This window comes from Jatropha curcas, chromosome 1 (assembly GCF_041381405.1).
Source record: "Jatropha curcas cultivar XTBG-Jc1 chromosome 1, XTBG_Jcur_1.0, whole genome shotgun sequence".
Classification (NCBI taxonomy): Eukaryota; Viridiplantae; Streptophyta; class Magnoliopsida; order Malpighiales; family Euphorbiaceae; genus Jatropha; species Jatropha curcas.
The window spans coordinates 16,379,880-16,451,968 of record NC_143151.1 but is presented as its reverse complement, the minus strand read 5'-3'; the positions used below and the strand labels follow the sequence as shown (position 1 = coordinate 16,451,968).

General features: G+C 41.0%; 2 non-coding genes across 2 annotated transcripts; one reads left to right on the top strand and one right to left on the bottom strand.

Annotated features, from left to right (window-relative positions):
* The first annotated feature begins 18,612 nt into the window (after positions 1-18,612).
* LOC149499063 (small nucleolar RNA R71) lies at positions 18,613-18,718 on the top strand. The gene has a single exon (XR_016319081.1). It is a non-coding gene; the product is annotated as a small nucleolar RNA R71 (small nucleolar RNA).
* A 3,400-nt stretch (positions 18,719-22,118) lies between these two features.
* On the bottom strand, positions 22,119-22,224 carry LOC149499062 (small nucleolar RNA R71). The gene has a single exon (XR_016318990.1). It is a non-coding gene; the product is annotated as a small nucleolar RNA R71 (small nucleolar RNA).
* Positions 22,225-72,089: the final 49,865 nt, after the last annotated feature.

Below are 72,089 nucleotides of genomic sequence, written 5' to 3'. Positions count from 1 at the left end.
GTAGAAGACTCAGAGGATGCCGCTCCGCGGAGGCGACGGGATACCTAGACTCTTATGAACTTTTGTGATTTTTTTTTTGTTTTGCCTTTCGTTTGGGGACTTTGGATTTATCTTTTGATGTATGCTTTACACTTTCTTTAGTTATTTTGGACTCTCTTGCTTGATTCTGGATTATTTGACTTTGTCATTAGGCGTTTGAACTTTCCAAGCATTTGCCAACTTTTATTTATTCAAGCTCTAATTTTTTGCCTAAGCCGCCCTTTCGGGTTTTCAGCTTAGCGAGCTACCCCCTTTTTGCCTAAGCCGCCCTTTTGGGTTTTCAACTTAGCGGGTTTTTTTCACTTCTTTTTTTTTTTTTTTGGCAAAGAAGAAAATGAATTATGAAATGATTTTTTTTTTTTATTATTAATGTTTAGACCGCGCCCAATGAGGGCTGCCTACATATCTCCGATATATGATTTTTTTCAAAGAGAATCAGGTCTAATGTAGTTCGTTTTACATTATGCAAATGATTACAATTTACACGAAATACCTTTTTAACTGATCTAAATTACATGGATTAGTGAATTCCAAGCCATCCAAATCAGTCAAAATAACGGCTCCGCCTAACAAGATCTTCTTCAACACATAGGGTCCAGCCCAATGAGGACGGAACTTCCCCCGTGGATCTATGACCGGTTGTCTAATTTCCTTCAGAACCAAACAACCTTCTTCCAGTTTCCGGTCTTTGACCTTCTTGTTAAAATGTCTTGCCATTCTTCTTTGATAGACTTGAGTTTGGTGGATCGCTCGCAATCGGTTTTCATCCATACCCAAGAGCTGCAAATGATAATTCTCAGCCCAATTTGCTTCACTGATCTGGCTTTCCCGGATAACCCTCGCCGACTGAACTTCCAGCTCAATAGGCAATACTGCTTCCATGCCATACACTAGGGCGTACGGGGTTGCCCCAGTAGGCGTTCTGATTGAAGTCCTGTATCCCCATAAAGCATTTGGTAGTTGTTCATGCCATGCCCTATGCCTCTGAATCGTCTTTTGCAAAATGACTTTTATAGCCTTGTTCGCGGCTTCGACGGCCCCATTTGTTTGTGGGCGATAGGGTGAGGACTTATGGTGCTGAATCTTCTTATGCTTTAAGAGGTCAGCGAATTCTCCTTGAAAATGAGACCCGTTATCAGTAATGATCTCGAATGGTGCTCCATACCGACAAAGGATGCTGGTACGTACAAACTGTGCTGCCTTCTTGGCGTTTAACATCGAAAAGGAAGCTGCCTCAATCCATTTAGTGAAGTAATCTACAGCGACCAGGATAAACTGGTGGCCATTAGAGGCTTTCGGGTGGATCTTTCCAATTACATCTATGCCCCAAGTTGCAAAAGGCCACGGTGAAGCAATTGGATTTAAATTGACTGGAGGCCGTTTTTGCAGCTTAGCGAAAATTTGGCACTCATGGCACTTGCGCGCGTGCCTCACACAATCCGCATTCATAGTTGACCAGTAATAACCTAGGTTCATGATTTTCCAAGCCAAGGCTATCCCGTGCATGTGTGACCCAGATTCCCCATTATGCACGGAATCCATAATGGTTTGGGCTTCTTCTTCACCAACGCACCTTAGGTGCATGCCATTCCAACTTCTTTTATACAGAACTCCCCCGGTAAGGAAGTATCCCGACGCTAACTGTCTCAATGTCCGTTGATCAGTTTTGGTGGATCCATCCGGGTAGGCTTCGTTTCGAAGGTAATTCTGTATATCCCAAAACCAAGGCTTGTCATCCACCAAATGCATGACGTGTGCTGGCTGCTTCTGAAGCCTAACTGTCAGGGGCCGAATAACTTGGCCTTTCCCCACATTAACCATGGAGGCCAAAGTGGCTAGGGCATCAGCGAATTGATTTTTGGCTCGCGGCAGGTAGTGGAAAGATAATTCCTCAAACTGTTGAGCCAATTCGTCTAAGCGTTGTAGGTAAGGAACCAAACGCTCTTCCTTGATTTTCCACTTCCTTAGAGCCTAGGAGACTATCAGGTTGGAATCTCCGAAAACCCTGAGGACTTTTATCTCTTTTTCCAAGGCTGCTTCTAACCCCTTGATGCAGGCTTCGTATTCGGCCTCATTATTGGTACAGTCGAAGTCTAGTTTAACTGCAATTGGGATGTATTCTCCACAAGGAGTTTTGAATACAACTCCAATCCCATTTCCATGGTAGTTCGAAGCTCCATCGAAGTACATCTCCCAGACCTGACTTTCCAAGTTTAACAGGTCTTTGTCGGGGAACTCTACCTCCGACATTTGGTCTTCGACCGGTAATTCTGCTAATTGGTCAGCCAAGGCCCCGCCTTTTACTGCCTTACGTTGTACAAACTTTAAATCATAAGCCGCAAGCACTGACACCCACTTTGCCATCTTACAGTCAAGAACCGGCCTTTCCATAAGGAATTTCAAGGGGTTAGATTCAGAGATTACGTGTGTAGTGTAAGACGAGAGGTAGTGTTGCAGCTTGGTACAGGCCCAGACTAGAGCCAGACACAACTTCTCTATCTTGTTGTATTTCAACTCATATTCCAGCATCCTCTTGCTAAGGTAATACACGGCATTTTCTATCCTTGTATCCTCTGCTTGTTGAGCTAATATGGCCCCCATTGCTTCTTCTGTTACTGACAGGTACAGTAGCAAAGGCTTTCCTAGCCTTGGTGGTTGTAAGACTGGCGGGGATAACAGGTATTGCTTGACTTGGTCGAAAGCTGCCTGACAATCCTCATCCCATTTGACTGCCACTCCTTTCCTAAGTAGCTTGAAAATTGGGCCACAGGTATCGGCCAACTGATTGATGAAACGGCTGATGTACTGTAGCCTTCCCAAGAAACCTCGGACTTCTTTTTCGGTCTTTGGTGCTGGCATTTCCAGAATAGCTTTGGCCTTCGAAGGGTCAATCTCTATGCCCTTCCGACTAACCATATGCCCCAGAAATACTCCGGACGTGGCTCCAAACAGACATTTTGCCGGGTTGAGCTTCAAATTATACTTTCGAAGTCTAAGGAAGAACTTCTCAAGTGCTGTTGTATGTTCTTCGGTTGTTTTTGACTTAACCACCATATCATCCACATACACTTCCACCTCCTTGTGAATCATGTCGTGAAAGATGGTCGTTGCCATTCTTTGATAGGTTGCCCCGGCATTTTTGAGCCCGAAGGGCATGACCCTATAGCAGTAGGTTCCCCATTCCGTGATGAATGACGTCTTCTCTTTGTCTGGCAAATGCATCATTATTTGATTGTACCCAACAGCAAGATCGGTCAAAGAGACCATCTCGTGTCCAGCCATTCGATCCACCAGTAAGTCAATATGTGGCAGGGGAAAATCATCCTTCGGGCAAGCTTTATTCAAATCCCTGTAATCCACACACATTCGCACCTTTCCATCCTTCTTAGGAACCGGCACTATGTTCGCTAACCATGTCGGGTAGGCAATAGGTTCTATGAACTTGTTCTCCAGCTGCTTGGCAACTTCCTCCTTGATTTTCAAGGACCATTCTGTTTTTAGCCTTCTTAGCTTCTGTTTCACTGGCTTAGCCTCTGGATACACTGGAATCTTGTGCACCACTATTGCTGGGTCAATTCCAGTGATGTCACTTGCTTTCCACATGAAGCAATCAGCAAATTTCTTCAAACATTCACTGACCTGTTCCCTGTTCAGGCAATCAGATGCAATGTATGTATATTCATTTTCTTCCTTGCCAATTACTATCTTTTCCTTTTCATTTTTTATTTCATTTATTTGATTGTTTTTGCTTGGAAATGCTTGGAAAGATAGACACGCAGGGTAATCAAGAATTTGCAAGCCTTTATTAATTATGACGGAATCGTCTTCAAAGATTACATCAAATTTGAAATCTGGATTTTCAAAATCCGACACAGATGACTCAAGACTGGAACTGGACTCTGACTCGGTTTCAGACTCGGGGTCAGACTCAGACTCAATACAAGACTTGATTACAGATTTTGACTCTAGGTTTGACTCGGGAGGGGGTTTATCAGCAGCGCGCTCCTCCTCGGCGTACCAATTGGTGAGAGGGCCTTCGTTCGGCTTGATCAGGCTCAGCAGATCTTGGTCCCCATCATTTCCTGTGATAACTGCAATTTCGTCAAGGAGACTAGGTTGCATGAAGTCTTCCACTTCGAGTTCAGTTGTTACCTCTTCGGATAAGTCATTCAAGTCCAGGACACAGGTGTCATTCATTTCTAGGAATAGCTCGAAAGGATCGATCAATTCCTGGTCAGAAATAATAGCATTTACCCCGTGATTTGGTAAGGGATTAGTGCTAATGTTTGACTCACTTCTTGGGATGATTGAACCATCGTCTACCAGGTCTTGGATGCGGTTCTTAAGCGTCCAGCACGCTTCAGTCTCGTGCCCATGACCTTGATGATATTCACAGTATTCATTGGTTCGGTAGTTTCTTGGTAAAGGGTAGGGTGGTGGCCTTGCTTCCAAGGGCTTGATGTAGTTGGCCTTGACAGCCTCTCGGAAAACCAAAAGGATTGGCATCCCGAGATCAGTATATGTCCTTCTTGACCGATTGCCATTTCTCATATTGCCCACACGTAAAGGATTCGTGGGGGTGATGCTTGCCATTTCATGGACTTTGCCAGCTTGGCTAGGCTTCTCGTATTTTGAGGAACCCGAGTCTTCCTTCAGTTGCCCCATTTGAATTAAATCCTCTACCTTTGTAGCAGTGGCAATGAGTGACTGGAAGGTTGGTAAGTATTGGGTTTGTAACTGTTGTTGGTAGACAGGCTGCAGGTTCTTTATGATTATGTCTACCTGTTCTTGTTCAGAAGGTCGATTGATCATTTGGGCGGCCTTGGCCCTCCACCTCGTAAGGAACGAGGAAAAGGGTTCATTGTTCTTTTGTTTGGTAGTTTCTAGTTCTCTTCGAGTAACATCAACTTCTATATTATAGTGATACTGAGAATTAAAAGCATTGCAAACATCCTCCCAGGTCTTCATCTTAGAGCGGTCCAAACTGACAAACCACCTCAAAGCAGCACCAGTCAGGGATTGTTGGAACAACTGAGCAAGGAGCTCGCTGCTTAATCCAAATGGGTTAAGGGCGCCCACATACATTTTCAAGTGTGTTTTAGGACAGGTGGTTCCATCAAACTTGTCCATGTTTGGCATTTTGAACTTAGTAGGCAATCTTGCTTCGGGGAACAAGGACAAAGAGTCCATGTCCACCACCTCCTTGTGGGTCTTTAGAGCAGTAACAGACCTTTCTAGCAATTCCAGTTTTTCTCTTATTCTTTGAGCTTCCAGCTCAGAAGCAGTTTTGGAGGTCATTTCATCCAAGTTAGGGTTTGAAGACGTAGGCGCAGAGCCAGGTCCTTGGTTGGAGGTAGCAGGACCACTCCCCCCAGCGGAAGCCCCACTTCCATTACCACCACTTAATTCAGCTAATAGGGCGGTTCTTTGGGCAGCCAATGCCTCATTCATCCTAGCCTGTATTCTGGCTTCCATTTGTTCCATGAGAGTTTGGATGTCAGCTAGTGATGCCATCGGTGTAGTTGAAGTTGGTGGGGTTGGTGATAGCACTGTAGGTGTGTCTGGTACTATTGTGGTTGCTTGCACAGGGGGTACCTGTAAGTGTAAGGGTAATCGCGTTAGGGTATAGTGGGCGGTATTGTGTGTCAGAGTAACTGATATGAGGTAGACCGACTCTTTGTCCAACTGTGCATGACTGACAAACAGAAGGATATTTTTGTGTCCCTCCACTCTCTTCTCTCTTTTTTTTTTTTTTTAATGCTTATGGTATGTCGTGAATGCGCACAACAACACGTCATAATTTATTTTAATGAGATGATTCGTACCATTGGGAGCATACAGTCCTAAAGGATAGGTTCTATAGGCTATGACACAAAATAGAGAATCGGTTTATTAAGGGACCCTTGAGCCTTGAGCATGGATATACCTAACCACATGTGAAACAAAGAGTTTCGCGTGGGTCCAACGGTACGCATGCCCATGGGCCATTCCCAAAAGGATTAGGGATGGTTTGCGGCAACAGGGAGGACGCTTTGGCTGTCCGTCGACATAATCAAAGAGACCTGCCGATCAGCGCTACTTGCTATCCAGACTCAGAAGTTTGAACAGAGAGAGAAGAAATTCATTTGAAATTCGTTTTTTATGCAATGGAGAAAAAGATTCTCAATCGTGCAAATAGATCAACAAATTTAAATGTCTTAATCAAATTTGTCACTTAAGTTCAAAATTCCTCTCATCGAGTATTCTTAAAGAAAGAACACTCGATTTATGTCAAGGTACCCTGCAAAACAAAGCATAGTAAAGTAATGCCCTAAAGAAGGGCATGTTAGTTTATTCAACAATTGTAGTCCACTATTATGCAAAAAGATTACATAAAGTACCCAGCAGAGTCGCCAAACTGTGAACCCCTCCCCCGAAAACACATAGGCATGTAATGCATATGATGAATGAGAAGAAATGCACGTGATGTGTGAGTCGCCACCTTGTTTAATTATTTTAGGGTAAACTAGGAAAAAACCCTAAGTGACTCCAATTTTAATTAACCTAGTTACTAGATTAATTACCCAATGTCTAAGGCATGGTCTTCGAACCTGAGGTGGATCCCGAGACTATGTCATGCTGATGAAACTAACCAAAAAATGAATGCTTTGCAAGATGATTGGACCAATGGAATGTTTAAGTGAGTTTGAATGATTGCGACTTGCCGCTCGGGGTTAAATCCCGAACGTGCCTACGTACTTCCGTTTGAATGGAAGATCAAAGTCAACGTAGTTCGATAGGCCTCGTCTAGAGGGCTTTAGATGGGATGCTTTATGCATGAGTGTGTGTATGCTTTGTGCATTTTTGTTTAGGCATTTTGCCAAAGAATTGATTGTTTCAGGCACTTGGTGCCAAAATGTTGATATGAGGCTTTTTGCCAAAAGAAAGGATTTGGGCTTATTCTTGCCAAAAGATAAGTTGGGCTTATTTGCTTGCCAAAGATTAATTGGGCTTATTATTGCCAAAATATTGATTGTTTAGGCGATTGTCGCCAAAATTGAATGATTTAAGGCTTTTTAGCCAAAATGAATTGATTTAGGCAATTGTTGCCAAAGGTTGATTCAAGGCTTTTAGCCAAAAGAAATTGATTTAAGCGATTTGTCGCTATAAAAGAGATTAATTTTCACTTATAAGCAATTTATTTGCTTAAAGTGATTATTTAAAGGCTTTTTATCCAAATTATTGATTTAAGCGATTTGTCGCTATAAAAGATCAACTTTTCACTTACAAGCAATTTGTTTGCCTAAAGTGATTAATTAAATTGAAATATAGGCAATTTATTGCCATAAAAAAAAAACGTGTTTAAGTAGGACCTTTTAGTCACAATCATTGATTAACTGGACTTAGGCCAAGAACTGTTTGAAATAAAGGCAATTTCACCATAGTTATTGATTAACTAGGCTTCTTTAGCCAGTAATGTCAGATTTAAGTTTTAATACCACGATTATTAATTAATCGGGCATTTAAGCTTAATCTTTATTTGATTGAGGCAATTTATTTGCCTAGTGGATGATATGGATGCATTCATGCACTTATAGAGTTAAGAGGAGTAGAAAAGAAGCATGCATGAAGTGCTAAAATTAAATAAGCGTAGTCTAGTTTATGTACCTGATTTAATCTCCGACCGCTTCTTAACTCCAGGTTAAGCTCCTCGTTAAGGGAAATATTAATTAAAATTTTAATGGCCACTTAGTAAAGCAAGAAAAAAAAAATGAAAGCAGAATAACATAAAATAAAATAAAATAAAGAATGCAGAAAGCGATAAAAGAATCGCAAAGAGCGTAAAGGGAGAAGAGAGGTCCGTCAACACAGACTGTGTCTAAAATGGAGCCCCGGGGCCTCTTTTTATAGAAAAAAAACACACCCCGGGCGCGCCTGCCCGCCCTCGAGGGCGGGTGTGCCCGCCTGGGCTGGGCGGGCGTGCCCGCCTGGTCTGGGCGGGCGTGCCCGCCCATGCTGGGCGGGCGTGCCCGCCTTTGCAGGGCGGGTGCTCCCGTCCTTGAGGGTGGGCATGCCCACCCCCGCGGGCGGACATGCGTGCCTTTTTTTCTTTCCGGAGGCTTTTCCGGGAGTCCCGGACTTCCAAAAAATATTCCGAGACCAGTTTCGTGATCTTCGTAATTTTTCGGACATTTCAAGTACCATATTGGCACACTTCCAGTGAACTTTTTGAATGACCTCTGGTCCGACCGGGCTGTTTGCAGTCCGAAAGAATTGGCTCTTTGAGCCTCAAAATTTAGGTATTCACAATAGGCCATTTTCAGGTCCCGGGCGGCAGGTGCCGCCTGGCTCGGCGGCAGGTGCCGCCCGGGAGGGCGGCAGCTGCCGCCCTGTCGGTGGGGCGGCAGGCCCCGCCCACGTTGGGCGGGGGGTGCCGCCTGGGAGGGCGGCAGCTGCCGCCCAGTCGGTGGGGCGGCAAGCCCCGCCTGGTTTGGGCGGCAGGTGTCGCCCAAGCTGGGCGGCAGGTGCCGCCCAGGGGCGTGGGGGGGCCAGGCCCCGCCTGCTCGGGGCGACAGGCCCCGCGCGTGCTGGGCGGCACGCCTCGCTCGCGCGGGGCGATAGGCCCCGCGCGCGCTGGGCGGCTGGCCTCGCCCGCGCGCGCGGCGGGCCTCGCCCGCGCGCGCTGTGCGGCAGGCCTCGCCCGCGCGGGGCGACAGGCCCCGCGCGCGCTGGGCGGCAGGCCTCGCCCGCGCGGGACGGCAGGCCTCGCCCGCGCTGGGCGGCAGGCCTTGCCCAGGAAGTGGGGCGGCAGGTGTAGCATAAATCAGATCATTAGGTTTTATGGTTGTTTTATGAGTCCACAACTTAACAATTTATTAACTTATGAAAGCCTCCCTTGAGTCAAACCATATAGCTTCCGCATCAAGTTATTATTCTCAAGTAAATTATTATCTTTTTCATATCAATAACCCTTCTCCCGAATGTAGTTATTGAAATAACTCAATCCAGGGGAAATTTTCTGCCTGGAAGCATTAAGCACAATAATAATTTATAACGAGAACAAAGAAAAACAAATCTAATATTATAGACTGGAATTAAATTAAGTTACATCAAATCCCTAGTATAAGAGTTTAGCTGGACATAGTAATTAAATTAAACTCAATCATGCTTGGAACATTCATCATATTTAAAGACAATAATAAAGGAAAGAAACAAGATGAAGAGTTTAGAATAAAAACTGTATCACAACTATGTTAATGGCTTCCTTGAATCTTGGCACAATTGTTTGATGCTTGAATTCTTTGAGAGAGAGAAAGAATTATGTAAAGAAATTGCCTAAAAAAAAAACGAGATCCCTTGCTATGAGAAGTTTCTTTCTTTATATAGAGGTCCTGAAGGCAAGTCTGACTCCTTTTAGGAAATAGAATCCTTATTTAGTGCAAAATCCTTTATAGGAGATCATAACTGTTTAGGCTCTTGATTTCTTCTTGATTAGGACTCCTCTTTCTTCAAGAATAGGTCCAGGTCTTGTTCAGTGTGTTTAGGAAACTCCCTGAAGTCGGCCCATGTGAGAAAGGCTTGATTTGCGTGTTAAATTCACGCTGGTTCCGCCTGGGCAGCACGGGCGTGCTTCATGGCACGGTCTGGGCGTGCTGTAGTCTGGAGGTCTGGCTAGTGAAGCACGGGGCGTGCTAGGTAGCACGGGCTAGTGAAGTACTGAGGCACGGGCGTGCTACATAGCACGGCTTGGGTGTGCTCTTCTCTGGAAGTCTGTCTAGAGTTGCCATGGGCATGCTATGCTTGACACGCCCTGGTCCCATTATAGCACAGCCGTGCCGTTTGACACACCCTGGCCGTGCTCTCTTCTGTCTTTCCTTTGGTTTACTTGGCTTCTAGCACGGGCGTGCCTTCCAGCACGGGCTGGGCGTGCTAGAAGCTGAGTGCCTTGTATTCTAAAGTTCTTTTCTGCGCCAAATTTCTGCAATTTTCTCTTAGATCAAGCGGATTAAAGACCAAGGAAGCTTTTAAACACAATTACACTAAAAGTGATTTAAAATTAAATTAAAGAAGTAAAAACTTACTAAAATTCTAATAAAAACTATATTAAAAACACTATAAAATTTACACTTATCAAAATTCCCCAAACTTAAACCATTGCTTGTCCTCAAGCAACAAAACTAAAGGAAAAATAATTTGACGACACTAGTTTAACATGGTTGGAGATGATTTCCATAATCTTTCATGATATCATGATTAGTAAACAAGTGAATAAACTCAATCGTTCTCCATGCTAATCATACTTAAATTTGACTTTTATTTTTGAATAAAACACATTCATTGAGTAAAATACAAGTTTAAAGAGATTGTCAACACTAATACTTATTCAAATTATGATAAACAGGACATGAATCATCTAAAGCATTTAAAAATAAGACAATTGATAAAAAGTGGCATTCCCATATGCAGAATTAGTCATCCTTTCTCCACGATATAAATGTATACGATTAAAAGATCAAAAGGTCTTTATTTTGGGTTGTAATGGGGCTTTCTTGGTGTAAATTTTGCTTAATCAAAGAAAGGGATAAAATGTAGACAAAGAGTACAAAAGAATGTATAACTTTCAAGATTCTTTTTTTTTTTTTTTTTTTTTTAATTGAACTTTTTCTAGTTCTAGGGAGTGTCTTGTTTTGAAACTTTCTTACTAGCTAGAGGCATCTTGGACAAGCTCTTTTCTTAATATTTTGGCACTTTTCTTCCTTGCCCTTTTTCTATTTTTCTTGAATTCTTTTCATTGCTTTTCATGTGCCTCTTTCTTGATTCTTTCTTCTTTTCTTTATTTGCTAGTATTTATTTGATGAATTCTCCCTCTTTTGTTGCTACATTCTAATTAAAAATCGAATCTTTCAATCATAAAATCCTTTGTACTTAGGGTAGGAAATTTGAATTTTGGCTTTAATGGCTTGGTTTATTGAGGGTGAAGAAGAAAATTTTACGGTTTTAAGGCTTCAAAGTGGGTTTCAAAGGTCATATATTTTTGTTTAGGTGGTCTAGGCTACATATAGGTTTCAACAAAAATTGCCTAAATCATCTCTTTCAAAAAGTAAACATTTAAATTTTTTCGCCTCGAAGGGATTTCTAAGTTTTGTTCTAGGAATGCCGGGTTCTTGCAATACTTTAGAGTAAAACACACCTATACATCATAATTCTCATAAAAATCAGTGTTTAAAAATCTAGAAACAAATAATTTAGATCAATGAACATAATTAAATCAAAATTTCAAATTCAAAACTTAAATATGCTAGAATTAAGAATCAATTATGTTTAACACTTATTACTAGTCATGAGAACCTTCAAGCTTACTTGTAATCATTCCAACCATGTTAAGCAAAAACAACAAAAGTTTTTAGCTAAAATTCCCTTCCCCTAATTCAGTCAATCACATTGTCCCCAATGTGTATAAATTCCCCAAACTTATTGCATTACTTGAAGGAAAGCAGTAAGAAAGAAGAAGAAAAACTTACCAACATTGTATTGAACAATACAATAGAAAGGTGGTGGAAAATGTCTTAGCTAAAAGAGCAACTAAACATGATGAACAAAAACTACTAAAAAGTTATAAAAATTCAAATAACAAACAAACTAAAATGAAAGCAACCAAGACAATGTATTAGAAAAATTAAACAGAAATAAAACAAAAGAAAAGAAGAGTGAGAAATCCGTCAATTCTCCGGTGGTGGGGGTGGCTGCAGAAACTTGAGGATGGTCTGCAGTTGTCCTTGAATGGTGTCCGTCCTAGAATTAAGACTGCCATTCATAATCTCAATGGACTGGAAACGGTCTGTGATCATTGTTTCCATTCCGCTAAGGCGCGTGTCAAAGAGGTCCATTCGAGACATCATCCTCGCAAGGACTTCATCATTGGACATGTTGGATGTGCCTTGGAATGATGGACCAGCACCGGATGTACCTGCACCAAAAGAAGAGGTAAAAGGTGGAGGATTGTCCTCCTCCATGTTAGCACCATCTGCTGCCTCTGTTCCTGCCTCATCAGTATCGACCTCTGGAGCACCCACTACTCGGTATGTATCGCCGACCTTTTCAACTAATTTCATGTGGATCATAACATCCAAATCTAGTCGGGTTCCACGCCCCCCTCCAACACTCTCATGTACTGATCTAGGTGGTTGCCAAACCTGTAAGTATCTAGCAATGCGGGTCACAAAACACCCCATCATTATAGCTCCTTTGTCGGCTCGAGCCACCTTTGCAAATCTCTGGCAGAGCCAATATCCAACATTTAACAAAACCCCATTTTCAATCACCCACAGAAAATATAATTCATTCAAACCTAACACCCCATCACTTTCACTCCTTCCGAATATAGTGTTGGACAAAAATTTATGAATGTATCGCAAGGAAGGTTTTCTTAATTTGGATGCCTTTGAATATCTAGGATTATAATTTACTTCACCGGTAAATTCTTGCCATGTAGTATATGCATTAAAATCACTAGGCACTTGTATTTGACTGTTTTCTGTGGGAAATCCGAAAATTTGGCTGATCTCATTCACAGACAGTTCAAAATCCTGGCTAGACAGTCGAAACCTAATCTGGCTCGGTGGAGATGTAGGTAAAAACCGAATAAAAGAGGAATAGGAACTCAAAAATTCTAGAGTTAGAGGGGCATAGACTAAGTCCTTCATATCAATAAATTCCCCCCATCCTATTCTCTTAAGAGGGTCTAACACAATATCCCTAAGACCCACTTGCGCTAAGGCAGCCTCATTGATAAATCTATTCGGTAAAATAGGCCGAAGAGATAATTTTGTGTACCTTTCTTGTTGATCGGATGAGGCAAATTCGAATGGAATGGCAGGAGGTGAAGGAGGTTGAGGAGCCGTGGAGGATCGCGTAGTCGAACGCTTCTGAGCAGCAACGGATGATGCGGGTCTGCTACGTTTGTATCTAGGAGGCATTGTTGGATTTGATTATGTGAAAATTTTGGGTGGAGAGTGTTTGATTTGAGAGAAAAGGGAGAAGAAAAGAGAAAGTTTGAGAGAAAGGAGTTGACGGCTAGGGCGTGCGAGATGGAAAAGAGAAGGTTTGGAGGCGTGCTCTTTAAATAGGGGCGCCAATAAATGAGTTGGTCTGATCGTGGCACGGCCGTGCTGATGAGCACGGCCTGGGCGTGCTCCCCTCTGACCTGCAAAACAACAAAAGTGGCGTACCTGGCACGGGCGTGCTACATAGCACGGCTTGGGCGTGCTCTTCTCTGCCTCTCAAGTTCTTTTCGCGCTCGCGCATATGAAAATCGCGCTCGCGTAATTTGCCGGCAAACTTTCTGCCTCTCAAAGGTGCTTCCTCGCACCCACGTATAGGAATGTCGCGCTCGCGTATTTGCTGGCAAACTTTCTGCCTCTCAAAGGTGCTTTCTCGCGCCCGCGCATATGAAGGTCGCGCTCGCGACTTCAGCTCGCGCCCGCGTATAGGAATGTCGCGCTCGCGAGTTTTTCTTGCAAATCTTCTGACTCTCAAAGGTGCTTTCTCGCGCCCGCGCATATGAATGTCGCGCTCGCGACTTCAGCTCGCGCCCGTGTATATGGGAGATGCGCTCGCGAGTTTGCTGGCAAATCTTCTGACTCTCTTTTTTAATTGTCGCGCTCGCGCTTGTGAATGTCGCGCTCGCGACTTGGGCGTTTTTTCTTTGCTGAGACTTGCTTCGTAGCGCGACTTGGGCGTGCCACTTAGCACGGCTAGGGCGTGCTCTCCTCTGACCTTCAAGTGTGTTAATCTCTTTTCTATGGCACGGGCGTGCTTCGGGGCACGCCTGGGTGGGCTGGCTTCTCATCTCATGGCACGGGCGTGCCACCCAGCACGGCTAGGGCGTGCTTGGTTCTGGATTTCCACTTTTTCCTACAAAAACTCTTAACTAAACAAAAGAACACTTATGGAGAAAATTTGGGATTTTGACAAATAAAATAGGGAATAAAAATAAATTAATGGACGAAAATTTAATAAAAATAGATGGGTTGTCTCCCATGAGCACTTTTGTTTAACGTCGTTAAGTTCGACGCACTTATCTTAATTTAGGCTAAGCAAGACCAATTGTAGTCTTGATGGGTTCAAAGGTTTCATTATAATAGCTTCTCAAACGTTGAGCATTTACCTTGAAACTTCGATTCGACTTACCATCCACTATTTCAATCGCGCCATGAGGAAAGATTTCCTTGATTGTGAATGGTCCAGACCACCTAGAGCGCAACTTACCAGGAAATAACCGAAGTCTAGAGTTATAGAGCAACACCTGCTGGCCTACCTTTAGATCCCTCATGATAATGCGCTTATCATGCCATTGTTTAGTGCGATCTTTGTATATTTTGGCATTTTCATAAGCGTGAAGGCGCATTTAATCCATCATGTTTAGCTGTCGCAATCGCTTTTGACCAACCTACTTTGCATTAAAGTTAAAAAATTGAATGGCCCAAAACGCCTTATGTTCTAACTCTACAGGAAGATGACAAGCCTTACCATACACCATGCGATATGGAGACATACCTATAGGCGTATTGAATGCCGTTCTGTAGGCCCATAGAGCATCGTCTAGCTTTTTGGACCAATCCTTTCTCGATTGTCCAACAGTGGTTTCGAGGATCTTTTTGATTTCTCTGTTAGTGACCTCTACTTGTCCACTGGTTTGAGGATGATATGGAGTACCTACACGATGAGTGACACCATATTTTGCAAGAAGGGAGTCTAAATATCTATTACAAAAATGCTTACCTCCGTCCGTGATTATCGCCCTGGGAGTTCCATGCCTTGTAAAAATGTTTTTCTTGATGAAGCTCATCACACTTTTGGCATCGTTATTTGGAAGAGCAACAGCTTCTGCCCACTTTGACACATAATCCACCGCCACTAGAATGTATTGATTTGAATATGATGGTGGAAAAGGTCCCATAAAGTCCAGACCCCATACATCGAAGATTTCGACTTCAAGGATGCTGTTCAGGGGCATTTCATGTCTCTTCGAAATGTTACCTAACCTTTGACAACGATCACAAAGACGAACATAGTTATAAGCATCTTTAAAAAGATTAGGCCAATACAAACCACTTTCTAGTATACGCGCAGCTGTCTTGTTTGCTCCAAAGTGGCCTCCACATTCCATTGAATGGCAGAATTTAAAGACACTTTCTATTTCAGTTTCCGGTATACATCTCCTGAAGAGCTGATCACTACAATACTTGAACAAAAATGGCTCCTCCCAATAGTAGAATTTGATATCATGAAAAAATTTTTTTCTTTGTTGGTAAGAAAAATTGGGAGGAGGAATTTTGCAAACAAGATAATTAACAATGTCAGCGTACCAGGGGGGTTGAGCATTTGCCAATAGAAGAAGTTGCTCATGAGGAAAGCTTTCATTGATTTGTAGCTCGCTTGTGTCTTCTTCCCTCAATTCAAGCCTGGAAAGATGGTCAGCAACGAGGTTCTCGGTCCCCTTTTTGTCGCGAATTTCTAGGTCAAATTCTTGCAATAGAAGTACCCAACGAATGAGTCTTGGCTTTGCATCTTTCTTTTCCAGCAAGTGTTTGATGGCGGAGTGATCTGTGTAGACTATTGTTTTAGCTCCAATTAGATATGCCCTGAATTTGTCAAAAGCAAAAACAATAGCTAGTAATTCTTTTTCCGTAGTTGCATAGTTTAATTGCGCATCATTCAATGTGCGACTTGCATAATAAATAACATGCAACTTCTTGTCTTTTCTTTGTCCAAGAACAGCTCCTACAGCATGATCACTAGCATCACACATAAGCTCAAAAGGTAAAGTCCAATCTGGTGTAGTGATGATCGGGGCTGAGATTAACTCCTTCTTCAACCTGTTAAAAGCATCTAAACATTCTTTGTCAAAATCAAATGGAACATCTTTAATTAACAAATTGCAAAGAGGTTTAGTGATTTTTGAGAAATCCTTTATGAATCTCCTGTAAAACCCTGCATGCCCAAGAAAACTTCTTATGCCCTTCACTGTGTTAGGGGGAGGTAGTTTTTCAATTACCTCAATTTTTGCCTTGTCTACTTCAATCCCCTTTTGAGAGATTTTATGCCCTAGGACAATACCTTCACTAACCATGAAGTGACATTTTTCCCAATTTAACACAAGGTTAGTATCTTCACATCGTTGCATCACTAAAGATAAATTATGAAGGCATGCATCGAAGGAAGAACCAAATACAGAAAAATCATCCATGAATATTTCAATAAATTTTTCCACCATATCAGAAAAGATGGACATCATGCACCTTTGAAAGGTTGCAGGGGCATTGCATAGCCCAAAAGGCATTCTCCTATAGGCAAAAGTGCCATAAGGACAAGTGAAAGTAGTTTTCTCTTGGTCTTCAGGGGCTATAGGTATTTGGAAGTATCCTGAATAGCCATCTAAGAAACAATAAAACGGATAACCTGCAAGTCTTTCAAGCATTTGATCAATAAAGGGGAGGGGAAAGTGATCTTTGCGTGTTGCTTTATTTAATTTTCTATAATCTATACACACACGTCAACCTGTGACTGTTCTTGTGGGGATTAATTCATTGTTTTCATTAGAAATAACAGTCATACCTCCCTTCTTTGGAACAACTTGGACAGGACTTACCCAATTACTGTCTGAAATTGGATAAATGATGCCGGCATCTAAGAGTTTAATAATTTCAGCCTTAACTACCTCCTTCATGTTAGGATTCAGTCGCCTTTGGTGCTCGATTAAAGGTTTGTAGTTTTCTTCCATCAAGATTTTATGCATGCACACACTTGGGCTTATTCCTTGTAGATCTGAGATAGACCATCCTAATGCTTTCTTGTGCCTTTGTAAAACCTGCAACAACCTTTCCTCTTGATCAAGCGTTAAGTGAGAAGAAATAATAACAGGAAAAGAATGGTTCTCACCTAGAAATGCATGTTTTAAATGAGGTGGAAGTTGTTTCAGTTCATGCTTAGGGAGTTCCTTTTCTTTTTCATTCAAGATGCTTGACTCATTAGCATTATTTTCAACATGCAAAGTGGTTTCCACACATTCATCGACTACGTCAATTCTAAAACAGTCTCCATGATCCATAGGGAGTTTACAAGATTTAAGTACATCAAATACAATCTCTTCCTGTCCAACTCTAAGAGTCAACTTACCCTCATAGACATCTATCAATGCTCTTGCAGTTGCAAGAAAAGGTCTTCCAAGGATTAGAGATCCTTCCCTGTCTTCATCAATATCAAGAATAACAAAATCAACAGGAAAAATGAATGTACCTACCTTTACAAGCACGTCTTCTACAATCCCTCTAGGATATTTAATTGAACGATCTGCTAATTGCAAAGACATCCTTGTTGGTTTGAGCTCTCCCATACCTAGCATCTTAAAAACTTCATAGGACATAAGATTAATGCTAGCACCTAAATCTGCCAAAGCCTTTTCAAAGTCAAGATTACCAATGTTACAGGGGATAGAAAAACTTCCTGGATCTTTTAACTTTGGAGGCAGTTTGTTTTGAATAATTGCACTGCACTCCTCGGTTAACATTACCGTTTCTTGATCATCAATTTTTCGTTTCTTGCTCAAGATATCTTTTAGGAATTTAGCATAGCTAGGCATTTGAGCAAGAGCTTCAGCAAAAGGAATATTGATTTGAAGCTTCTTAAACACATCCATAAACTTGAGGAAGCTCTTGTCATCTTGTGCTTTCTTTAATCTTTGTGGAAAGGGAACAGGGGGAACATAGGGTTTTACCTCTTCTTTTTCCTCTAAATCAATGATAGGCACTTTTGATTGTTCTTTTTCCTCCTTTTCTTTCCTCAGTGGTTCATCTAATTGTTTGCCACTCCTCAAGGTGATAGCCTGCACTTGTTCTTTTGGATTCTTTTCAGTATTGCTAGGTAACGTACCTTGAGGTCGAGATGCCATCATGTTTGCGAACTGTCCTAGCTGAATTTCCAAATTTCTTATTGCAGCCTGCTGGATTTTATGGTTCTCTCTAGTTTCATTCATGAATTCCATGTGTGATTTGGAAAGAGCAGTGAGGAGGTCATCATGAGATTTCTTTTCCGGAGGATGGAAACCAGGTGGTGCATTCAAGGCATTGTTAGGATTACCATATGATAGATTAGGATGATTTCTTAGCCTGTTATCATATGAATTTGAATAAGGATAATTCTTTCTTCCTTGATTCATCACATAGTTCACTTGCTCCAAAGTTGGTGGATTTAAAGAGTCCATGATGCATTCCCCAATTCCATGTTGTCCATTGCACCTATCACACACTTGCATAACAGAATTTACAGGATTAGTAGTGAACATGTCCAATTTCCTTACCATGTTATCTACCTTGGCATTAAGTGCTGTAATGGCGTCTATTTCATAGACTCCTGCGGTCCTTCTTCTTTCGGTATTGTTTTGGTAATGGCTGTTGCTTGCCATTTCCTCTATTAACTCATATGCTTCATCAATTCCTTTCTTTTCAAAGGATCCACCTGCAGCTGCATCTAAAGTGATTTTAATATTAGGTGATAATGCATTATAAAAAGTTTGTACCTGTAGCCACTTGGGCAAACTGTGATGCGGGCACTTCCTTAGCAAGTCCTTGAATCTTTCCCAAGCTTCGTACAAGCTCTCTTGATCATGATGAGCGAATGTCATTATCTCATTGCGCAACTTGGTGGTTTTTGAGGATGGAAAGAATTTCGCTAGAAATTTTTGAGCTAATTCATCCCATGTTGTAAAACTTCCAGCGGGACACGATTGTAACCATGATCTAGCCTTATCCCTAAGAGTGAATGGAAAAAGTCTTAATTTGATTGCATCTTCAGAAACACCATTTTGTTTGAATGTGTCACAAATTTCCAGAAAATTGGTGATGTGAGCATTAGGATCTTCACTAGGCAAACCTCCATATTGGATCGAGGTAGAGAGCATTTGAATGATTGCGGGTTTAATCTCAAAGTTATTAGCTTCTACCCTAGGTCTAGTAATACTTGAGGTTGTCCCATTCAGATTAGGTGTTGTATAGTCCCTTAAGGTACGGACCGGATGTTGAAGTGGTGGTCCAACTATGTTCTCGTTTTCGATTTCGTCAGCCATGTCTGCCTGTTGTTCGATTTTTACTTCTTGTGGTTTTCTTGCAGCGTTGAGCCTTCGAAGAGTTCGTTCAATTTCCGGATCAAAGATTAGAGGTTCAGTCCTCCTTGATCTCCTTTGCATAAAACAACCTGGAACAGTACTTAAAAGAAAATTAAATAAAAACGAAAGAGTGTCTAAATTAATAACAGGGTAATTCGTATTGATATTGATACGCCAATCCCCGGCAACGGTGCCAAAAACTTGACAGCGGTTTTCGCAAGTGTACGAAATCGCTACAAGTAATATAGAGTGAGAGAGTATCGTATCCACAGGGATTGTTTATCAATTACCAAAATTGTGTTAACCTATTATTATTTAGACAATGATAAAAGAGATTTGCTATAAGGTAAATAAAATTTAAAATAGAAACAGAAGAAATCAAACACAAAAATTCAGGTGAAAAGAAATCAGAGAAGTAGATTACTAGGGAATTTGATTTCACTTAATTCTATCCAGCTTATACTATTAGTTCATTAATCAACTTTAATTGTTCAAGTAGGAGAAACAACCCTAAAGTTTCTAACAAGCTCTCCCGATTTATTGTTAGCTATTCTAATCCAGTTTAATTACTTAACTTTTAATAGTGAAATTAAACATAAATCAGATCATTAGGTTTTATGGTTGTTTTATGAGTCCACAACTTAACAATTTATTAACTTATGAAAGCCTCCCTTGAGTCAAACCATATAGCTTTCGCATCAAGTTATTATTCTCAAGTAAATTATTATCTTTTTCATATCAATAACCCTTCTCCCGAATGTAGTTATTGAAATAACTCAATCCAGGGGAAATTTTCTGCCTGGAAGCATTAAGCACAATAATAATTTATAACGAGAACAAAGAAAAACAAATCTAATATTATAGACTGAAATTAAATTAAGTTACATCAAATCCCTAGTATAAGAGTTTAGCTGGACATAGTAATTAAATTAAACTCAATCATGCTTGGAACATTCATCATATTTAAAGACAATAATAAAGGAAAGAAACAAGATGAAGAGTTTAGAATAAAAACTGTATCACAACTATGTTAATGGCTTCCTTGAATCTTGGCACAATTGTTTGATGCTTGAATTCTTTGAGAGAGAGAAAGAATTATGTAAAGAAATTGCCTAAAAAAAAAACGAGATCCCTTGCTATGAGAAGTTTCTTTCTTTATATAGAGGTCCTGAAGGCAAGTCTGACTCCTTTTAGGAAATAGAATCCTTATTTAGTGCAAAATCCTTTATAGGAGATCATAACTGTTTAGGCTCTTGATTTCTTCTTGATTAGGACTCCTCTTTCTTCAAGAATAGGTCTAGGTCTTGTTCAGTGTGTTTAGGAAACTCCCTGAAGTCGGCCCATGTGAGAAAGGCTTGATTTGCGTGTTAAATTCACGCTGGTTCCGCCTGGGCAGCACGGGCTTGCTTCATGGCACGGTCTGGGCGTGCTGTAGTCTGGAGGTCTGGCTAGTGAAGCACGGGGCGTGCTAGGTAGCACGGGCTAGTGAAGTACTGAGGCACGGGAGTGCTACATAGCACGGCTTGGGCGTGCTCTTCTCTGGAAGTCTGTCTAGAGTTGCCATGGGCATGCTATGCTTGACACGCCCTGGTCCCATTATAGCACGGCCGTGCCGTTTGACACACCCTGGCCGTGCTCTCTTATGTCTTTCCTTTGGTTTACTTGGCTTCTAGCATGGGCGTGCCTTCCAGCACGGGCTGGGCGTGCTAGAAGCTGAGTGCCTTGTATTCTAAAGTTCTTTTCTGCGCCAAATTTCTGCAATTTTCTCTTAGATCAAGCGGATTAAAGACCAAGGAAGCTTTTAAACACAATTACACTAAAAGTGATTTAAAATTAAATTAAAGAAGTAAAAACTTACTAAAATTCTAATAAAAACTATATTAAAAACACTATAAAATTTACACTTATCAGGTGATTAAATTGGATTAGAATAACTAACAATAAATCGGGAGAGCTTGTTAGTAACCTTAGGGTTGTTTTCTCCTACTTGAACAATTAAACTTGATTAATGAACTAATAGAATAAGCTAGATAGAATTATATGAAATCAAATTCCCTAGTAGCTTAATCCCCTGATTTCTTTTCACCTAAATTTTGTGTTTGGTCTCTTTTACTTTGAATTTTATTTACTTTACAGCGAATTCCTTTTATCATCATCTAAATAATAATAGGTTAACATAATTTTGGTAATTGATAAACAATCCCTGTGGATACGATACTTTCTTACTCTATATTACTTGTTGCGATTTCGTACACTTGCGAAAACCGCTGTCAAGTTTTTTGGCGCCGTTGCCGGGGATTGGCGTAGCAATATCAATACGAATTACCCTGTTATTAATTTAGACACTCTTTCGTTTTTATTTAATTTTCTTTTAAGTACTGTTCCAGGTTGTTTTATGCAAAGGAGATCAAGGAGGACTGAACCTCTAATCTTTGATCCGGAAATTGAACGAACTCTTCGAAGGCTCAACGCTGCAAGAAAAACACAAGAAGTAAAAATCGAACAACAGGCAGACATGGCTGACGAAATCGAAAACGAGAACATAGTTGGACCACCACTTCAACATCCGGTCCGTACCTTAAGGGACTATACAACACCTAATCTGAATGGGACAACCTCAAGTATTACTAGACCTAGGGTAGAAGCTAATAACTTTGAGATTAAACCCGCAATCATTCAAATGCTCTCTACCTCAATTCAATATGGGGGGTTGCCTAGTGAAGATCCTAATGCTCACATCACCAATTTTTTGGAAATTTGTGACACATTCAAACAAAACGGTGTTTCTGAAGATGCAATCAAATTAAGACTTTTCCCATTCACTCTTAGGGATAAAGCTAGATCATGGTTACAATCGTGTCCCGCTGGGAGTTTTACCACATGGGATGAATTAGCTCAAAAATTCTTAGCCAAATTCTTCCCATCCTCAAAAACCACCAAGTTGCGCAATGAGATAATGACATTTGCTCATCATGATCAAGAGAGCTTGTATGAAGCTTGGGAAAGATTCAAGGACTTGTTAAGAAAGTGCCCACATCACAGTTTGCCCAAGTGGTTACAAGTACAAACTTTCTATAATGCATTATCTCCTAACATCAAAATTACCTTAGATGCAGCTGCAGGTGGATCCTTTGAAAAGAAAGGAATTGATGAAGCATATGAGTTAATAGAGGAAATGGCAAGCAACAGCCATTACCAAAACAATACCGAAAGAAGAAGGACCGCAGGAGTCTACGAAATAACGCCATTAAAACACTTAATGCCAAGGTAGATAACATGGTAAGGAAATTGGACATGTTAACTACTAATCCTGTATATTCTGTTATGCAAGTTTGTGATAGGTGCAATGGACAGCATGGAATTGGAGAATGCATCATGGACTCTTTAAATCCACCAACTTTGGAGCAAGTGAACTATGTGATGAATCAAGGAAGAAAGAATTATCCTTATTCAAATTCATATGATAACAGGCTAAGGAATCATCCTAATCTATCCTATGGTAATCCTAACAATGCCTTGAATGCACCACTTGGTTTCCATCCTCCGGAAAAGAAATCTCATGATGACCTCCTCACTGCTCTTTCCAAATCACACATGGAATTCATGATTGAAACTAGAGAGAACCATAAAATCCAGCAGGCTGCAATAAGAAATTTGGAAATTCAGCTAGGACAGTTTGCAAACATGATGGCATCTCGACCTCAAGGTACGTTACCTAGCAATACTGAAAAGAATCCAAAGGAACAAGTGCAGGCTATCACCTTGAGGAGTGGGAAACAGATAGATGAACCACCAAGGAAAGAAAAAGAAGAAAAAGAACAGCCAAAGGTGCCTATCATTGACTTAGAAGAACAGGAAAAGGTAAAACCCTATGTTCCCCCTGTTCCCTTTCCACAAAGACTAAAGAAAGCACAAGATGACAAGAGCTTCCTCAAATTTTTGGATGTGTTTAAGAAGCTCCAAATCAATATTCCTTTTGCTGAAGCTCTTGCTCAAATGCCTAGCTATGCTAAATTCCTAAAAGATATCTTGAGCAAGAAACGAAAAATGGATGAGCAAGAAACGGTAATGTTAACCGAGGAGTGCAGTGCGATTATCCAAAACAAACTGCCTCCAAAGTTAAAAGATCCAGGAAGTTTTTCTATCCCTTGTAACATTGGTAATCTTGACTTTGAAAAAGCTTTGGCAGATTTGGGTGCTAGCATCAATCTTATGTCCTATGAAGTTTTTAAGATGCTAGGTATGGGAGAGCTCAAACCAACAAGGATGTCTTTGCAATTAGCAGATCGTTCAATTAAATATCCTAGAGGGATTGTAGAAGACGTGCTTGTAAAGGTAGGTACATTCATCTTTCCTGTTGATTTTGTTATTCTTGATATTGTGAATACTCAAATTTTGAGGCTCAAAAAGCCAGTTTTCCCGGCCGCCCTTAAAGGCGGCGATAGCCGCTATCGCCGGCGGCTGCAGTCGCTTGTGAATACCCTTTTTTGAGGCTCAAAGAGCCAGGTTTCCCGGACTGCAAACAGTCCGGCCGGACCAAAGGCCATTTTGGAAGTTCAACGGAAATATGCCAATATGGTACTTAAAACGTCCGGGACGTCGCAAGGATCACGGAACTGGTCCCGGAATATTTTTTGGAGGTCCGGAACTCCCGGAAAAGCCTCCGAAGCGAAAAATCAGCAGAACCGCCGGAGCGGGCCGCCGAGCTCCGGCGGCCCGGCCGCCGAGCCCGGCGGCCTGGCCGCCGAAACAGTCCGATTTCGCCTATAAAAGCAGCCTCCGGGCCTTCTGTTCGCCACACTCAGTCTGTGTTGACGGACGCTCCTTCTCCCCTACGCTCCTTGCGATTCTTTTACTGCTTTTTCTGCATTTTTAATTTATTTTTTATTACTTTCTTGTTGTGATACTTGGTCACTTAAATTAAATCAATTTTAATTAATATTCCCCAAACGAGGAGCTTAATCTGGAGCTAAGAAGTGGCCGACGACTGACCCAGGTAATAATTAAACCCTGTCTATTTAGTTTTAGCACTTCATGCATATTTCTCTTCTACTCCTAAATTCTACAACTGCATAAATACATTCACATCATGAATTTGACAAATAAACTACCTTAATTAAACAAATTTAGGCTAAACGCCCGGCTAATCAATAATCGTGGTGATAAGCTTAAATCCGACAATATTGGCTAAAAAGCCTAGTTAACCAATAACTATGGTGAAATTGCCTTTATTTCGAACAAATTCGGCTTAAGTCCAATTAATCAATAATTGTGTCCAAATAGCCTTCATTACACACATTTTTTTTTGGCAATTAATTGCCTACATTACAATTCAGTTAATCAATTTTTGGCAAACCAATTGCCAATAAATTAGATTAACCACCTTTTAGCGACAAATCGCTTAAATCAAAAGCTTTGGCAAAATGCCTTAAAATTAATCAATCTTTTGGTTAAAAGCCTTAAAATCAAGCATTTTGGCGACAATCGCCTAAAATCAATCATTTTGGCAATCAAATTGCCTAAATCACTCTTTTTGGCTAAAAGCCTTAAAATCAATCATTTTGGCGACAATCGCCTAAAATCAATCATTTTGGCAATCAAATTGCCTAAATCACTCTTTTTTGGCTAAAAGCCTTAAAATCAATCATTTTGGCGATAATCGCCTAAAATCAATCATTTTGGCAATCAAATTGCCTAATCATTTCGGCGACAATCGCCCAACCAATCTTTTGGCTAAAAGCCTTAAATCAACACTTTTGGCAACAAATGCCTAATCAAATCAATCAACAATTTGGCAAAATGCCTAAACAAAATGCACAAAGCATACACACACTCATGCACAAAGCATACACACACTCATGCATAAAGCATACCCATTCAAAGCCCTCTAAAAGAGGCCTATCGAACTACGTTGACTTTGATCTTCCATTCAAACGGAAGTACGTAGGCACGTTAGGGATTTAACCCCGAGCGGCAAGTCAAAATCACATTTCATTGGTCTAAATCACATTAATCACCCTGCAAAGCATTCATTCATGGTTAGTTCATCAGCATGACATAGTCTCGAGATCCACCTCGGGTTCGTAGACCATGCCTTAACCATTTGGGTTAATTAATCTAGAATTAGGTTAATTAAAATTGGAGTCACTTAGGGTTTTTTCCTAGTTTACCCTAAAACAATTAAACAAGGTGGCGACTCACACATTCACGTGCATTTCCACCCTTAGTCACATGCATTCACATGCCATTGATATTTTGGGGAGGGGTTCACAGTTTGGCGACTCTGCTGGGGATATTATGTAATCTTTTTGCATAAGTGGACTACAATTGCTGCATAGACTAACCGGCCCTTCTTCAGGGCATTATTTTACTATGCTTCGTTTTGCAGGGTACCTTGACTTGAATTGAGTGTTCTTTCTTTAAGAATACTTGATGAGAAAATTTGAACTTAATTGACAAATTTGATTAAAACATTTAAATTTGTTGACTTATTGGCACGATTGAGAATCTTTTTCTCCATTGCATAAAAAATGAATTTCAAATGAATTTCTTCTCTCTCTGTTCAAACTTCTGAGTCTGGATAGCAAGTAGCGCTGATCGGCAGGTCTCTTTGATTATGTCGACGGACAGCCAAAGCGTCCTCCCTGTTACCGCAAACCATCCCTAATCCTTTTGGGGGTGGCCCATGGGTATGCGTACCGTTGGACCCATGCGAAACTCTTTGTTTCACATGTGGTTAGGTATATCCATACTCAAGGTTCAAGGGTCCCTTATAAGCCGATTCTCTATTTGAGTCATAGCCTATAGAACCTATCCTTTAGGACTGTATGCACCCAATGACATGAATCATATCATAAATAGATTATGACGTGATGTTGTGCGCATTCACGCATTCATCCCATACTTCACGAAAAAACATTCCATTTTAAAGCTGGAAAATCACATTTTTGGTCCCTGAGACCTGAAAAATTACATTTTGGTCCCTCAGACCTGAAAAATTACATTTTGGTCCCTAAGACCTGAAAAATTCACATCTTGGCCCTTAAGGCCCTAAAATTTCCATTTTGGCCCCAAAGGCCCGAAAATTCACATCTTGGCCCCGAAGGCCCTAAAATTCCCAATTTGGCCCCAAAGGCCCCGAAAATTCACATCTTGGCCCCAATGGCCAAAAAAAAAAAAATCCAATTTTGGCCCTAAAGGCCCAAAAATTTCCAATTTGGCCCCAAAGGCCCAAAAGTTCACATCTTGGCCCCAAAGGCCCAAAAGTTCACATCTTGGCCCCAAAGGCCCAAAAATTTCCAATTTGGCCCCAAAGGCCCAAAAGTTCCCAATTTGGCCACAAAGGCCCAAGAATTCCCAATTTGGCCCCAAAGGCTCAAAAACTCACATTTTGGCCTCAAAGGCCCAAAAATTCACATTTTGGCCCCTAAGGCCCAAAAAAATTTTTTCTTTGAGAACTTAGGGCCTTTCGAAAAGTCGAGGTGTCCAGCCCTAAACACTCTACCTTACATATCACATCCCATTGGGTCCTACCCTAGGTGTCCTAGCATACCAACATTACCCTACTACACAGGGACAAACCACCCCACATCACAAGGGTCAAGTCCAAATACCTTACCCTTGCACTACCCTACCTCACACTATCTCACAAACCCTATGAAAACACCTGATATAGGATAGTCTAATCATTTTGACTATGTCCTTTTATAGGTACCCCTCCAAAGACCACCTGTACCCGAAACACCAACAGAGCCCTCCCCCACAAGTCCAACAACCCCGATTGCACCAATGGCATCACTGTCTGACATCCAAAACCTCATAGAACAAATGGAAGCCAGAATGGAGGCTAGAATGAATGAGGCATTGGCTGCCCAGAGAACTGCCCTATTAGCTGAACTAGGTGGTGGTAATGGAAATGGGGCTTCCGCTGGGGGAAGTGGACCTGCTGCTTCCAATCAGGGACCCGGTGCTGCATCAACGTCCTCAAACCCTGCCCTGGATGACATGCCCGCTAGAACTGCTTCTGAGCTGGAAGCTCAGAAAATGAGAGAGAAGCTGGAATTGTTGGAAAGGTCTATTACTGCCCTTAAGACACACAAGGAAGTGGTGGACATGGACTCCTTGTCCTTGTTCCCTGAAGCAAGACTGCCCACGAAGTTCAAAATGCCCAACATGGACAAGTTTGATGGAACCACTTGTCCCAAAACGCACCTGAAAATGTATGTGGGTGCCCTCAACCCGTTTGGCCTGAACAGCGAGCTCCTTGCTCAGTTGTTTCAGCAATCTTTGACTGGTGCTGCATTAAGATGGTTTGTAAGCTTGGATCGTTCCAAAATGAAGAATTGGGAGGACATATGCAACGCTTTCAACACGCAGTATCATTATAATATCGAAGTGGATGTTACCCGGAGGGAGCTGGAAACCACTAAACAAAAGAACAATGAGCCCTTCTCCTCATTCCTTTCGAGGTGGAGAGCCAAAGCTGCTCAAATGATCAACCGACCCTCTGAACAAGAACAAGTTGACATAATAATCAAGAATTTACTGCCCGTCTACCAGTCACAACTTCAAACACAGTACTTGCCTACGTTCCAATCACTCATTGTGACTGCAACTAAGGTGGAAGACTTAATCCAGTTGGGTCAGCTCAAAGAAGACTCATACAAGAAGCAGAATCATGCTGGACTTTGAAAAACCGTCTACAAGACCTGGTTGACAATGGGTCCATCATCCCCAAGAGCAAGCTGAATATCAACCAATCCCTTGCCTAACCATAGGATTAATGCAAAAAAAATTGCCGAACAAGAATCGTTCGATCCTTTCGAACTTTTCTTAGAAATAAATGAAGTTTGCGCCTGAGAAGGTTGAGATCAAGCCTCCAAAAGAACAAAGGAATTGTTCAAGACCAACAACAACATGTCTGATCGATTGAATCATCGAGAAGAACAAAGTCACTACAGTCAATCCAATCCTAGTCCATCACAGTCCGCCTAGAGTCTATCTTTTAGGGTCTAGCTTTTCTTTTCATTTTCATTTCCATTCAAGTTTTTTTCATTCAATTCAAATTTGTAAATCTAAGTGTCTTTTGTACACAAATTTTGTCTTATCAATAAAAAGGGATCAGTTTACGTTCCAATCATGTTTATACTCTTTCCCTATCCTTTCCTGTGAAAGCACAAAAAAAAAATCAAAAAAAAAAATGATGATAAAAAAAAAAGATAATAAAAATTGGCAAAGAAAAATGCATTCATCCTTTCATTTGCTCTGCATCAATCAAAGCTGGGGGCATCCTAAGAAGCACCATCAAAGGGGAAGTTTTGAAGGGTAATCATGGAAAGGATCCAGCAAAGGGCACGCAAGACTTCAAATAGTACCGAGGCAAAGCCGATTGAAGGGGTTAGGGCCAGAATGGTTTCTCCGAAAACCCAGGAATGGAAGATGCTCCGACAGAGAGGTGTCTGAATTTTGAGCTTGAAAGCGACAGAATAAAGAAGTTATGTTTGGAATTGGGTTGGGTCTGCACGAAGTCGCAATGCTATCCATACACTACTCAGGTCATCTCAGGATCAAGTTGCCTCGAAATTCTTTATGGAGAGGTTGCTTCTAAGCAAGCAAAAGAAAAAACGGGGCAAAAGGAACCTCTGCACAAAAGAAAGAAATTAAGGACAAAGCTACAGGAAATCAAGTTGTCAAAAACGGGTCAACTGTAAGCTCTCCGTTAAATTCAAGCCCATCAAGGGTAGATGACAAATCATTTCAGCCATAAGGACAAAGACCAAGCGGCTGCTCACATTTCAAAAAAGCAAGTTAAAAAAGCAGTCATTTCCACAAATTGGATGACAACAAACACCTTGAAAATCAAGCACCAGGCATGGCACAAGTACAAGTGTCCTTATAAACAAGGATCATTTCTCAAAACAAGGAAAAGGAAGAGTCTCCTCAAAATTCCTTATGGAGAGGAGAACCATTGAGGAAATAAGTTTCAAATTCGGAGGAAGATAAAGTTCATGAAAAGGAATCAAATTAACCTCAAGAATTCAAACATGGCGAAGCCACAAACTCAAAGCATAAAAGCTTCTTCAACACTCAAGCCACTCAAGTTACCACCACAATGTGGGTATTCAAAACTCTTTGTGATGAATACAAGTCATATTGCAGTCAACCAGTGGTAAAACCACTACAACAACAAAGTCAGATTCGCCTAGGGTCATCACTATCATACGAGCTCGAGTCAATAAGTTGATTCAACATCATCAAAGTCGGGAAGGAATCCCGTAAAGACATCCAGTCGGGAAGGAATCCCGTAAAGACATCCAGTCGGGAATGAATCCCGTAAAGACAGCAAGCCGGGAAGAAATCCCGCGAAGAAAATCAAGGCAGCAATGAATTCTGCATCAACATCAAGCCGGGAAGGAATCCCGCAAAGACATCCAGTCGGGAAGGAATCCCGCAAAGACATCAAGCCGGGAAGAAATCCCGCAAAGAAATTAAGTCAGAAATGAATTCTGCATCAACATCAAGTCGGGAAGGAATCCCGTAAAGACATCCAGTCGGGAATGAATCCCGTAAAGACAGCAAGCCGGGAAGAAATCCCGCGAAGAAATCAAATCGAAAATGAATTCCACAATCAGCATTAAGGCGAAATTGAATTTTGCCCCAACAGCAAGTCGGAAATAAATTCCGCACCAAGACGGAAAGGAATTCCGCACTAACATCAAGTGGGAGATGAATTCCGCACCAGCCGAGCACGAAGTTCGCATCCTAGAAGGAACTACGAAAGACCTGATTCTCCCCATCCCCCGAAGAGCTCTTGGAGATACGTAGGCAGCCACAAAGGCGCGGTCACAAACATAAGTTTGCATCATAAATAGCATTTTCTCTTTGCCAATACAAAAAATAAAAAATAAAAAAAAAGAGAAGAAAAGAAAAATAAAAAGCTGGAGTTGAAAACCCGAAAGGGCGGCTTCAGGTAAGAATTGAGCCCGCTAGGCTAAAAACCCGAAAGGGCGGTCTAGGCAAAAGTTAGGGTAAAGAGCCTGCTAGAGTCGAAAACCCGAAAGGGCGGCTACTAGGCAAAAGTTAAGGCAAAGAAAAAAAAGTGCTTTCATGAATTCTTTTAGAGAGTCCATTCTTGTAGGATAAATAGTAAAGTATGTCCTTGAAAAAAAAAAAAGAAAATCCCTTTCAAAGGTCTCATTGGGAGTATATAAATCATTTTTTCCAGAAATCACTGAGTTCCTTTGAGTCAAAATTCACTAAAAGAAAAATTTGAGTCTCTAAATCGAGTGTCCAATGAGTCTCTAAAATCAAGTCTCTGTCACCAGTGGTCATTCCACAACGAGTCACAAAAATCAAGTCATTCTCAAAAGTTCGTTTTGAAAGCGTCACTCTTTGAAGTCATTCCTCGAAAAAAAGAGAGAGAGGAAAATGTCAATTCAATCCCCGGGGTTTCCAAAACAACCCTAAAAAATGTCAAACATAATCGTTGAGAGGTAATTCTCTAATACCTCATCTCCACTCGGACCATCGTTTCTTCGATCCTTTCAGACGAGCGATGTCATCCACATTGTTCGTTTCCTCGAGTCATATAAGTGGCTTTGTTCTCTTTGATTCCTCAATCGATTGGACAAGTATAAAGCCAATGTCTTGAAGTATTCCATGGTCAGCACCATTTTGGGGGCAAGAAGTGATAAGAACCTTCACCATTCTCCCATCACAGAAGTAATCACGGAATTTTTAGTCTTTCATTAAGAAGAAATTCTATTTCAGCTAATAAGGGCATCAATTCTCTCAAGCAGGAGGCAAAATCCTCCAAGTCGGATTCAGGGGCAAGTGTTAAAAAAAAAAAAAAACATACACAACCCAGGGTGAAACCCAACCATCGTCAATCTCTTTTACACAAACCCAGGGAAGAACCCGGTTAATGGTTAACTTTTTTTACATAAAACCTAGGGTGAAACCCTAACCAATAACCAACCATTTTTCATCCAAAACCAAGCCCTTGGATCATTTCGACTTTAGGTGGACCCTTGGTTCTCAAAGAAAAAAACAAATCTCCTTTCAAGCCCTCATTAAGAGGCAAAATCTCTTTCCAAGTCCTTGTGAACCCCTTCCCCAAAATGTCATAAGCATGTAATGCATATGATGAATGAGAAGAAATACACGTGATGTGTGTGAGTCGCCACCTTGTTTAATTATTTTAGGGTAAACTAGGAAAAAACCCTAAGTGACTCCATTTTTAATTAACCTAGTTACTAGATTAATTATCCCAATGATTAAGGCACAGTCTACGAAACCGAGGTGGATCCCGAGACTATGTCATGCTGATAAACTAACCGATGAATGAGTGTTTTGCAAGGGTGAATGATGTAATTCGACAAAATGAAATGTTTTAAGTGATTTCGACTTGCCACCCGGGGTGAAATCCCGAACGTGCCTACGTACTTCCGTTTGAATGGAAGATCAAAGTCAACGTAGTTCGATAGGCCTTCTTTGAAGGGCTTTAAAGGTGTATGCTTAATGCATGAGTGTGTGTATGCTTTGTGCATGTGTGTGTATGCTTTGTGCATGTTTGTTTAGGCATTTTGCCAAAAAGATCGATTGATTCGATTAGGCGTTCGTCGCCAAAATGTGTTGATTTTAAGGCATTTGTGCCAAAAACGGTTGTCGGGCGATTTGTCGCCAAAATTGTTGATTTTAAGGCATTTGTGCCAAAATGGTTGATTTAGGCAATCTATTTGCCAAAAGTGGTGATTGGGCGATTGTCGCCAAAATGATTGATTTTAAGGCTTTTAGCCAAAATGTGTTGATTTAGGCAATCTGTTTGCCAAAATGATGTGATTGGACGATTGTCGCCAAAATGATTGATTTTAAGGCTTTTAGCCAAAATGTGTTGATCTGTTTGCCAAAAGTGTTGATTGGGCGATTGTCGCCAAAATGGTTGATTTTAGGGCCTTTGGCCGAAATGTGTTGTTTTAGGCAATTAGTTTGCCAAAATGTGCGATTTAGGCTTTAATGCCACGATTATTAATTAATCGGGCGTTCGAGCTTAATAACAATTTATTGTCGAAACGTGATTGATTAAGGCTTTTAGCCACAATTATTGATTAATTGGACTTAAGCCGGATTTGTTGAAAATAAGGCAGTTGAACCGTAGTTATTAATTAACTAGGCTCTTTTGACCAATATTATCGGATTTAAGGCTTTAATACCACGATTATTGATTAACCGGGCATTTAAGCTTAATCAAATTAATTAAGGCAGTTTATTTACCAAAAAATAATGACGTGGATGCATTTATGCAATTGTAGAATTATTAAGAGTAGAAGAGAAATATGCATGAAGTGCTAAAATTAAATAGGCAGAGTTTTGTTTACATACCTGATTTAATCGACGATTGCTTCTTAACTCCAGATTAAGCTCCTCGCTTAGGAAATATTAATTAATTTTAATTTGTTTAATTTTAATGTCCAAATATCATAATAAAAATGCAATAAAAATTAAATTAAATGCAAAAAGCGGTAAAGAAAACGCAAGGAGCGTGAGAGGGAGAAGGATTCGTCCGTCAACACAGACAGGGGTGTCAAAAATAGGCTGAAAATGGTCTATTTATAGGCCATTTTCGGGTCCAGGGCGACAGGTGCCGCCCGTGCTGGGCGGCAGCTGCCGCCCAGGCGGTGGGGCGGCAGGTGCCGCCCGTGCAGGGCGCCAGCTGCCGCCCAGGCGGTGGGGCGGCAGGTGCCGCCCAGGCGGTGGGGCGGCATGTGCCGCCCGTGCTGGGCGGCAGCTGCAGCCGGGGTCCGGCGGCAGGTGCCGCCTGGGCCCGGCAGGCGATGCCGCCGGAGGTCGACGGCCGGCCGCCGTACACGGCGGCGGCCTTTTGGGCATTTCACTCCGAAGGAGCTTTCGGGAGTTTCGGACCTCCGAAAAACATTCCGGGACCTGTTCCGCGATCCTCGCGATATTCCGGATGTTTTAAGTACCATATTGGCATACTTTCAGTAAATGTCCAAAATGGCCTTCGGTCCGGCCGGACTGTTTGCAGTCCGGCATTGATACTGTAGAATTTGAGTATTCACAGTTGCCCCCCACTGGCTATCATAAAAATGATTTATGAGAGCAAATTTTGAAGGAGCAAATTTTGAAGGCGAAACTCGGACCTTGGGCCAAATTGGGATTGTGGGGCCTTGGGCTGAGTTGTGAATTTTCGGACCCTAGGCCGAGTTTTGAATTTCGGGCCTTAGGCCGAATTGTGAATTTTCAGGCCTCTGCGGCCGAATGTGATTTTTCGGGCCCCTGCGGCCTGAATGTGATTTTTCGGGCCTCTGTGGCCTGAATGTGATTTTTCGGGCCCCTAGGGCCTGAATGTGATTTTTCGGGCCCCTGGGGCCTGAATTGAGATTTTTCGGGCCCCTGGGGCCTGAATTGAGATTTTTCGGGCCTCTGGGGCCTGAATGTGATTTTTCGGGCCTCTGGGGCCTGAATGTGAATTTTCGGGCCTCTAGGGCCTGAATTGTGATTTTTCGGGCCTGTGGGGCCTGATTGTGATTCTTCAGGCCTCTGGGGCCTGATTGTGATTGTTCGGGCCACTTTGGCCTGAATGTGAATTTTCGGGCCTCTGGGGCCTGAATTGTGATTTTTCGGGCCTCTGGGGCCTGATTGTGATTCTTCGGGCCACTTTGGCCTGAATGTGAATTTTCGGGCCTCTGGGGCCTGAATTGTGATTTTTCGGGCCTCTGGGGCCTGATTGTGATTCTTCGGGCCACTTTGGCCTGATTGTGATTCTTCGGGCCACTTTGGCCCGAATGTGATTCTTCGGGCCACTTTGGCCCGAATGTGATTCTTCGGGCCTCTGTGGCCTGAATGTGAATTTTCGGGCCTCTGGGGCCTGAATTGTGATTTTTCGGGCCTCTGGGCCCTGATTGTGATTTTTCGGGCCACTTTGGCCTGATTGTGATTTTTCGGGCCACTTTGGCCTGATTGTGATTTTTCGGGCCACTTTGGCCTGAATGTGAATTTTGTAGGGGCCGTTGCCGCCATTATTCGGCGGCTGCTGCCGCCGTTATTTGGTGGCAATTTGGCGGCCGCTGTCGCCTTCGTTCGGCGGCTGCTGCCGCCTTCGTTCGGCGGCTGCTGCCGTCTTCATTCGGCGCATTTTTCTATAAAAACTTGTTTTGTTGGTTGCTTCTTCACTCATTCCTTCTTTTCTCTCTTCTCCTTTTATTCTTGTTGCTTTTAAAGAATGAATCCTTCTTTCAATCACAGCATGCACAGCTGGACTAGGAGTCTCTCCAAAGTTGAAAAGATCAATTTGGGGAGGTATGGTCTCTCTCCTATCGTTACTCTCAGGGGGTAGTAATCGACTGGAATTTTTTATGGGCCTGCATCAGACTTTGGGATCCTGAGTCCCATGTGTTCCGGTTCGGAGCCATGATGGAGGAGATGTGTCCTCTTTTTGAGGAATTTTGTGCTATCATAGGGTGCGATCCCAATGCCCCGTTGGTCAGGCACGAAGTCAAGATTGGGTATGTTCGGTCGTTTGAAAACCTGTTTCAGTTTAGTCGACCTCAAGCTAGGGCTATGATTGTTGGTGATCAGAAAGCAATTCTGCTGCCTCTGATTGATGAATTTTCAGAGGTCCGTTCAGATGACCCAGACCGGATGAGGCTGAGGATGCGGGCCTTGGTTTTTTGCTTATTAGCTGGTTTCTTGTTTAACAAGGACCCAGGCTTCGGGGACTTGCGACTCTGTCCTATGGTTCGGCAGATGGAGGACACGGGTTGCATTGGTGGCATTGTGCTGGCAGAAACCATCAGGAGCCTTGACAGAGCTGCTTTAGGCTTCGAGGACTGGACAGTTTCCCCGATTATACTCCAGGTATTTTCCTCTCATCTTTTTTTTTTTTTTTTTTTTTTGGTTCATCCCTTTGTAATAGAAAGGATCCATTACTCAGGTTTGGTTGAAGGACCACCTTCAAGTGGTTGCTGCTCCTACCCATTTGCCTTACAACCCTTCTCAGTATCGTATGCGGAGGATTCTGATCACATACCCGTCTGCTGATGCATGGACTTCATGGCTAATGGAATTGGGTCCAAATGAGGTGCAGTGGTTTGTACCCTGGTATGACATCATCCGTTTTATCCAGGTTAGCTTTCGTCATACTCAGGTTTACCTTTTAGGCCTTACACATTGTAACTGGTACTGCGCTTCACGCGTTTTGAGGCAGATGGGGATAGATCAAACTGTTCCGATTATGGATGATTCTTTAGCTGATTCAGCCATCACTCCGGGAGTTACCCGAGCCGTTCTTAGGGCATGGGTTAGAGACCACCACATGGTTAGGCCCTTACCTAATCCTGCTGGTATTCATACTTCTCCTAAATATCGGACCTGGTTCATGACCGTTGTCTGGCCAGTGGAAAAGCCAAGGAGGAACGCATTGCTGAGTGCACTCGAGGGTTGGACTCAGGCTGACGCTGGTGATGGGATTAGGACTGATGAGGAGATCATGTTGGCTCCTCGGACAGGCGAGGCTGGAGGGAGTTCAGCAACTGGGGATGACTCGGAGGACGTTGCCCCACGGAGGCGACGGGGTACCTAGACTCTAATAGGCTTTTGGACTTTTGGTGTTTTGGCTTTGTTTGAACTCTTTTGTCTTTTACTTGGGACTTTGGGTGTGGATTTTGGTGTTTTGGCATTGGATTTTTGGATGTATGTTCCTTTGGATTTGGACTTTATTATTTATTTTTCTTGGTCTCTTTAGTTTTCTGCTTGACTTTGGACTGTTTGACTTTATTGCTTTTAATTGGGCATGTTATCGTCTTTTAAGCTTTCCAAGCATTTTCCAACTTTATTTATCTAAGCTCTGATTTTTGCCTAAGCCGCCCTTTTGGGTTTTCAACTTAGCGAGCTACCCATTTTTTTTTTTTTTGCCTAAGCCGCCCTTTTCGGGTTTTCAACTTAGCGAGCCCCGATTTTTGCCTAAGCCGCCCTTTCGGGTTTTCAACTTAGCGGTTTTTTTTTTTTTTTCTTCTTTTTTTTTTATTTGGCAAAGAAGAATGAAATTATAAAGTGATTTTTTTTTATTAATGCTTAGACCGCGCCCAAAGAGGGCTGCCTACATATCTCCGATACATAATTTCTTTTTTTTTTTTCGAAGAGAATCAGGCCTAATGTAGTTCATTTTACATTATGCAATGCTTATTACACAAAATATCTTTTTAACTGATCTAAATTACATGGATTCGTGAATTCCAAACCATCCAAATCAGTCAAGATGACGGCTCCGCCGGACAATATTTTCTTCAACACATAGGGTCCAGCCCAATGAGGGCGAAACTTCCCACGTGGGTCTATGATTGGCTGTCTAATCTCCTTCAGGACCAAGCAACCTTCTTCCAGTTTTCGGTCTTTGACCCTCTTATTAAAATGTCGTGCCATTCTCCTCTGGTAGACTTGAGTTTGGTGGATTGCTTGCAATCGCTTTTCGTCCATACCCAAAAGTTGCAAGTGATAATTCTTAGTCCAATCCGCTTCGCTGATCTGGCTTTCCTGAATGATCCGTGCCGACTGAACTTCCAGCTCAATAGGCAATACTGCTTCCATACCATGTACTAAAGAATACGGAGTTGCTCCGGTGGGCGTTCTGATTGAAGTCCTGTATCCCCATAGAGCATTCGGTAACTGTTCATGCCAGGCTTTGTGCTTCTTAATTGTCTTTTGCAAAATAACTTTTATGGCCTTATTTGCAGCTTCTACAGCCCCGTTTGTTTGTGGACGATAGGGTGAGGACTTATGATGTTGAATTCTCGTTTCTTTCAACAAATTAGAAAATTCACTCTGAAAGTGAGACCCATTATCCGTGATGATCTCGAATGGTGTTCCGTACCGACAAAGGATGTTAGTACGGACAAACTGTGCTGCCTTCTTGGCATTTAAAACTGAATAAGAGGCTGCCTCGATCCACTTAGTGAAATAATCTACAGCAACCAGGATGAATTGATGGCCGTTAGAGGCCTTCGGGTGGATTTTTCCGATCACATCTATGCCCCAAGTTGCGAAAGGCCATGGTGAAGTAATGGGATTCAGATTGACCGGAGGCTGTCTTTGTGACTTAGCAAAAACTTGACATTCGTGGCACTTCTGCGCGTGCCTCGCGCAATCTGCATTCATTGTCGACCAGTAATAACCCAAGTTCGCGATTTTTCGAGCCAAGGCTATCCCGTGCATGTGTGGACCAGACTCCCCATTGTGTAAGGAATCCATGATGGTTTGAGCTTCTTCCTCATCAATGCACCTTAGGTGCAGGCCGCTCCAACTTCTCTTATACAGAACTCCCTCAGTGAGGAAATATCCGGATGCTAACTGTCTCAATGTCCGTTGATCAGTTTTGGTAGATCCTTCCGGGTAGGCTTCATTCTGAAGATAATTCTGTATATCCCAATACCAGGGCTTGTCATCGACCAAATTCATGATATGTGCTGGCTGCTTCTGCAGCCGCACTGTCAAAGGTCGAATGACTCGATCTCCTTCTATATTGACCATGGAGGCTAGAGTAGCTAGAGCATTTGCAAACTGATTTTTGGATCGTGGCAAGTAATGGAAGGATAAATCCTCAAATTGCTGAGCCAATTCGTCCAAGCATCGTAGGTAAGGAACCAAACGCTCTTCTTTAATTTTCCATTTTCTTAGAGCTTGAGAGACTATCAGATTGGAATCTCCAAAAACCCTAAGGATTTTTATTTCTTTCTCCAGGGCCACTTCCAACCCCTTGATGCAAGCTTCATACTCGGCTTCATTGTTGGTACAGTCGAAATCTAATTTGACAGCGATTGGAATGTATTCTCCACAAGGAGCTTTGAATACGACTCCGACCCCATTTCCATGGTAGTTCGAAGCTCCATCGAAGTACATTTCCCAGACTTCACTTTCCAAGTTCACCAAGTCTTCATCAGGAAATTCTACCTCCGGCATTTGGTCTTCGACCGGTAATTCTGCTAGTTGATCAGCCAAGGCTCCGCCTTTCACCGCCTTTCGTTGTACAAATTTTAAATCATAAGCTGCGAGCACCGACACCCACTTAGCCATTTTACAGTCAAGAACCGGCCTCTCCATAAGGAATTTCAAGGGGTTCGATTCAGAAATGACGTAGGTGGTGTAGGACGAGAGGTAGTGCTGTAGCTTTGTACAAGCCCATACCAGAGCCAAACACAACTTCTCTATCTTATTGTATTTTAGCTCATATTCTAGCATCCTCTTGCTAAGGAAATACACGGCATTTTCTACCCTCGTATCTTCTGCTTGTTGAGCTAGCATTGCACCCATCGCTTCTTCTGTCACTGATAGGTACAACAGCAAAGGCTTTCCTAGCCTTGGTGGCTGTAAAACTGGCGGGGATAACAGATATTGCTTGACTTGGTCGAAAGCTTTCTGGCAATCCTCATTCCATTTTACGGCTATTCCTTTCCTGAGTAATTTGAAGATCGGACCACAAGTATCAGCCAATTGATTGATGAACCGGCTGATGTACTGTAGCCTTCCTAGGAAACCCCGAACTTCCTTTTCCGTCCTCGGTGCTGGTATTTCCATAACGGCTTTTGCTTTTGAAGGATCAATTTCTATGCCCTTCCGACTGACCATATGCCCCAGAAATACTCCGGATGTAGCTCCAAACAGACATTTTGCCGGGTTGAGTTTTAAATTGTACTTTCGAAGTCTAAGGAAGAACTTCTCAAGCGCTGTTGTATGTTCTTCAGCTGTTTTTGATTTAACAACCATATCGTCCACGTACACTTCTACTTCTTCGTGAATCATGTCATGGAAGATGGTCGTCGCCATTCTTTGATAGGTTGCCCCGGCATTTTTGAGCCCAAAAGGCATGACCCTGTAGCAGTAGGTTCCCCACTCCGTGATGAATGCCGTTTTCTCTTTGTCTGGAACATGCATCATTATCTGGTTGTACCCGACAGCAAGATCGGTCAAGGAGACCATCTCGTGTCCCGCCATTCGGTCTACCAACAAGTCAATATGCGGCAGGGGGAGGTCGTCCTTCGGACATGCTCTATTCAAATCCCGATAGTCCACACACATTCTGACTTTGCCATCTTTCTTCGGTACCGGCACGATATTTGCTAACCATGTCGGGTAGGCAATGGGTTCTATGAACTTATTCTCCAGTTGCTTGGCTACCTCCTCCTTGATTTTCAAGGACCATTCTGTTTTAAGCCTTCTTAGCTTCTGTTTCACTGGCTTAGCCTCAGGGTATACTGGAATCTTATGCACCACTATTGCTGGGTCAATTCCCGTGATGTCACTTGCCTTCCACATGAAGCAATCGGCAAACTTCTTTAAGCATTCACTGACCTGTTCCCTGTTCACACAGTCAGATGCAATGTATGTATGTTCATTTTCTTCTTTGCCAATTATTATTTTTTTCTTTTTCATTTTTCATTTCATTTATTTCTTTTTGATTATTTTTGCTTGGAAATGCTTGGAAAGATAGACATGCGGGGTAGTCAATAATTTGCAAGCCTTTATTGATTATGACGAAATCGTCCTCAAAGATTACATCAAATTTGAAATCTGGATTTTCAAAATCCGACACAGACGACTCAGGAATGGAACTGGACTCTGACTCAGTTTCAGACTAGGGGTCAGACTCGGACTCAATACAGGACTTGATCACATATTTTGACTCTAGGTTTGACTCGGGAGGGGGTTTATCAGCAGCGCGCTCCTCCTCGGCGTACCAATTGGTGAGAGGTCCTTCATTTGGCTTGATCAGGCTCAGTAAATCTTGGTCCCCATCATTTCCTGTGATGACTGCAATCTCATCAAAGAGACCAGGCTGCATGAAGTCTTCCACTTCCAGTTCAGTCACTGTTTCGGGCTCGTTACCCCAGACATTAGAGAATATTTCTAACCCAGGTAGCATCTTCTTAGCAGCCGGGCAGTAAAACAGTTCTGGGAAGCTACGATAAGGAATCGTCTCTCCCGACTTGCAAAAGTGACTATTCAAAGTCAAAAAATGTGATGGCATCTGGATGCTTTTCTTCTTTCCTTTTCTGGTCTTCTCAGCACGGTCTTCATCAGTAGGCTGATAACCCAGCCCAAAAGTCCCTTCATTCACCGGACACTCCCATGCTTGCAGTGTGGGGTATTTCTTCCCGGACCTTGCCATATTCATTCCCGGCAGATAGGACATCTTTAGCATCAAAGGAACTATGCAGTTTATTTGCACCGTCCCGAAATCAAAGAGGATTTGGGAGTTCGCAGCCTTTCCTTCTATGAACTGCACAGTGTCATATTCAAATCCCGAGAGGGGAAAATTGGCATTTTCGGGGTTGACCTCAAAGAGAGGCTGGCCTTTGGGTTTCTTGAGCTGACTGTAATCATCTCCTTGAATCGTTATAATCTTACCTTCGTAGGGGAATTTGACCTTTTGGTGCAAAGAGGAAGGTATTGCCTTGGTGTGGTGTATCCATGGCCGCCCTAAAAGCAGGTTGAAACTGGTGGGTACGTCAATGACTTGGAATGGTACCTCCATTATGGCTGGCCCAATAACTAATTTTAGTGTAACAACCCCCAACACTTCTCTCCGGGTGCTGTCATATGCTTTCACTATCTGGTCGGACGGAATGAAATCTGTTTCTTCCAAACCCAGGCAGCTGGCCACTTTTAGTGGGCAGACGTTCAATGCCGACCCATTATCAATGAGAACCATGGGTACAGTTTTATCTCTGGTCTGAACCGTGATGTAAAGGGCATCGTTGTGACTGTCTCCCTCCTTGGGTAAGTCATCCTCAGAAAATCCGATGCTTTGCACCTTTGATGATTGGGTGAGGGTGGATACCAACACTTCAGGGCTGACTTCCACCGATGTTTGAAGTTGACCCAAAGCCTTGCAAAGAGCTTGGCGATGAGGAAAGGATGATGCTAGAAGTTCCCAAATCGAAACCCTAGCTTGTGTCTTTTTTAGCTGTGAGAGCACCGGGTCTTCCTTCGGTTCATCTGTCCTTTGGTAAGGGTTAGTTGGGACTTTGTCCAAGACTAATGGTTCATATTGTCTCCCGCTCCTGGTTATGGCATCGAGTTCTTCAGTCAGGTCATTCAGGTCTAGGACACAGATTTCATTCATCCCTAGGAATAGGTCGAAAGGATCGATCAATTCCTGGTCAGAAACAATAGCATTTACCCAATGGTTTGGCAATGGATTAGTGCTAATGTTGGGTTTGCTTCTCGGAATAATTGAACCGTTGTCTACCAAGTCTTGGATGCGGTTCTTAAGCGTCCAACATGCTTCAGTCTTATGCCCATGTGCTTGGTGGTATTCACAGTATTCATTGGCTTTGAAATTCCTTGGTAAGGGGTTGGGTGGTGGTCTTGCCTCCAAAGGTTTGATGTAGTTTGCTTTGACAGTTTCTCGGAATACCAAAAGGATTGGCATCCCGAGATCAGTGTAGGTTCTTCTTGACGATTGACCGCTATTTCGCATATTTCCCACACGTAAAGGATTCGTGGGGGTAATGCTTGCCACTTCATGGACTTTGCCAGCTTGGCTAGGTTTCTTGTATTTTGAGGAACCCGAGTCTTCTTTTAGTTGACCCATTTGAATCAAATCTTCTACCTTCGTAGCAGTGGCAATGAGCGACTGGAATGTTGGTAGGTACTGGGTTTGTAGTTGCTGTTGGTAGACTGGTTGTAGGTTCTTTATTATAATGTCCACCTGTTCTTGCTCAGAAGGCCGGTTAATCATTTGGGCGACCTTGGCCCTTTTTCTCGTAAGGAACGAGGGAAAGGGTTCATTGTTTTTCTGTTTGGTGGTTTCTAGCTTTTCTCTCATTCTCTGAGCTTTCAGCTCAGAAGCAGTTTTGGAGGGCATGTCATCCAGGTTCAGGGCGGGGTTTGTTGGTTCAGTAGCAGGTCCCTGATTGGAAGTAGTAGGTTCACTCCCTCTAGCTGAAGCCCCATTTCCATTACCATTACCATTACCCAATTCAGCTATCAAGGCAATCCTTTGGGCAGCCAATGCCTCCTTCATTCTGGCCTCCATTCTGGCCTCCATTCTGGTCTCGAGTTGTTCAATGAGGTTTTGGATGTCAGACAATGATGCCATTGGTGTAGTTGAAGTTGATGAGGTCGGTGATAGCACTGTAGGTGTGGCTGGCACTAATGTGGTCACTTGAACAGGGGGTACTTGTAAGTATAAGGGTAATTGTATTAAGGTACAGTGGGTAGTACTGTGTATCAGGGTAGCTGATATGAGGTATATCGACTCTTTGTCCAACTGTGCATGACTGAAAAACAGAAGAGTGTTTTGTGTTCCTTTTTTTTTTTTATTTAATGATTATGGTATGTCGTGAATGCGCACAACAACACGTCATAATTTATTTTAATGAGATGATTCGTACCATTGGGTGCATATAGTCCTAAAGGATAGGTTCTATTGGCTATGACACAAATAGAGAATCGGCTTATTAAGGGACCCTTGAACCTTGAGCATGGATATACCTAACCACATGTGAAATAAAGAGTTTCGCGTGGGTCCAACGGTACGCATACTCATGGGCCACCTCCAAAAGGATTAGAGATGGTTTGCGGTAACAGGGAGGACGCTTTGGCTGTCCGTCGGCATAATCAAAGAGACCTGCCGATCAGCGCTACTTGCTATCCAGACTCAGAAGTTTGAATAGAGGAGAAGAAATTCATTTGAAGTTCATTTTTTATGCAATGGAGAAAAGGATTCTCAATCGTGCAAATAAATCAATAAGTTTTAATGTCTTAATTAAACTTTTCAATTAAGTTCAAATTTCTTCATCAAGTATTCTTAAGGAAAGAACACTTGATTCGTGTTAGTATACCCTGCAAAACAAAACATAACAGAAATAATACCCTAAAGAAGGGCAATTTAGTCCATGCAGCAATTGTAGTCCACTTTATGCAAAATGATTACATAATTCCCCAGCAGAGTCGCCAAACTGTGAACCCCTTCCCCAAAATGTCATAAGCATGTAATGCATATGATGAATGAGAAGAAATACACGTGATGTGTGTGAGTCGCCACCTTGTTTAATTATTTTAGGGTAAACTAGGAAAAAACCCTAAGTGACTCCATTTTTAATTAACCTAGTTACTAGATTAATTATCCCAATGATTAAGGCACAGTCTACGAAACCGAGGTGGATCCCGAGACTATGTCATGCTGATAAACTAACCGATGAATGAGTGTTTTGCAAGGGTGAATGATGTAATTCGACAGAATGAAATGTTTTAAGTGATTTCGACTTGCCGCCCGGGGTGAAATCCCGAACGTGCCTACGTACTTCCGTTTGAATGGAAGATCAAAGTCAACGTAGTTCGATAGGCCTTCTTTGAAGGGCTTTAAAGGTGTATGCTTAATGCATGAGTGTGTGTATGCTTTGTGCATGTGTGTGTATGCTTTGTGCATGTTTGTTTAGGCATTTTGCCAAAAAGATCGATTGATTCGATTAGGCGTTCGTCGCCAAAATGTGTTGATTTTAAGGCATTTGTGCCAAAAACGGTTGTCGGGCGATTTGTCGCCAAAATTGTTGATTTTAAGGCATTTGTGCCAAAATGGTTGATTTAGGCAATCTGTTTGCCAAAAGTGGTGATTGGGCGATTGTCGCCAAAATGATTGATTTTAAGGCTTTTAGCCAAAATGTGTTGATTTAGGCAATCTGTTTGCCAAAATGATGTGATTGGACGATTGTCGCCAAAATGATTGATTTTAAGGCTTTTAGCCAAAATGTGTTGATTTAGGCAATCTGTTTGCCAAAAGTGTTGATTGGGCGATTGTCGCCAAAATGGTTGATTTTAGGGCCTTTGGCCGAAATGTGTTGTTTTAGGCAATTAGTTTGCCAAAATGTGCGATTTAGGCTTTAATGCCACGATTATTAATTAATCGGGCGTTCAAGCTTAATAACAATTTATTGTCGAAACGTGATTGATTAAGGCTTTTAGCCACAATTATTGATTAATTGGACTTAAGCCGGATTTGTTGAAAATAAGGCAGTTGAACCGTAGTTATTAATTAACTAGGCTCTTTTGACCAATATTATCGGATTTAAGGCTTTAATACCACGATTATTGATTAACCGGGCATTTAAGCTTAATCAAATTAATTAAGGCAGTTTATTTACCAAAAAATAATGACGTGGATGCATTTATGCAATTGTAGAATTATTAAGAGTAGAAGAGAAATATGCATGAAGTGCTAAAATTAAATAGGCAGAGTTTTGTTTACATACCTGATTTAATCGACGACCGCTTCTTAACTCCAGATTAAGCTCCTCGCTTAGGAAATATTAATTAATTTTAATTTGTTTAATTTTAATGTCCAAATATCATAATAAAAATGCAATAAAAATTAAATTAAATGCAAAAAGCGGTAAAGAAAACGCAAGGAGAGTGAGAGGGAGAAGGATTCGTCCGTCAACACAGACAGGGGTGTCAAAAATAGGCTGAAAATGGTCTATTTATAGGCCATTTTCGGGTCCAGGGCGGCAGGTGCCGCCTAGCTTGGCGGCAGCTGCCGCCCAAGAGGCTGGGCGGCAGGTGCCGCCCAGGCGGTGGGGCGGCATGTGCCGCCCGTGCTGGGCGGCAGGGCGGCAGCTGCCGCCGGGGTCCGGTGGCAGGTGCCGCCGGTTGCCGGCGGCAGGTGCCGCCTGGGCCCGGCGAGCGATGCCGCCGGAGGCCGACGGCCGGTCGCCGTACACGGCGGCGGCCTTTCGGGCATTTCACTCCGAAGGAGCTTTCGGGAGTTTCGGACCTCCGAAAAACATTCCGGGACCTGTTCCGCGATCCTCGCGATATTTCGGACGTTTTAAGTACCATATTGGCATACTTTCAGTAAATGTCCAAAATGGCCTTCGGTCCGGCCGGACTGTTTGCAGTCTGGCATTGATACTGTAGAAAAGTCAAAGTTACTGTAGCAAGGTCAAAATTTGAGTATTCACAGTCCTCTAAGAGGCAAAATCTCTTTTCAAGCCCTCATTAAGGGGAAAACCTCTTTTTCAAGTCCTCTAAGAGGCAAAATTTCTTTTTCCTCAAAGAGGCAACAACATCTTTAAGTTGCAAACATAAATCCATGCATTTGATCATTTCATTTCAAAGAAAAAAAAACCAACGGCGGGGTTTCCTCGTTTGCCCATCCTCAAAATTTGCTCCTTCAGACGGCCACTGGCTCTCATAAATCATTTTTATGATAGCCAGTGGGGGGCAACTGTGAATACTCAAATTTTGAGGCTCAAAAAGCCAGTTTTCCCGGCCGCCCTTAAAGGCGGCGGTAGCCGCTATCGCCGGCGGCTGCAATCGCTTGTGAATATCCTTTTTTGAGGCTCAAAGAGCCAGGTTTCCCAGACTGCAAACAGTCCGGCCGGACCAAAGGCCATTTTGGAAGTTCACCGGAAATATGCCAATATGGTACTTAAAACGTCCGGGACGTCGCAAGGATCACGGAACTGGTCCCGGAATATTTTTTGGAGGTCCGGAACTCCCGGAAAAGCCTCCGGAGCGAAAAATCAGCAGAACCGCCGGAGCGGGCTTTCGAGCTCCGGCGGCCCGGCCGCCGAGCCCGGCGGCCTGGCCGCCGAAACAGTCCGATTTCGCCTATAAAAGCAGCCTCCGGGCCTTCTGTTCGCCACACTCAGTCTGTGTTGACGGACGCTCCTTCTCCCCTACGCTCCTTACGATTCTTTTACTGCTTTTTCTGCATTTTTAATTTATTTTTTATTGCTTTCTTGTTGTGATACTTGGTCACTTAAATTAAATCAATTTTAATTAATATTCCCCAAACGAGGAGCTTAATCTGGAGCTAGGAAGTGGCCGACGACTGACCCAGGTAATAATTAAACCCTGTCTATTTAGTTTTAGCACTTCATGCATATTTCTCTTCTACTCCTAAATTCTATAACTGCATAAATGCATTCACATCATGAATTTGACAAATAAACTGCCTCAATTAAACAAATTTAGGCTAAACGCCCGACTAATCAATAATCGCGGTGATAAGCTTAAATCCGACAATATTGGCTAAAAAGCCTAGTTAACCAATAACTATGGTGAAATTGCCTTTATTTCGAACAAATTCGGCTTAAGTCCAATTAATCAATAATTGTGTCCAAATAGCCTTCATTACACACATTTTTTTTTGGCAATTAATTGCCTACATTACAATTCAGTTAATCAATTTTTGGCAAACCAATTGCCAATAAATTAGATTAACCACCTTTTAGCGACAAATCGCTTAAATCAAAAGCTTTGGCAAAATGCCTTAAAATTAATCAATCTTTTGGCTAAAAGCCTTAAAATCAATCATTTTGGCGACAATCGCCTAAAATCAATCATTTTGGCAATCAAATTGCCTAAATCACTCTTTTTGGCTAAAAGCCTTAAAATCAATCATTTTGGCGACAATCGCCTAAAATCAATCATTTTGGCAATCAAATTGCCTAAATCACTCTTTTTTGGCTAAAAGCCTTAAAATCAATCATTTTGGCGACAATCGCCTAAAATCAATCATTTTGGCAATCAAATTGCCTAATCATTTCGGCGACAATCGCCCAACCAATCTTTTGGCTAAAAGCCTTAAATCAACACTTTTGGCAACAAATGCCTAATCAAATCAATCAACAATTTGGCAAAATGCCTAAACAAAATGCACAAAGCATACACACACTCATGCATAAAGCATACCCATTCAAAGCCCTCTAAAAGAGGCCTATCGAACTACGTTGACTTTGATCTTCCATTCAAACGGAAGTACGTAGGCACGTTAGAGATTTAACCCCGAGCGGCAAGTCAAAATCACATTTCATTGGTCTAAATCACATTAATCACCCTGCAAAGCATTCATTCATGGTTAGTTCATCAGCATGACATAGTCTCGGGATCCACCTCGGGTTCGTAGACCATGCCTTAACCATTTGGGTTAATTAATCTAGAATTAGGTTAATTAAAATTGGAGTCACTTAGGGTTTTTTCCTAGTTTACCCTAAAACAATTAAACAAGGTGGCGACTCACACATTCACGTGCATTTCCACCCTTAGTCACATGCATTCACATGCCATTGATATTTTGGGGAGGGGTTCACAGATATTGATGAAGACAGGGAAGGATCTCTAATCCTTGGAAGACCTTTTCTTGCAACTGCAAGAGCATTGATAGATGTCTATGAGGGTAAGTTGACTCTTAGAGTTGGACAGGAAGAGATTGTATTTGATGTACTTAAATCTTGTAAACTCCCTATGGATCATGGAGACTGTTTTAGAATTGACGTAGTCGATGAATGTGTGGAAACCACTTTGCATGTTGAAAATAATGCTAATGAGTCAAGCATCTTGAATGAAAAAGAAAAGGAACTTCCTAAGCATGAACTGAAATAACTTCCACCTCATTTAAAACATGCATTTCTAGGTGAGAACCATTCTTTTCCTGTTATTATTTCTTCTCACTTAACGCTTGATCAAGAGGAAAGGTTGTTGCAGGTTTTACAAAGGCACAAGAAAGCATTAGGATGGTCTATCTCAGATCTACAAGGAATAAGCCCAAGTGTGTGCATGCATAAAATCTTGATGGAAGAAAACTACAAACCTTCAATCGAGCACCAAAGGCGACTGAATCCTAACATGAAGGAGGTAGTTAAGGCTGAAATTATTAAACTCTTAGATGCCGGCATCATTTATCCAATTTCAGACAGTAATTGGGTAAGTCCTGTCCAGGTTGTTCCAAAGAAGGGAGGTATGACTGTTATTTCTAATGAAAACAATGAATTAATCCCCACAAGAACAGTCACAGGTTGGCGTGTGTGCATAGATTATAGAAAATTAAATAAAGCAACACGCAAAGATCACTTTCCCCTTCCCTTTATTGATCAAATGCTTGAAAGGCTTGCATGATATCCTTTTTATTTTTTCTTAGATGGCTATTCAGGGTACTTCCAAATACCTATAGCCCCTGAAGACCAAGAGAAAACTACATTCACTTGTCCTTATGGCACTTTTGCCTATAAGAGAATGCCTTTTGGGCTATGCAATGCCCCTGCAACCTTTCAAAGGTGCATGATGTCCATCTTTTCTGATATGGTGGAAAAATTTATTGAAATATTCATGGATGATTTTTCTGTATTTGGTTCTTCCTTCGATGCATGCCTTCATAATTTATCTTTAGTGATGCAACGATGTGAAGATACTAACCTTGTGTTAAATTGGGAAAAATGTCACTTCATGGTTAGTGAAGGTATTGTCCTAGGGCATAAAATCTCTCAAAAGGGGATTGAAGTAGACAAGGCAAAAATTGAGGTAATTGAAAAACTACCTCCCCCTAACACAGTGAAGGGCATAAGAAGTTTTCTTGGGCATGCAGGGTTTTACAGGAGATTCATAAAGGATTTCTCAAAAATTACTAAACCTCTTTGCAATTTATTAGTTAAAGATGTACCTTTTGATTTTGACAAAGAATGTTTAGATGCTTTCAACAGGTTGAAGAAGGAGTTAATCTCAGCCCCGATCATCACTACACCAGATTGGACTTTGCCTTTTGAACTAATGTGTGATGCTAGTGATCATGCTGTAGGAGCTGTTCTTGGACAAAGAAAAGACAAGAAGTTGCATGTTATTTATTATGCGAGTCGCACATTGAATGATGCGCAATTAAACTATGCAACTACGGAAAAAGAATTGTTGGCTATTGTTTTTGCTTTTGACAAATTCAGGGCATATCTAATTGGAGCTAAAACAATAGTCTACACAGATCACTCCGCCATCAAATACTTGCTGGAAAAGAAAGATGCAAAACCGAGACTCATTCGTTGGGTACTTTTATTGCAAGAATTTGACTTAGAAATTCGCGACAAAAAGGGGACCGAGAACCTCGTCGCTGACCATCTTTCCAAGCTTGAATTGGGGGAAGAAGACACAAGCGAGCTACAAATCAATGAAAGCTTTCCTCATGAGCAACTTCTTCTAGTAGCAAATGCTCAAACCCCCTGGTACGCCGACATAGTTAATTATCTTGTTTGCAAAATTCCTCCTCCCAATTTTTCTTACCAACAAAGAAAAAAATTTTTTCATGATATCAAATTCTACTATTGGGAGGAGCCATTTTTGTTCAAATATTGCAGTGATCAGCTATTCAGGAGATGTATACCGGAAACTGAAATAGAAAGTGTCCTTAAATTCTGCCATTCAATGGAATGTGGAGGTCACTTTGGAGCAAGCAAAACAGCTGCGCGTATACTAGAAAGTGGTTTGTATTGGCCTAATCACGAAAGGATTGGTCCAAAAAGCTAGACGATGCTCTATGGGCCTACAGAACGGCATTCAAAACACCTATAGGTATGTCTCCATATCGCATGGTGTATGGTAAGGCTTGTCCTCTTCCTGTAGAGTTAGAACATAAGGCGTTTTGGGCCATTCAATTTCTTAACTTTAATGCCAAAGAAGTGGGACAAAAACGCTTGTTACAACTGAACATGATGAATGAAATGCGCCTCCATGCTTATGAAAGTGCTAAAATATACAAAGATCGCACTAAACAATGGCACGATAAGCGCATTATCATGAGGGATCTAAAGGTGGGCCAGCAGGTGTTGCTCTATAACTCTAGGCTCCGGTTATTCCCTGGTAAGTTGCGCTCTAGGTGGTCTGGACCATTCACAATCAAGGAAATCTTTCCTCATGGCGCGATTGAAATAGTGGATGGTAAGTCGAATCGAAGTTTCAAGGTAAATGCTCAACGTTTGAGAAGCTATTATAATGAAACCTTTGAACCCATCAAGACTACAATTGGTCTTGCTTAGCCTAAATTAAGATAAGTGCGTCGAACTTAACGACGTTAAACAAAAGTGCTCATGGGAGACAACCCATCTATTTTTATTAAATTTTCATCCATTTATTTATTTTTATTCCCTATTTTATTTGTCAAAATCCCAAATTTTCTCCATAAGTGTTCTTTTGTTTAGTTAAGAGTTTTTGTAGGAAAAAGTGGAAATCCAGAACCAAGCACGCCCTAGCCGTGCTGGGTGGCACGCCCGTGCCATGAGATGAGAAACCAGCCCACCCAGGCGTGCCCCGAAGCACGCCCGTGAATTTTTTCCAAGGTGCTGATACTTGAAGGTCAGAGAAGAGCACGCCTCAGGCGTGCCCATCAGCACGCCCGTGCCATAGAAAAGAGATTAACACACTTGAAGGTCAGAGGAGAGCACGCCCTAGCCGTGCTAAGTGGCACGCCCAAGTCGCGCTACGAAGCAAGTCTCAACAAAGAAAAATGCCCAAGTCGCGAGCGCGACATTCACAAGCGCGAGCGCGACAATTAGAAAAGAGAGTCAGAAGATTTGCAAGAAAAACTCGCAAGCGCACCTTCCATATGCACGGGCGCGAGCTGAAGTCGCGAGCGCGACATTCATATACACGGGCGCGAGCTGAAGTCGTGAGCGCGACATCCATATGCGCGGGCGCGAGAAAGCACCTTTGACAGGCAGAAAGTTTGCCAGCAAAAGTCGCGAGCGCGACATTCATATACACGGGCGCGAGCTGAAGTATCGAGCGCGACATCCATATGCGCGGGCGCGAGAAAGCACCTTTGAGAGGCAGAAAGTTTGCCAGCAAAATACGCGAGCACGACTTTCATATGCGCGAGCGCGAAAAGAACTCGAGAGGCAGAGAAGAGCACGCCCAAGCCGTGCTATTTAGCACGCCCGTGCCAGGTACGCCACTTTTGTTGTTTTGCAGGTCAGAGGGGAGCACGCCCAGGCCGTGCTCATCAGCACGGCCGTGCCACGATCAAACACCCTCATTTATTGGCGCCCCTATTTAAAGAGCATGCCTCCAACCACCGCACTTTCCATCTCGCACGCCCTAGCCGTCACCTCTCCTCTCTCAAATTTTCTCTCTTCTTCTCCTTTCTCTCTCAAATCCAACACCCTCCACACCAAATTTTCAAATAATCATTCCAACCATGCCTCCTAGATACAAACGTAGCAGACCCGCATCCTCAGTTGCCGGTCGAAAACGCCCAACTGCGCGATCCACCACGGCTCCTCAACCTCCTTCACCTCCAGCAATTCCTTTCGACTTTGCCTCATCAGATCAACAAGAAAGGTACACAAAATTATCTCTTCGACCTATTTTACCAAATCGATTCATTGATGAAGCTGCTTTAGCACAAGTGGGTCTTAGAGATATTGTGATAGAACCTCTTAGGCGAATAGGGTGGGGACAGTTTCTTCAAATGAAAGACTTAGTTTATGCTCCTTTAACTCTAGAATTTTTCAGTTCTTATTCTTCTTTTATTCGGTTTTTGCCTATATCTCCACCGAGCAAAATTCGTTTTAGGCTTCTTAGTCAGGATTTTGAACTGTCTGTGAATGAGATTAGCCACATTTTCGGATTCCCCACAGAAAATAGTCAAATTCAAATATCTAGTGATTTTAGTGCACGCAATACTTGGCAAGAATTTACCGGTGAAGTAAGTTATAATCCTAGATATTCAAAGGCGTCCAAATTAAGAAAACCTTCTTTGCGATACATTCATAAATTTTTGTCCAACACTATATTCGGAAGAAGTGAGAGCGACGGAGTGTTAGGTTTGAATGAATTATATTTTCTGTGGGCTATTGAAAATGGGGTTTTGTTAAATGTTGGGTATTGGCTCTGCCAGAGATTTGCAAGGGTGGCTAGAGCCGACAAAGGGGCTATAGTGATGGGGTGTTTTGTAACCCGAATTGCTAGATATCTACAAGTTTGGAACCCGGCTAGGCCAATTTATGATAGTGTAGGAGGGGGGGCGTGGTACCAGGCTGGATGTCGATGTTATGGTTCATATGAAGTTGATTGAAAAAGTAGGAGATGCATATCGGGTAGTAGGCGCCCCAGAGGATGACTCTGATAATGAAGGAGCAGAGGCCGCAGGCGGTGCTGACATGGAGGAGGATATCCCTCCACCTTTTACTTCTTCTTTTGGTGCAGGTACATCCGGTGCTGGTCCATCGTTCCAAGGCACAACCAACATGTCAAATGATGAAGTCCTTGCAAGGATGATGTCACGAATGGACCTCTTTGACACGCGCCTTAACGGGATGGAAACAATGATCGCAGACCGTTTCCAGTCCATTGAGATCATGAATGGCAGTCTTGATTCTAGGATGGACACCATGCAAGGACAACTCCAGACCATCCTCCAGCTTCTGCAGCCACCCCCACCACCAGAAAATTGATGGATTTCTCACTTTTGTTTTGTTTTGTTATTGTTTATTTTATTCCACTACATTGACTTAGTTGTTTTTGTTTGTTTACTTGAAGCTTTATAACTTTTTAGTAGTTTTTGTTCATCATGTTTAGTTGCTCTTTTAGCTAAGACATTTTCCACCACCTTTCTATTTTATTGTTCAATACAATGTTGGTAAGTTTTTCTTCTTCTTTCTTACTGCTTTCCTTCAAGTAATGCAATAAGTTTGGGGAATTTATACACATTGGGGACAATGTGATTGATTGAATTGGGGGAAGGGAATTTTAGCTAAAAACTTTTATTGTTTTTGCTTAACATGGTTGGAATGATTACAAGTAAGCTTGAAGGTTCTCATGTCTAGTAATAAGTGTTAAACATAATTGATTCTTAATTCTAGCATATTTAAGTTTTGAATTTGAAATTTTGATTTAAATATGTTCATTGATCTAAATTATTTGTTTCTAGATTTTTAAACACTGATTTTTATGAGAATTATGATGTATAGGTGTGTTTTACTCTAAAGTATTGCAAAAACCCGGCATTCCTAGAACAAAACTTAGAAATCCCTTCGAGGCGAAAAATTTAAATGTTTACTTTTTGAAAGAGATGATTTAGGCAATTTTTGTTGAAACCTATATGTAGCCTAGACCACCTAAATTAAAAATATGACCTTTGAACCCAACTTTGAAGCCTTAAAACCGTAAAATTTTTTTTTTCTTCACCCTCAATAAAACCAAGCCATTAAAGCCAGATTCAAATTTCCTACCCTAAGTACAAAGGATTGTATGATTAAAAGATTCGATTTTTAATTAGAATGTAGCAACAAAAAGAGGGAGAATTCATAAATTAATACTAGCAAATAAAGAAAAGAAGAAAGAATCAAGAAAGAGGCACATGAAAAGCAACCAAAAGAATTCAAAAAAAAAAAAATAGAAAAAGGCAAGGAAGAAAAGTGCCAAAATATTAAGAAAAGACCTTGTCCAAGATGCCTCTAGCTAGTAAGAAAGTTTCAAAACAAGACACTCCCTAGAACTAGAAAAAGTTTAATTAAAATAGAATCTTGAAAGTTATACATTCTTTTGTACTTTTTGTCTACATTTTATCCCTTTCTTTGATTAAGCAAAGTTTACACCAAGAAAGCCCCATTACAACCCAAAATAAAGACCTTCTGATCTTTTAATCGTATGCTTTTAAATCGTGGAGAAAGGATGACTAATTCTGCATATGGGAATGCCACTTTTGCTCTATCAATTGTCTTATTTGAAAATTCTTTAGATAATTCGTGTCCTATTTATCATAAATTGAATAAATATTAGTGTTGACAATCTCTTTAAACTTGTATTTTACTCAATGAATGTGTTTTATTCAAAAATAAAAGTCAAACTTAAGTATGATTAGCATGGAGAACGATTGAGTTTATTCACTTGTTTACTAATCATGATATTATGAAAGATTATGGAAATCATCTCCAACCATGTTAAACTAGTGTCGTCAAATTATTTTTCCTTTAGTTTTGTTGCTTAAGGACAAGCAATGGTTTAAGTTTGGGGAATTTTGATAAGTGTAAATTTTATAGTGTTTTTAATATAGTTTTTATTAGAATTTTAGTAAGTTTTTACTTCTTTAATTTAATTTTAAATCACTTTTAGTGTAATTGTGTTTAAAAGCTTCCTTGGTCTTTAATCCGCTTGATCTAAGAGAAAATTGCAGAAATTTGGCGCAGAAAAGAACTTTAGAATCCAAGGCACACAGCTTCTAGCACGCCCAGCCCGTGCTGGAAGGCACGCCCGTGCTAGAAGCCAAGTAAACCAAAGGAGAGACAGAAGAGAGCACGGCCAGGGTGTGTCAAAAGGCACGGCCGTGCTACAATGGGACTAGGGCGTGTCAAGCATAGCACGCCCATGGCAACTCTAGACAGACTTCCAGAGAAGAGCACGCCCTGCCTGTGCTCTGTATCACGCCCGTGCCTCAGTACTTCACTAGCCCGTGCTACCTAGCACGCCCCGTGCTTCACTAGCCAGACCTCCAGACTACAGCACGCCCAGCCCGTGCCATTAAGCACGCCCGTGCTGCCCAGGCGGAACCAGCGTGAATTTAACACGCAAATCAAGCCTTTCTCACATGGGCCAACTTCAGGGAGTTTCCTAAACACACTAAATAAGACCTGGACCTATTCTTGAAGAAAAAGGAGTCCTAATCAAGAAGAAATCAAGAGCCTAAACAGTTATGATCTCCTATAAAGGATTTTGCACTAAATAAGGATTCTATTTCCTAAAAGGAGTCAAACTTGCCTTCAGGAACTCTATATAAAGAGAAGAACTTCTCATAGTAGGGGATCTTAGTAGGGGATCTCGTTTTTTGGTGCAACACTTTACATAATTCTCTTCTTCTCAAAGATTTCAAGCTTCAAATAATTGTGCTAAGATTCAAGGAAGCCATCAACATAGTTGTGATACAGTTTTTATTCTAAACTCTTCATCTTGTTTCTTTCTTTATTATTGTCTTTAAATATAATGGATGATTCAAGTATGATTGAGCTTAATTTAATTACTATGTCTAGCTAAACTTTTATACTAGGGATTTGATGTAATTTAATTCGATTCCAGCTTATAATATTAGATTTATTTTTCTTTGTTCTTGTTATAACTTATTATTGTGCTTAAGGCTTCCAGGTAGAAAAATTCCCCTGGATTGAATTATTTCAATAACCACATTCGGGAGAAGGGTTATTGATATGAACAAGGTAATAATTTACTTGAGAATAACAACTTGATGTGGAAACTATATGGTTTGACTCAAGGGGGGCTTTCATAAGTTAATAAAGTATTAAGTTGTGAATTCATAAAACAACCATAAAACCTAATGATCTGATTCATGTTTAATTTCACTATTAAGATAGGTGATTAAATTGGATTAGAATAACTAACAATAAATCGAGAGAGCTTGTTAGTAACCTTAGGGTTGTTTTCTCCTACTTGAACAATTAAACTTGATTAATGAACTAATAGAATAAGCTGGATAGAATTATATGAAATCAAATTCCCTAGTAGCTTAATCCCCTGATTTCTTTTCACCTAAATTTTGTGTTTGGTCTCTTTTACTTTGAATTTTATTTACTTTACAGCGAATTCCTTTTATCATCATCTAAATAATAATAGGTTAACATAATTTTGGTAATTGATAAACAATCCTTGTGGATAAGATACTTTCTTACTCTATATTACTTGTTGCGATTTCGTACAATTGCGAAAACTGATGTCAGTGATTATTCGGGCGTTTGTCGCCAAAATGACTGATTTAAGGCTTTTAGCCAAAATGAATTGATTTAGGCAACTTTTGCCAAAAGTTGATGTGATTTAGGCGATTGTCACCAAAATGATTGTTTGAAGGCTTTTAGCCAAAAGATTGATTAATTCTAAGGCATTTTGCCAAAGCTTCTGATTTAAGCGATTTGTCGCTAAAAAGTGGTTAATCTAATTTATAGGCAATTTGTTTGCCAAAAATTGATTGAACCGTGGGCAATTTGTTGCCAAAATGTGGTTGATTTAATTGTAGGCAATTTGTTGCCACAACGTGGTTGATTAAGGCTTTTTAGCCACAATTATTGATTAATTGGATTTAAGCCGGACTGTTCGAAATAAAGGCAATTAAACCGTAGTTATTAATTAACTAGGCTTTTTAGCCAATATTGTCGGATTTAGCATTAATACCACGATTATTAATTAACCGGGTGTTTAAACTTAATCATATTTGATTGAGGCAGTTTTTTTGCCTAATTGATGACATGAATGTGTTTATGCAGTTGTAGAGTTTTTAGGAGTAGAAGAGAAATATGCATGAAGTGCTAAAATTAAATGAGCAGAGTTTTGTTTATTTACCTAAGTTAACCGGTGACTGCTTCTTAACTCCAGGTTAAGCTCCTCGTTAAGGGAATATTAATTAATTTTAATTTTAGTGACCAAATAACAAAGCGAGAAAGCAATAAAACTAATTAAAAAAAATGCAGAAAAGCGGTAAAGAATCACAAGGAGCGTAAGGGAGAAGGAGCGTCCGTCAACACAGACTGAGTCAGGAAAACGGAGTGCCGGGGCCACTATTTATAGGCAAAATCAGACTGTTTCAGCGGCGGGGGCCGCCGGGGCTCGGCGGCTGGGTCACCGGAAGCCAGCGGCTGGGCCGCCGTGCCTGGTGGTTTTACTAAATCTCGCTCCGGAGGTTTTTCCGGGAGCTCCGGTCCTCTGAAAAAAATTCCAGGACCGGTTTCACGATCCTCGCGACGTCCCGGACGTTTCAAGTACCATATTAGCATACTTTCAGTGAACTTCCAAAATGGCCTTTGATCCGGTCGGACTGTTTACAGTCCGGGAAAATTGGCTCTTCGAGCCTCAAAATTTGGGTAATCACAGGCGACCGCAGCCGCTGTCGCCGGCGGCTGTCGGCTGCCGTTAAGGGCGGCTACCACCGCTGCGGCCGACAGACTTTCTAGTTTTTTCGTTCCGGAGGCTTCTCCGGCCGGACTGTTTGCAGTCTGGGAAAACGGGCTTTTTGAGACTCAAAATTTGAGTATTCACAGTAGTTGAAAGCCTTAGTTACTTCCACATAAGGAAAACCCGAGTCTGTTTGCTATTATTCTGTCGCATTCATTCCGAGAGTTTATATCGTCAATCTCAAAACCCCCTGTTGGTTGTCGAGATTAGACCAAATCCTAGGAATCAAATGTCGAAATTTATACCAATGGAATTCATGTGCGGGAGAGATAAGGTTGGAAGGCATGCATTTCCCAACTCCCGTTTCCCTATGTGTTATAAACTGTTCATATGCTGTAACATTCATTCATCACGTAACGTTTTCGTTTCAGCCATGCATTGATAAGAGCTAATTTTTGGTATGGACGTTTGATCTTGCTTTTGAGAGTGGACCTCCAAATTCGCTTTGAATAACATAATACAATCGTTTATAGTGAATTAATGCCCGAAAGAAAAGGGAGTTATAAGGGGGTTACGATTCCTTTGTATTTTCACATTTCTCACATTATCTGAAAGTAAGCATCAGATTGCAAAAAAAAAAAAAAAAATCAATTAAGATAACATCCTGCTTGGGACCATCTGTTCCAAGGCAAAAATTAAGGACGCTAAAAAACAAAAAATAATAATAAGAAATATCCCGCTTGGAAATTCTTTCATTCTAAGGCAAAAATTAGGGACTCGAGAGAAAATAGCCGACCGTAAAATCCAAAAGGAACGGTCGACGACAGATAATGCCAGAAATGTTTGAGTACAAAATAAATTATTGCTATGTTATTCATGCCGAATTTTAGGTCCACTTGTCGAAAATGAGATCTTATTTCTATACCTGTTATTAGCACATTATATTTGCATTCCTCATCCTATGTGCCTCTATTTTTCAAGCATGCATGCAGACTCCCTTTAACTCAGATCCTTTTATTTATCAGCCAAAATTAATCTGTTCCGGGGAACCACTTCGAGAGTTTGGCGCCGACAGCCTGGTCAACGCCTGATCAGAGCGTCCCCAATCCCCGAGCGTGCTCCGGTTAGTTCTGTGGTCAGTTCAAGTTCGTCTGATTCGGTTCCTGATTTAGATCCGGTTATAGTGGAGATGGCTGACAACACTGTGAATGAGACTGGCTTTTCTCCGACCCAGTTAAGGGCTATTACTGAGATAATAGCCGCTGCTTTTGCTCAAGAGAGGGCACAAAATCTGGTTCCTCCTTCTGCAAGTAATCAAACTTCTTCCCCTGTAGCTGCGGAAAGGGAGGCTCTAGAACCCGCTTCGGGTAACCAAGCATCAGCTGACAATGTTAGTCCAGTTGAGAATGATCTGATGAAGCAGCTGGCAGAATTAAAGGATAAGGTGGAGAAGATGTCTATTTCGAAAGAAAAGGACCCAGTCACCAATTTCCATGTCGCTGAATATGTCTTGAAGCCCACAAACTCTACTTCTTCCAAGACCTTCAAACATACCCTATTTGAAGGAGATAATGACCCGAGGTCCCATTTATCCGAGTTCATTCGTGTTGCTCAGATGAACCGGTATGATGAGGAGGATGTGTTACGAGCATTTCCTCAGACACTGCACAAGAGCTATAGGAGATGGTATGATGGTTTGGAGGTGGAGACACAGAAAGATTGGGTCAAGCTTCAAACTGCTTTTCTCAAGCACTTCAAGAAAGATGAAAGCGATGAGTTTAGTCTTCGTGATCTGGAGAGCTTAAGGCAAGGGAAGGATGAGAGCTTCTCTGATTACTATAGAAGATGGAGGACAAAGCTGTTCATAGTCCAGACAAGGCCAAAGGATCAAGAGCTGATCAGGATTTTTAGGCGAAGTCTGTTACCTTACTTTAAGGAGAGGATGCTAGCTCATCCTCTCACTGACTTTTCTCTGGTGCAAAGGGCTGGGTTGAATATTGAAGAGCTGTACAAAGAAGAGAAGAAGAAAAGCCAGGGGTTTGGTAACCACCAGTCTTCCTATAGTGATCAAAGTAGAAATGCTGAAAATACTGCTACAAACCAGTCGGGGAATAGCAATACAGTTGGAGTTGTTAACGAGAAAGTGAGAAGGGAGTTCACCGATTTAGGAGGACCTTTAAGCACGGTTATGAGGTCCTGCATTAAGAATGGTGTGCTGTCAAAGCTACCAATTAATCCATCTAGGCCTATTCGGGGTAGGTTTCTTGATCAAGACTGTGAATACCATCAGTGCAAAGGTCATTCTACTGATAATTGCTTCCAGCTCGAGTATGCTATATAAGATTTGATATATAGTGGGAAAATCACCAAGCCTCCTGAGCATAGCAAGCCGACGTCCGGAAACCATTAAAATTAGCTGTGATGAGTGAATTGAACAAGCTTTTAATCCTGCTTTTTGTCTTTCTGAATGTTGTTTTGAGAACAATATGGATGGATTTTATTTACTATTTCAATCAATGGGAATGAATTTTGATTACTTATTTTCTTATTTCTCCTGATTGTTATGTTCATGGCATTGATTATACCACACGCATATTTGACATAAGTGCATTGCATCATTTTGCATTTAACCTAAGCACCGTCGAAAATCCCAAAATAATCAAAATCGGATCAGACTTTAAGCTTGAGCTCAGAAAGGATCTCCAAGAATGTCTTAAGTGGACTTCAGATGTTTTCGTCTGGAGTTATACTGATATACCGGGGGTCAATAAGCCAACTACAGAGCATGTCATCCCTACCGATCCGAATATCAAGCCAATGAGACAACAAAGAAGATGGGTCAGACCAGAGTAGCAAGATAAGATCAAGGCTAAAGTTCAGAAGCAGCTAGATGTAGATTTCTTGGAGGTGGTGCATTACCCTGAGTGGTTAGCAAACATAGTCCCTGTGCTCAAGAAGGATGGGAGACTAAGAGTTTGTGTCGACTACAGCCTCGCCCAAAGATGGCTTCCCTCTTCCACATATAGATGTTCTGATCAACAGTGCTGCAAGAATGGGATGTTATTCCATTACGGACAAAAAAAAAAAAAAAGAAAAAATGATGATGAAATAAAAAATAATATGATAGTTGAAAAAAAAAGGAAAGAAAAAAGCCAAAAGTGAGTCTTCCAAAAAAGTCCGTTTTATTCGTTGACTGCCAAACAGGTGGCTAGAATTATCGAGCGGAACATTTTCTGTCGTTATGGTGCTCCTCATCACATAATTACAGACAATGGTTTTCACTTCCAAGCAGATGTCATCCTGGAAAAAATTCAGACCTAACTGGCATGGACCGTTCAAAATTCAGAAATTATTGAACAAGGGTCGCTGAATTGGTCACTTCGGAAGGAAGCCTTCTAATCGGATCGTTAATCAAGACCAGATGAAAAAGTTCTATATCTAAGATGATGATTTCGATTATATATATATATATATATATATATATATATATATATATATATATATATATAATCAATAATCAAACTAAAATTAATTTCTTTGATTGGTATAATTTAATTAAGGAAAATAATTTTGATAGAAGTGTAAACCCAATAACTATTAGAGATAAAAGACCAGAATGGATAGTAAATGATCAAACATTAAAAAGTGATTTTCCTCCTAAAACAATTAGTAAACTAAAATATCAAGACAATGAAATTATTTGTGCACCTTATAAAATTGCTCAAGATAATGATATAAATAAAAAGGTAATTGAACAACATAATTTTAGTAATGCTAGTTTAATTTGTTTAAACTCACAATTAAAACGAATAGAACATATGTTAGAAGATAAACCTTTAGTGTCAGAAACCATAAAAGGCAAAGAAACTATAAAAACTCACATGTTTAAACCTTATCAAATTTCTCAATCAAGTAAAAAAGAATTTGTAAATAAATTAAAAGATCAATTGAGTAAACTTGAGGTTCAGTCAGCAACTAATCAACCTATATCTCCTAACACTACTTTGTTCATCTGATTATTCTATAAATATGCTAACTAAAGATCAAAGTACGCTTTTAGAAGTAGTAAATTCTATAGATGACCAAGACACTAAAGCTAAACTCCTTCAAAAACTCATTAAAAGTTTTGACGAAACCTAGAAAGTAAAAGAGGATATAACTCCTAAAATTCAACATAATACTTATGATCTCACAACTATATTAAATAAAAATAAGCATAAAATAGTAGAAGCAGAACATTCCACTAGTAATTTAAAAAATGAAGTTAGACATCTAAAGAAGGAAGTTAGTGAATTAAAACGACAATTTCAACTTCATGATAGACTAATAAAGGTATTAGAATCTCAACTTATTTCTAGTTCTTCTTCTGATGAAGCAGAACCAGATAAAGATGAAATAAATCAATTAGATGAAGATGTAGATAGTAATTTTCTAAACTTATTACAAGAAATAACTTCAAGAAAATATTTGGTAAAAATAAACATTCAAGTAAATGATTTTGTGATAGATGCAATTGCACTATTTGATACAGGTGCAGATTTAAATTGTATAAAATCAGATTTAATCCCTAAAAGATATTGGTCAAAAACTAATGAAAAACTAAGTACTGCAAATAAATCTAAATTAGAAATTATAGGTAAAACAGATGCACAAATAGTAAATCAAGGTTTAGAAATAAACACAGTATTTTTGTTATCACCTCAAATAAATTATATGGTTATATTAGGAACCCCTTTTATCAACCTAATAACACCATATTTAGTTAAAGAGGATTGTATTAAATTTAAAATAAGAAATAGTACAGTTAAATTAGAATTCACTGAAAAACCTAAGAAGAAGCAATTAAATCTCTTAAAAGCTCATTCAATTAAAATATTAGAGATCAATTCTTTAATTAAGTCTAGAGAAGAAGAATTAAAAGATACAAGAAATAATATATGTTTAAACAAAATTAAACAACAATTAGAGACTAAAGAAATACAAAATAAAATCACAACATTAAAAGAATTTATGGAAAAAGAACTATGTGCTGATCATCCACGTGCTGATCATCCACATGCTTTTTGGGATCGTAAACAACACATAGTAGATTTACCATATGAAAAAGATTTTGATGAAAAAACTATTAAAACTAAAGCTAGACCAATTCAGATGAGTCCTGAATTGATAGAGCATTGTAAAAATGAAATTCAAGATTTACTCAATAAAAAATTAATATCTAAATCTAGAAGCCCATGGTCTTGTGCAGCTTTTTATGTCAATAAAAATGCTGAAATAGAACGTGGTGTTCCGAGATTAGTAATAAATTATAAACCATTAAATACGGCTTTAAAATGGATTAGATATCCCATTCCTAATAAAAAAGATCTTCTAAAAAATTTATATAAAGCAAATATTTTCAGTAAATTTGATATGAAATCTGGTTACTGGCAGATTCAAATTGATCCTAAGGATAGATATAAAACTGCATTTACCGTTCCATTTGGTCAATATGAATGGAATGTAATGCCTTTTGGACTAAAAAATGCTCCTTCTGAATTTCAGAGGATTATGAATGATATTTTTAATCCTTATTCTAAATTTTGTATTGTATATATTGATGATGTACTTATTTTTAGTACAACTCTTCATGAACATTTCACACACTTAAAAACATTTTGTATGGTAATTCGGCAAAATGGTTTGGCCTTAAGTAAAACTAAAATGGACTTGTTTAAAACTAAAATCAGATTTTTGGGTCATTATATTGAGCAAGGTAAAATTCAACCCATAGAAAGAACTTTAGTATTTGGGGAAAAATTTCCAGATGAAATTACTAATAAACTCCAATTACAAAGGTTTCTTGGTTGTTTAAATTATGTTATTGATTTTTATCCTAATCTAAATTGCATGATTAAACCATTGCATGATAGATTACGTAAAAATACTAATCCTTGGACGGCAACGCATACTCAATTAGTTCAAAAGATAAAATTTTTAGTAAAAGAAATACCTTATTTATATATTCCTAATCCTACAGCATTTAAAATTGTTGAAACTGATGCTTCGGATATAGGATATGGTGGTATTTTAAAGCAACAACTTTATGGTAAAGAGCGTATAATCCAATACACTTCAGGTCATTGGACCCCCACTCAACTTAACTACTCCACTATTAAAATAGAAATTTTGAGTATAGTAATATGTATAAATAAATTTCAGTCTGATTTATTAAACCAAAAATTTTTATTACGTATTGATTGTCAATCTGCTAAAGATGTTTTACAAAAAGATGTTAAAAATCTTGCCTCTAAACAAATTTTTGCACGATGGCAAGCATTATTAAGTATTTTTGATTTTGATATTGAATTTATTCCTGGTAATAAAAACAATATCCCAGACTTTCTTACTCGTGAATTCTTACAGAACAATGGGCAAGAAAAAGGATAAGGGAAAAGCCATTAAAGAAGAATCAGACTCACCCACTAAAGCTCTTTCTGAGCATTCTGAAGATCTCACTAAAACCCCAGCCTTAAACACTAAAACCTCTAAAGATCTTCAAAAATGGATTGAACAACTTAGTCAATCTCCTGAAGTTTTAAAGGCGTTGCAAGGTATAGCATCTTCTTCCACAGAGGATGCAGGTATGTCTTCTAAACTTAAAACGATCGTACCCGTTCATGGTACAGCTAGTCTGTCTCAAACGGTAGACAGTAAAGACTTATCAAATCCGTTGATGGTTGTGGATTTGCCAAAAATCCAGTATACTCCTCAAAGTATACATAAATGGTTTGTTAAAAATATTTTTGATTATGAAATTGAGATCGAGGATGGGTATAATAATATTAATCCTTGGTCAATTTTAAAACATTATTACCCTGAGAATTGGTATTTTACTCCAAATGATCTTTCAAAACCTCAGGAATATTATCATAATATCTTACTTGATACTGACTCTATAAAAATTAAGCATAATTTTGATCCTAAAAATAAATCTATTATTTTGTATTCTTCCATAAAAATCCAAAGAGTAATTCATCCTAAAGATTGGCCTGCTCCATCCCTTTATACTCCAGTAAAATTCAAAGTTTTATATAAGCATGTGCATAGTACTACTTATAATTATTTTGACTATAAAGAAGCATGGGAAAAAGTTTTTTATATTCAAAATCCCACTGCTACTCATTCGTGGTTAATTTATTTTGATCAGTCTTTTCGTACTGATTTAAAGATTCCCAACTGGTTTAAAAAATGGTGGCAAACAAGAGGTTTATCCAATGATATTCTCCCTTCTCCTATCATCTCTTTATATCAGTATTTTAAAGCCCATTATAAACCTAGACCTGAAGATGCCCATATTCCATCTTTAATGTACTATTGTATGGCCTTCTTTACGCCCTGGGTATATCAATGGTATTTGGACACTCAGTATGCCATAGGAACTCAAATTCCTATGTTAGTAAAGAAACACAAGATTAAATCGTGGGGATCTTTCAAGAACTCTACTACTGAACTTAAAATCAGTCAATGGATCCGTAACAAATTATCCAGTCCATCTAAACCAGCTTTAACCTATGCCAATACATTAGCAATTCAAGATAACCCTCAATTTGGAATCCAGAAAGCCCAATGTTAGGCAAGGTTAGCTGCCGCCAAAACTCCTGAAGAGTATAAATTAATCTGTCAAGAAATGTTTGAACAACTTTCAACCAGTACAGATAGTCCAGTAAATCACTCTAGCAATAAACCTCACACGACATCATCCAGTAAAGCTTCATCCAAGCACAGTGGTAAAAGTAAACCAAAACGATGGGCATCCTTATCATCTTCTTCTTCCTCTTGTGAAGATAGTGATAGTGATGAAGACTGTAACACCCCTTCCCGGTCCACCCGTTAACCCGAATGAACCGAGTCGAGATGCTACAACACTGGTTGACTGTATGATTAGACATGCTGATATCATAATACTGAATATTTATATACATTATACAAGTGTTCAAAATGAGATGGGCCCAACTGTGTGCCCTGTACATGCCATGAAAGAATAATAAAAGATACATATCAAAATAGGGAGCTACCCTGAAGACCGTGTCTTCTACAGATGAACTGCTGCAGTTGTACGCTGTCGCTCTATAGACCAGTCTCAAAACCTGCGAGTTAAACAGGTAACTCGCTGAGCTATTACAGCTCAGTGGATATCTCAATATAGAAAGACATAATTAAGCACACATATATGCAGAAAGAATTATGTAAGTACATATAATCACACATAACATACGGCTTTCATTTCACCTTGATGATCTTTCTTACTGTTTATTTTACTGTCTGATTCATGCAATAGCAAGTTAAAATATCTGTATGGCTCCATAAGGTTATAGTGAAACCGAAGTGATAAGATAAACTGTATGAAACTGGATGAAACTGTATGCTATAGGCCCCGAACCGGATTCGCCTATGCCAATATTGTCCGTTTTGGTGCCCCTAACCGGATTTGCACCGCACGGTTTAATCATATCCACTCAACGGCCTGTAGCCGGAGTTCCAAACTGTATAGGGCGCAGATCTGCTATTCTATGTCGCGACATAGCCTTATCTACATGGTTTCTACCTAACCTCAATGGAGCTTAAGATTAGCATGTCAACAATGTAACACAATAGCACATAAATGGTTTCACAACGTCATAGTTCATCATATTGATTTGATTTCACACCATATAAATGCTTACATGTTGTTTTAATCCATGTTCTTATATTATATTTTTGTTTTACAATGATTGGATGCATGCATGTTGAGCAAAGGAATGTAATTGTATAGAAAATGAAGTACAAAATGCATGAAAACACAAGTCGCGAGCGCGCAGGGAAAAGTCGCGAGCGCGAGATGCTTCCCAGGGAGAAGTCGCGAGCGCGTCTTCAAACCTCGCGAGCGTGAGAAGTGCAATCGAGAGTCAAAGAGGTTTCTGGCTCAAGTCGCGACCGCGCAGCACAAGTCGCGAGCGCGAGATGAAGTCGCGAGCGCGCTTGTGGAGTTCGCGAGCGCGAAATGCGCAAACTGAGAGTCAGAGAGCTTCTGGCCGAAGTCGCGACCGCGCATGTGAAAGTCGCGAGCGCGAGATGTGCCATTTGAGAGTCAAAGAGTTTTTGGCCAAAGTCGCGACCGCGCATGTGAAAGTCGCGAGCGCGACTTGCTTTCCAGACCGCGCGGGCGCGCGACGTGTTTCCAGATTGTGCAGTCTGTGTTCTTTTGGCCATAACTCTCAATATACAACTTCAAATTGAGTGATTCAAAAGCCCACGTAAAGATAACACATAGAGGAACAAATAACTCTTCTATGACAATTCCTAGTTCCATCATTTACTGGGGTCAAAATCAAGATGAAGTTGCTGGTAAAATTTCCAGCAAACTCTGGTTCATAAACTCATTCCATCCCCTGTTTTCACATCATTTTCAATCCTCTCACTCCACAATAAGCAACATATGATCTCATGAGCAACACTCCACACAATGTTTCATGCAAAGAACATGGGAAATAACAAGAGATATCAAACCTGTCTTGCCACAAAGCTGGGGCTCTGTTTTAGCTTCTCTTTTCTGCACCTTTTGAACTTTCTTCTCCTATACACAAGAATTCTCATAACTCATCTCCAATATAACTCAATTAAAGAGTGAATAACATATAACTTCAAGGAATTCTACTTACTTGGAGTGGACTTACTGCGTAACTTGCATGAAAAGTGCAAGGAAATGGAAGGGAAACGTAAGAAGAAAATGAAAAACGTGAAAATAGGAAAGTGAAAATGATAGGAACGGGTAGACTCTAGAAGAAGTGATTTGGCTGTGTAAACTCTCTAATTGGTACCTCAAGTATACAAAGGCTACAACTTACTACCCAAGCTATATGTTTGGAGGCAAACAAGTCCTAAACTTTCCATGCAAATAAGTCAACTTATCATCCATTCTACCCCAACCAGGTTTGGTTCAACCCGACTCAACTCAAGAGGATGTTACAGTTCTCCCCTTCTAAATAAAAACTTCGTCCCGAAGTTTACCTGTTGTAAACAAATGCGGATATTGTTGTCGCATGGTTTCTTCTGATTCCCAAGTTGCTTCTTCTGTCTTATGATTCCTCCAAAGAACTTTCACCAATGCTATTTTCTTGTTCCGCAATTCTTTAGTTTCTTTGGCTAGGATCTGAACTGGTTCTTCTTCATATGTGAGATCCGGCTGAATTTCAATCTCGTCTGCTGATAACACATGTGAGGGGTCTGATCTGTATCTTCTCAACATGGATACATGAAATACATTATGGATTCGATCTAAGGTTGGAGGTAATGCTAGGCGATAGGCTAATGGTCCTACGCGTTCAACAATCTCGTATGGACCAATGAACCTAGGACTTAGCTTACCCTTTTGTCCAAACCTTAGGATCTTCTTCCATGGTGAAACCTTCAAAAATACTTTATCCCCAACTGAATACTCAATGTCTTTTCTCTTTAAATCCGCATAGGATTTCTGTCGATCACTTGCTTCCTTCAGCCGTCTTCTGATGATTTCTACTTTCTCTTCTGTGTCTCTCACCAAATCTGGACCCAAAATCTTCTTCTCACTAAGTTCTGTCCAACATACAGGTGTTCTGCATCTTCTACCATACAATGCTTCATAGGGTGCCATCTTGATGCTTGCTTAATAGCTGTTGTTGTAGGCAAACTCCATGAGAGATACATATTTGTCCCAACTGCCTTCAAATTCAATAACACATGATCTCAACATGTCTTCCAGGATTTGAATCACTCTCTCTGATTGCCCATCTGTCTGCGGATGAAATGCAGTGCTGAAATGCAGTTTCGTTCCTAATGCCTCTTGAAGTTTACCCCAGAACTTCGATGTAAACCTTGGATCACGATCAGAGATAATGGATGATGGAACTCCATGTAGTCGAACTATCTCACTAACATAAATTTCTGCTAACTTGTCCAGAGAATAGTCCGTCTTAACTGGTAGGAAATGAGCAGACTTGGTTAATCTGTCCACAATTACCCATACTGCATCATGCTTCCGCTGTGTCTGAGGTAAGCCAGTAACAAAGTCCATCGTGATCTGATCCCATTTCCATGTTGGCACTATTATGGGATGAAGTAACCCGGATGGCAGTTGATGTTCTGCTTTTACTTGTTGACATGTTAAACATCTTGTTACAACATCTCCGATGTCTCTCTTCATGCCTGGCCACCAGTAGCCTTTCTTCAAATCTTGATACATCTTGGTGCTACCTGGATGCATTGTATATGGACTGTTATGAGCTTCATGCAGAATCTTTTGTCTGACCTCCCCTGTCTGTGGTACAACAATTCTATCTGCATAAAACAAAACTCCATTGCTATCCAATCTAAATTTCCCACCATGATCTGCCTGGACTTGTTTAACCCATAGGGCTATTTGTGCATCTTTCTTCTGTGCTTCTGCAACTTCCTGAAGCCAAGATGGTTGTACTTGCATCTGTGCGAGAATAGCTCCTTGCTGTTGTAACTCCATACTAATTCTCATTAAGCTCAAAGCATACAAGGATTTCCGGCTAAGGGCATCCGCTACCACATTAGCCTTGCCCGGATGATAATTAATGACATAATCATAATTAGCCAGAATCTGCATCCACTTCCGTTGTCTTGAATTCAAGTCCTTCTGTGTTGGTAAGTACTTTAAACTCTGATGATCTGTGTAAATGTAACACTTTTCACCATACAGATAATGCCGCCATACTTTGAATGCTAGAACAATGGCTGCCAGTTCTAAATCATGGGTTGGATAATTCAACTCATGTGGTTTCAATTGTCTGGAGACATAGGCGACCACTTTCTTATCTTGCATGAGTACACATCCCAACCTAGTATGAGAGGCATCACTGTAAATCTCAAAGTCTTTACCTGACACTGGCTGAGTTAACACTGGTGCTTCAGTCAACTTTCTCTTCAAAGTGTCAAAACTCTGCTGACATCTAGCATCCCATTGAAATACAACCTCTTTTTTCAATAGTCTTGTTAAAGGTGATGCAATGATGGAGAATCCTTTTACAAACCTTCTGTAATAACCGGTTAAACCCAGAAAACTTCGAACTTCTGTGACATTTCTGGGTGGTCTCCAATCAACAATAGCTTCAATCTTCTTAGGATCCACTCTGATACCCTCCGATGACACCACATGTCCTAAGAAAGAAACTTCTTCTAGCCAAAACTCACACTTACTGAGCTTAGCATACAGCTGTTTATCTCTCAATGTCTGAAGTACAATCCGTAAATGCTTATCATGTTCTGCCCTGTCTCTGGAGTAGACCAAAATGTCATCTATAAACACCACCACAAACTGATCCAGGTATGAATGAAATACGCGGTTCATGAGATCCATGAAAACCGCTGGTGCATTTGTGAGCCCGAATGGCATGACTAAAAATTCATAGTGACCATATCGGGTCCTGAATGCAGTCTTAGCGATATCTTCTTCCTTTATCCGCACCTGATGGTATCCCGACCTGAGGTCGATTTTAGAAAACATACCTGCACCCTTTAATTGATCAAACAAATCATCAATGCGAGGCAATGGATACTTATTCTTGATTGTCAGTTTGTTCAGTTGTCTGTAGTCTATGCACAATCTGAATGATCCATCTTTCTTCTTTACAAATAATACCGGTGCTCCCCAAGGTGATACACTGGGTCTGATAAAGCCTTTATCCAATAACTCCTGCAGTTGAATCTTTAACTCTTTTAACTCTGCTGGTGCCATTCTGTAAGGTGCAATAGATACTGGTGCTGCTCCAGGATAGACATCTATGGTAAACTCCACTTCCCTCCTTGGTGGTAACCCTGGTAACTCATCTGGAAATATATCTGGATAATCACACACTGTTGGTATGTCTTCCACTTTCGACTTTTCTTTCTCTGCGTGTAATGCACATACCAAGTATGCTTCACAACCCTTCTGAATTAATCTCTTTGCTGTTATGGCTGATATCACATTACTCAAAAAATCTCGCCGCTTCCCAACTACTGTAATCTCTTCCCCTGCTGGTGTATATAATGTCACCCTTTTCTTTGCACAATCAACTAGAGCATTATGTCTAGATAGCCAATCCATACCCAAAATAACATCAAATTCTCTAAATGGCAACTCCATAAGATCTCCTGGAAATTCCTTTCCATGAATAACAATTGGACAGTCTTTGATCACTGTATGAGTTGTTACTACATCTCCTAATGGATTGGTAACCAACATACCCTGACCCACATGTGCAACCGCTAACCCTTTAACCCAGGGTGTAGGCACACTAATGTATGAATGAGATGAGCCAGGATCAATTAAAGCATAAACTCCATGATCACATAAAGAAAACTCACCAACTATGACATCTGGAGCTTCCTCATCTTCTCTGGCTCGCATGGCATAAACCCTGGCTGGACCCCTGGTCTCAGGCCTGTCCACAGTCTCTGACTGCTGTCTCTGCACTCCGGAGGTCTCGCCTCGACCTCGGCCTGCTATGAACGGTGTAGGAACTCTTGCCCTTTTAGGACAATCCTTCTTCTGATGGTCTGAGGCTCCGCATGTCCAACATTTACCTGTCACCAACCAACAATCTCCACCATGTCGTCTGCCACAATGCTCACAAGGTGACGAAGTATAACCGGCTGACTCTGCACCTCTACCAGTGCCTCTACCAGAACCTCTGCCTGAACCTCGACTCCCACTGGTAGAACTAGCCACCACTGATGCTGCTGGCATATTAGTGCCCCTGACTAAGCCTTGACTAAAAGGAGGCCTAGAACCAGATGAACTACTTGCACCTCTGAATTTCTTGCTCTCCGACTGATGTGTACTGGGTGCACTCTGAGTCTGGTCTCTTCTCTGCTGAGACCGCTGGCGTCTAGAACGCTGATTGGCCTGTATTCGCTCTATCTCTTGAGCTGCCTCTACCAAGGCTGAGAATTCTCTGAATCTGGAAGCTACCACTCCCATCTGAATCTCATCATTCAAGCCTTCTTGGAACTTTTTACACCTTTCGGCTTCTGTAGCCACTATCTGTTTACCATACCTGCTTAGTCTAGTAAATTCTCTTTCATATTCAGTTACAGACATTCTATTCTGTCGCAGGTATAAGAACTCCTTCCTTCTCGCATCTAGGTAAGCCTCGGTGATGAACTTCTTCTTGAATTCATCCAAGAAGAATTGCCAAGTCCGCTGATCTGCTGTTACTCTCTGTTGCACAGTGGTCCACCATGTATATGCCTCTTCTATCAGCAATGAAGTGGCACAAACCAACTTGTCTTCTGCTGTACACTGCAATTGTTCCAGAACTCTCGCTGTCCCATCTAGCCAGTACTCAGCTACTTCGGGACTATCATCTTTGCTCGCTTTGAATTCCTTTGCACCATATTTTCTAAGCTTCTCCAGTGGGGGCTTTCTGTCTCTTTCTATTATGACTGGTGCTTGAGGTATCACTCCTGCAATCTGTCTGAAAGTATCTGCAAGTTGTTTTAACAGCACCTCTTGACCTAGTGCTCTTGAAGCCTCACCCTCCACTGTTCTAGCTTGACCTGGTGCTGTTGGAGCCTCACCCTCCACTGCTCTGGAGGCGTGTGACTCACTTTCACCTTCCTGAGACATCCTCCTAAAATAATAACAACTGCTTAGTTCATCAGGGTAGTCATGGCATGTACATATACTGACTTATGCATTCAAGCCCGGGGAAATTAAACCGAGGGCTCTGATACCAAAATTTGTAACACCCCTTCCCGGTCCACCCGTTAACCCGAATGAACCGAGTCGAGATGCTACAACACTGGTTGACTGTATGATTAGACATGCTGATATCATAATACTGAATATTTATATACATTATACAAGTGTTCAAAATGAGATGGGCCCAACTGTGTGCCCTGTACATGCCATGAAAGAATAATAAAAGATACATATCAAAATAGGGAGCTACCCTGAAGACCGTGTCTTCTATAGATGAACTGCTGCAGTTGTACGCTGTCGCTCTATAGACCAGTCTCAAAACCTGCGAGTTAAACAGGTAACTCGCTGAGCTATTACAGCTCAGTGGATATCTCAATATAGAAAGACATAATTAAGCACACATATATGCAGAAAGAATTATGTAAGTACATATAATCACACATAACATACGGCTTTCATTTCACCTTGATGATCTTTCTTACTGTTTATTTTACTGTCTGATTCATGCAATAGCAAGTTAAAATATCTGTATGG